General features: G+C 41.7%; 1 protein-coding gene and 1 long non-coding RNA gene across 2 annotated transcripts; both read right to left on the reverse strand.

Annotated features, from left to right (window-relative positions):
* Positions 1 to 2,580: 2,580 nt before the first annotated feature.
* LOC311292951 lies at positions 2,581 to 5,627 on the reverse strand. The gene is made up of 4 exons (XR_014627854.1): positions 5,575 to 5,627; positions 5,182 to 5,264; positions 4,997 to 5,060; positions 2,581 to 3,989 (listed from the first exon to the last, which is right to left on the reverse strand). It is a non-coding gene; the product is annotated as an uncharacterized lncRNA (long non-coding RNA).
* A 44,240-nt stretch (positions 5,628 to 49,867) lies between these two features.
* Positions 49,868 to 51,806, reverse strand: hcar2 (hydroxycarboxylic acid receptor 2; the record flags this gene model as incomplete). The annotated part of the gene is made up of 2 exons (XM_084412770.1): positions 49,868 to 50,819; positions 51,745 to 51,806. The coding sequence occupies 2 exons, from the start codon at positions 51,804 to 51,806 to the stop codon at positions 49,868 to 49,870; spliced, it is 1,014 nt and encodes a 337-aa protein (XP_084268896.1).
* Positions 51,807 to 72,089: the final 20,283 nt, after the last annotated feature.

Here is a 72,089-nt window from a genome sequence, read left to right on the forward strand (position 1 = left end):
CTCTACCCCTGGGACTCTACCCCTGGGACTCTACCCCTGGGACTCTACCCCTGGGACTCTACCCCTGGGACTCTACCCCTGGGACTCTACCCCTGGGACTCTACCCCTGGGACTCTACCCCTGGGACTCTACCCCTGGGACTCTACCCCTGGGACTCTACCCCTGGGACTCTACCCCTGGGACTCTACCCCTGGGACTCTACCCCTGGGACTCTACCCCTGGGACTCTACCCCTGGGACTCTACCCCTGGGACTCTACCCCTGGGACTCTACCCCTGGGACTCTACCCCTGGGACTCTACCCCTGGGACTCTACCCCTGGGACTCTACCCCTGGGACTCTACCCCTGGGACTCTACCCCTGGGACTCTACCCCTGGGACTCTACCCCTGGGACTCTACCCCTGGGACTCTACCCCTGGGACTCTACCCCTGGGACTCTACCCCTGGGACTCTACCCCTGGGACTCTACCCCTGGGACTCTACCCCTGGGACTCTACCCCTGGGACTCTACCCCTGGGACTCTACCCCTGGGACTCTACCCCTGGGACTCTACCCCTGGGACTCTACCCCTGGGACTCTACCCCTGGGACTCTACCCCTGGGACTCTACCCCTGGGACTCTACCCCTGGGACTCTACCCCTGGGACTCTACCCCTGGGACTCTACCCCTGGGACTCTACCCCTGGGACTCTACCCCTGGGACTCTACCCCTGGGACTCTACCCCTGGGACTCTACCCCTGGGACTCTACCCCTGGGACTCTACCCCTGGGACTCTACCCCTGGGACTCTACCCCTGGGACTCTACCCCTGGGACTCTACCCCTGGGACTCTACCCCTGGGACTCTACCCCTGGGACTCTACCCCTGGGACTCTACCCCTGGGACTCTACCCCTGGGACTCTACCCCTGGGACTCTACCCCTGGGACTCTACCCCTGGGACTCTACCCCTGGGACTCTACCCCTGGGACTCTACCCCTGGGACTCTACCCCTGGGACTCTACCCCTGGGACTCTACCCCTGGGACTCTACCCCTGGGACTCTACCCCTGGGACTCTACCCCTGGGACAAAAAAATACATACAATTAAAAGATACAAAATTAACACATTCAATAATTTTTCTCAAAACTAATTGTTACACATTAACATCCATACAAAAGGGTCAGCAATAGGAGCATGAAGTAACACTTAACTTAAGCAGGAATACAAAACTGTACAAACTGAAACCACTAAAAAGTTGAAAGTAGTATGAATAAAGAGGCAAAACAGGATGAGTGGTAGCTTGACGATGTGGAGCTGGAGAGAGTTGTGACCAAGGCAGATTGTGACAGAGGGAACCACCACGGAGGAGATAACGGAGGGAACAGTTGGGGAGAATATGGCAGGAGGCCCCAACATGCTCACCAGGATGTACGGCCACAGCACAGTTGATAAAAGGATAGGTGGACCTTTGGTAAATGGGCCAGGCAGAGCCCGGGGGACAGCCAACTCAAATGGAGCCATTAGAGGTGGGGACCTAGGCAGAGCCGAGGCAAGACCACTGCACTGGAGGGCAAAGGCAGAACCATAGGGATGGAGGGACAAGGCATAGCCGTAGGATCGGAAGTCTGTGGTGCAACCAGGGTGATAACTGACCAAGGTGAAGCCAGAGGCAAAACATTATCATCTATACAAAAGTGACCCAAAAAAAAAAAAGAAGCATGAACTAACCACCACAAAGTTGAAAGTGGTATGAATAAAGAGGCAAAAGAGGATGGAGTGGCAGTTTGAAAATGTGGACCCTAATTGGAAAGAAGCAAGAGGATCAACATCTAGGCGGAGCTGCTGACCTGGAAGCCAAAGGCGGACCCAAGGTGCAAAAGGTGGCCAACTATGGATGAGCCAAAGGGCTGAAAGGAGCCAGCAGACACAGGGCCAATTAACTAGATGACATGGGTAGAGGAGGTGGGAGAAGGAGCATCAATGACAGGCTTCATGCTGAGTTGGAAGGACATCAGACTGGACAGTCTAAACAGCTGGAGGGGACCAGCAGGGAAGGAGGTTCCTCAAGAGCAGAAACAAGGACAGGAACTGGCTCTGTGTCACTCAAGATAATCAGACACTTCCACAAAAACTCCTTTTGGGATGAAAATAGGGACTGGCTCACACACCTGGTCAGAAATGGCAGCAGACTCCAGGGCAGACAATGCCTCTAGTAGGTGTGGTTCTGGGACTGTAGTGGGCAATGGCTCTGACTCTGGTTAGATGAGATCTCCTCAAAAAGGGAGTGGGCTGGGAGGCCTGCGAGGGCTGCAGCTGTGTGGTGATGTTGTCCTCCACCTCACCAGATGGTAAAAAGGACAAAACAAAAGCATAAAAATATTAAAGGCATAATACCATCAGTGCAAAGGGACAAAATACAAATGAGTATTAAGGGGAGAGGAGAGGGGGGGAGAGACAAAGAAACAAGACTTAAAGAGTATAAGTGGCCAAGCTGTAATACAAAAACTGGCTGGGAAGGACATAAGACAAGACTATCTAAACAGCTGGAGGGGACCGGACAACACAGCCAAATGGGAATTCAAAATAAACCAAAACAGAACATAAACCTAACAAGTACTTTTATTTAAATTTTCAAAATGACTTTAAAGGGTTTCAGTTTACAAATGGGGTATTCTTTATTCTAACCCTAACCCAAAAAAAAGATTAACAAAGGCTTTAAAAAAAAAACATGGACTATAACCCAAGTACAAAAAGGCTTTAAAATGAAAGCACAAACAAAACAAAGTGTAACAAAATACAAGACAAGTAAGTTTACAACTGCCATACAAAGCTTTAAAATAAAAGTGGCAAACAATGGCAGAAAAAGCAGACAGTCAATCCAAGAAACAAGTCAAAGGTATTTAAAAAAAAAAAAAAAAATTTAAAAAAATTAAACGCATAAATAAAATAAAGACTTAAATATAGCATAAATGCAAAGACACAGACAAAAAGGATAATAAAACAGAAATAAAGGAGAAATAAAAAAAAGGCACAAAGACAAACTTGATCTTTAATGGAACAAGAGGTGAAGCCAAAAAGCTAATTAATAAAATATACATAAATAAAAACACTTAAGAAAAAAGTGGCCTAACCCTTTGTGAGTGTGAGGCATCCCTATATATTTGAAAGTCAACCCTGGACAAGTCCCAACCACCCAAGTCAAACACAAGTCCCACCTGCCCACCCACCCAAGCCCAACAGTTGAACTCTTAAAAGGAAAGTTCTCCACATTTCCAGAAGTTCATGAAAATTAATGAAGTACCCAGTAAACCCGAATAGCTATTCCATCAAGTGGGAGAAAAAAAAAAAAAAAAAATCAAGTAGGCTAAATGAAATAGCAGCATCAGGCACAAATATAAATGGGCACAAGGGCATAGAGAGAACTTTTTTTTTAATAATAATCACAAAGCAGAAAAAGGGCATAGTAAGACAGCCACTAATGCTAACTTACAGAAGGCAGTCAGGAAATGAAAACAAGTGCATAAATATAAAAAATACACAAACAATAAGACTTTTTTTTTATAAAGTACGTTTTAATACAAAATACAACTGTTTTAGAAAGTTAACAAGCGGTCATTGGTGAACATATCCCTTCAGCTCTTTAGGGTGCACATTGATAAATTGATCTCACCTGAGTTTCACCTGTCACTACATTTGAGGCACCCCTATCAATCTGATTACTTAAGTCAGATGGCTTTCATATCACTAAACAACTCCTGAAAACACAAATTATAAGACAGGCCAAACACATACAATACCCAATTCCAATCAAGGTTGTGTCAGGATCTCATTGGAACAAAATTATAAAATTAAGTAAATTCATTAAAGCACTTTAAACATATGGCATATTTAGAACACATGCGTTTAAATTTCACAGGTCACATTGTAAATGGATTGTTGGATGTAAAAGGACCACATGAGCAATTCGATCTCAGTGATAGAGATCATATCAGAGCCATTTAGATCTCAGACCTACAGAGAAAACAAAACAGTTAACATGATACACCAAATAAAATAAAAAAACAATAACAACAACAACAATAATAATAATAACAAAATCTATGTGAAAGCGGAAAAAGCAAAAGATACAAAAACTCTTAAAAGACAAACACTGGCATAGTCAAGCTATGGTAAAAAATTGGCATAGGCCAGCTGCTAAAACTGTAGAATACACATTACACATTAAATCTCAATCTGCATAACCTATTTGGAATGTTTATAAGAGCAGTACACAAAAGGATTTGAACAAATGGGATAAAAAGAATCACAATACAAGCACCACATTACTATGATCAGAGGATCAAAGGTGCCATAATAACGAACAGATTTCTCTCTAGTTTTAAAGACTTTTTCCTTTGATAAGGTTCCAAGTGTCACGGTGTGGTGCAGAAGAAGAATCAAAAGTTCCAATGCAAACTTTTACTAACAATATAATTCATATAGGTATAGACAGGCAGAGGGTTGACACACACTTAAGACGGAGATCAGAAGGTTCACACACACTTAAGACGGAGATCAGACAATCAACAAGGTAACACACAGAGCATAAATACATGGTGAAACAGATCAGGGAAATGAGACTCAGCTGACAAGACTAACGAGGTAACAGGTGTGACAGATGAACTAATGAGGGTTACCGTGGGAACAAAGGTTTGTGCAAACTGAAATCAGTGAAAACTATTTTTAGGGACAACATTAGCCAGGATTCCTAACATCGAGGGCAAAATGGCTCTTTAGTCTAACCCGTACACACAGCAATGCCCTTAAAACACTGCATTCAGTCTATATTACAATTTAACCCATTCTGATTCAACACTGTACAAAACTATGTATTTAAATGAAAACATTTTTAAAAAATTACAGAAATTAAATTTATGACAGTCAATAAATTATGTGCTCGTAAATGCCTACTGGGCAAACTATTAAATGATTCAATATTAAGAATAAATAAGTTCTTAATTCAATATTCAATTACTTACATAAATTGCACAAATCCAAAGGATTCAAATGTTAAGGATTAAAATCAAACAAGTCCCTTTAGACCTGTTAGGTACACAAAGACAGTCCTTATTAGAAATGGTTCAGATTCAAATCACTAAATCTGAAGAGCTGTGGGATAAACACCATACAAGCTTTGTGTGAGATGTAGCTGAATGTTACTCACCCTCTTCCAGTGACAATGAAAAAGTAATTAACTAATTCATCATATTCACACATCGTTGGTGTATAAAACAAGCCACAATTAGACTAATGGGAAAAAGAAAATAATAAACCAGTGAAGACTATAGAAACGCAAGAACAGAAAATGCACAAACACAATATATGCCAAACCTGGACAGTTCCTATCAGTTCCTATTCCTGACAGTTTGTCTTCAATCTCTTGACACAGCTCCTCACTTCCATGTCACAATCAAACTCTTGATTGGGTCATTACATTTTAGCTCAATATGAACTTTCTAAACTTTTTATGAAAATACAAATATACAGAAAGGGTAGAGACCTACAAGATGAATTAAATACAAGTGAAAAATAAACAACATTAAAATACATTTCTTACCCTCACTTCAGTTGGTTCCTCACTCTCCAACCTACATCACACACTGACAATCCTGTGTAGGATCAGCCTGTGGGCATTTATACTTATGGGCACAACTATTGACAGGAATACAAACAACCAGGAATAAAATTCAACAAATAACAAAATCTTAATATAATAAACATTCTGTACATGCCCTAATCCACAAATTATTATTTAACAGCCATGGATACATACTGTATTCCCTCAATGAAAAACAATTACATAAAAAATAAAAATAAAAATCCCCTTCATCTTCTACACTTGGTTTCTCCCAACTTCCAACATGCACCACAACATAGATATAAAAGTTAATTCCAAAAGCTGTTCTGGTTTTTCAACTGGTTCTAGCAAGCTGTCGTATTGGGCGGTTTTCTGTTCATTTGGACTGTTTTAATTAAATTCTGCTAAGTAAAACAAGCAGTATAAGCTCATCTGACTGTACAAAGATATACTGTTGTGTTCAAGTTGAAATTTAGAACGATCCATAACCTGATTAATGAAAAAAGGTTGGGATATTTTTATCTACTATTTTTATCTTTTTCATTCAGTCAGGGTGATGTGATGATGCAGAAGTTTACCTGAGTCTCAAGTTTACCTCGAGATTTGCTCGTCTGCAATGTGCTTTCTCTGCCAGGATTCATATGAAAGGTAGGTTGGAACGTTCTTTTAATTACATTTTTTAATAAATGGATGTTTGATGATGTCAAGTCAAGTCAAGTCATCTTCATTTATATAGCGCTTTTTTCATTCATTCATTCATTCATTCATTCATTCATTCATTTTCTTTATTTGAAAGGGGACAGTGTATATTAATCAACATTAAAACAATGTAAATGTACCCGAGTTAGCTCAAAAGTGCTAATTTTCATCGGTAGTCCCGCAGCAAGATGTAAAAAAGGCAGCCTTTAAAGATAATCACAGGTATAAAATCACAAGATAAAATTACATACAACACATTGTGGTTAATAAATACAATTCATGTAAAATAATTATATAATGTTTAAATGCATACAGAAAGCATTAGTGCCCACAAGTTTGGCTCTCTACAAGCCATTTGTTTGCATTCTTTTTGAATGAAAAGAACGACAAAAACTCTCTGATGGTTACCGGCACTGTGGTCCATTGCTGAACTGCTCTTACGGAGAAGACAGCCTGACCAAAAGCTGTTTTTCTCCAGGGGATAATGCAGTCTTCCCTCACTGCCCCTCTGGTTACCCTAACCCAGGGGTGGGCAAACTACGGTCCATTAGGCTGTTTAATCCGGCCCGTCGAGTATTTAAAAAATTGTCTTAAGATCGCATTCATTTAGCCTTTTTCTTGCAATACTTTGCGTTATATATATATATATATATATATATATATATATATATATTGTGTTGCATATATTTGACAATCGGAATATCAGATATTTCATGCCATAGCTAACAAATGTAAAAAAGGAAAATTGACATAAAAGCAGATCATAATTCATTCAGCGCTGTTGTGGCTGCGGTGTGTCTCATAACAAGCAATGACGCGTCACCATGGAAACCAAACAGACAGCGACTTAAGCGCATAGACTTGTTGCACGTTAATGTTTCTTCCTTTTTTGGAAACTCACAGAGAAAAAAATGTTTGGTAACCGCTTGCACACCTGTTTAGTTTTTCCTTTGATTTGTCTGCTATTTAGTTTCTTTGCTCCTCTGGATTTGTGGATGTATCCTGACTGATTCCGTTTATCGACCTTTATCGCCCGGCTTTCGACCGCGCTCCCCTGTCTGCCATGTACAGAACCCGGTTTTGTTCATTAAAAGTTCTGATCTGCCTTTGCTTTTTATGTTTTATTTTATTATTCTTAAAATAAATTTGTATATTCGTTTATTTCGTTTTTTTTCCACAAATGTATGACTTTTCGGAAGTGCAAATTGATTGCCATATGCAGTTTTAAGTTGAATTAACGTAACCTTCTGTCATTTTTACTCTTCTAAGTGTACACTTGTAGGTGTTTTGTTTCTAATTTACTGTTAGGCCCATTAAATAATAAGGATAAACAATATTTAAAAAGTATAGGCTATAATTATCTAACATCTGACTAATTAAAAATTAACCTCAAAACATAACATGCTGAATGGGGATATCTAGCATAAAAAAATGTATTGTCAGAATGTCGTCTCTCAGTTGTTGAATTCCACGCAGACGTTGCCACAACGTAAATGTGTTTGCTCAGCCCGATCTCATGAAAGTGCGAATACCATGAATTGTATTTGTAGTGCTTATGATACGCAGTTTTCGTGCTTATGATACGCACTTTATGGCGTGTAATAAGCACGCATTCCGCACCCCTAATCCTAACCAAGGGGTTTACAGTGCGTAGCATATGCATGCAAAAAACATTTTTGGCGTATAAATGGCACAAGAAATAAAATTTGTGGTATAGATACGCACTTTCATGAGATCGTGTTTCATAATCTGCTACTGGGCCGGCCCTCTGTCAAATTTTAAAACCCAGTGTGGCCCTTGAGCCAAAAAGTTTGCCCACCCCTGCCCTAACCTCACTGGATCTAAAATGTATAGTCACATAGTGGAGGAGGTGCTAAACCATGTCTGATTTTATAAATTAAACAGATGTTTTTGAATTTAATGAGATGATTCCAGGTAAATAACTGATATTTCCTCAGAATACTACAATGGTGGTAGTGGTATGGTTTTTTATCCAGTATTTTTAATGCTTGTTTGTATAATGTTTCTAATGGTTTTATTGTTGTAGAGTGAGTATTGGACCAGCTTATTAAACAATATGTTATGTGGGATAAAATCATGGAAAAAATATATAATTTAGCAGCTTCTGTTGAAAGGAAGTCTCTAATGAATCTGAAGATTGCTAGACTGAACTTAATCCTATTACTAACTTTTTTGATGTGAGTTTTAAAGTTGAGGTTTGAGTCTACATGTAATCCTAAATATTTATATTCTGTGACGACCTGTAATCTTTCTCCAGATATTAAAATTTCAGGTTTTATATTTATATTGTTTTTTGAAAAGAACATGGTAACTGTTTTAGATATGTTCAATTGCAGACAGGATTGCCAGATTGAGATCAATGACATGGCCTCTGTTAGTTTTGAGGCAACTTCCTCTGTGGATTTTCCATAGGCCAAGATAACTGTGTCATCTGCATACATCAAAGTGTCACAGTTCTTACACAAAGATGGTAAATCGTTAATGTCCATCCATCCATCCATCCATCTTCTTCCGCTTATCCGGGGCCGTGTCGTGGGGGTAGCAGTCTAAGCAGGGATGCCCAGGCTTCCTTCTCCCTAGACACTTCCTCCAGCTCTTCCGGGGGGACACAGAGGCGTTTCCAGGCCAGCCGGGAGACATAGTCCCTCCAGCGTGTCCTAGATCTTCCCCGGGGTCTCCTCCCGGTGGGACATGCCCGGAACACCTTCCCGGGAAGGCGTCCAGGAGGCATCCGGAAAAGATGCCCGAGCCACCTCAGCTGGCCCCTCTCGATGTGGAGGAGCAGCGGCTCTACTCTGAGCTCCTCCCGAGTGACCGAGCTTCTCACCCTATCTCTAAGGGATCGCCCAGCCACCCTGCGGAGAAAGCTCATTTCGGCCGTCTGTATCCGGGATCTTGTCCTTTCGGTCATGACCCACAGCTCATGACCATAGGTGAGAGTAGGAACGTAGATTGACCGGTAAATTCACCATGACAGACCGGTACAGCGACCGCATTACTGCAGAAGCTGCACCGATCCGTCTGTCAAATCGTTAATGTATAAACTGAAAAGAATTGGACCTATAATTGAACCCTGTGGAACACCAGTTGATAATAGTAAGGGGGTAGAATTATATTGGTCATTTCTTACACTTTGTGTACAAGATAAAAGGTATGAATTAATAAGGCTAATACATTTTGAGGAAAAATTAAATGCATGAAGTTTGTGCAGTAAAACTGAATGGTTAACTGTATTGAATGCTTTGCGAAGATCTAAAAAAATTGCTCCCACTATCCCTCCTTTGTCCATATTTGATTTAACCTTTTCCAGAAAATAACATGTTGCTGTCTCTGTAGAATGATTAGCCCTAAATCCAAACTGCATTGAATGCAAAGGAAAAGAGCTGCAATTAAGATGATTGGTGATTTGTTTAGCAACCAGTTTTTCAAAAACTTTAGATACTGTTGGCAAAATGCTAATAGGTCGGTAATTAGATGTAAGAAGGGAGTTACCACCTTTAAATATAGGAAATTTCATAAAGCCCTAAATGGTTTAGCTCCAGTGTATTTAACGGATCTTCTATCGCCCTACAATCCATCGCGCTCTTTAACCCTCTGAGGTCGGCAAACGCACCGGCGCGTTTTGCTGGATTTTCTTCACATTGTAGCACTATAAACTTAAATTACTCCGTCATTTATGGTCATACAGAAAAAAGAAATATAAAAAAAGAATCTGTGATATTTTTACTTTTGTATGTGTCCACTTACAATCAAATCAAAACATTGTGCTTTTGTAAAATAAAGAAAATAAACAGGGTGTACGTTCTGCCTCTCCGTCACGGTGAACTTTTTTTTCTTGAGCACGTCTATAAACTGAAACAAAACTCAGCGAATACTTGTCACACATTTATGAGCCATATACCTTTATAAACATTTAAGTGTGTACTTTTAAATGATCGGATTCAAACTGAAAACAAATATTCTCTAAGTAATTTGTATAAAACCAACAAGATGTCCAGCTTCTCAAACGCTTCCTAATTATTTTTTAATTTGAACACGCCCACTCGCGCAAAAGACATTCACATGCAAATCTCCACATGGAACGCGAACGCGCTCATTACCTCAAAAACAAAGCACCAACAAACTTCACATGTCTCTGCTTTTCGTCGAGTTTGAAAGACGCGCCGTGAGCTTACATTGGATTTAGGCTACCTCAGAAGAAGAAGAACGCGATTTGAAGACAAGAAAGATGTAAGGCACATGTGTCAAACTCAAGGCCCGCGGGCCTATTCCGGCCCGCCACATTATTTTATATGGCCCGCGAGAGCATATGAGTGTCTTAAAATTAGGGATGCAACGAAATTTAGGCTACCGAAAATTTTCGGCCGAAAATAACATTTTCGTTTTTTGGCCGAAAGATACTAAAAAGCCGCCGCGCCCCTCCGTGTTCGGCAATGGTTTGACTCTGGCTCAGCGTGTTTTATGACTTTGCGTGCGTCCGCTTCCGAAGATGCATAACTTCTAAGCGCGTTCCGCTGTGTGTGTGCGCTGTGCTCTCCGCTCCGTGTTCACAGCGCGTTCTGCTCAATGTTCCGCAAGCAACCTCCGTGTGTGTGTGTGTGTGTGTGTGTGTGTGTGTGTTGCGAGCTCTGCTCACGCTCACCGGAAAGGCAAAGTCCGCTAAAAAAACGTGCCAACATGAAATTTCTCTGGACTTGTTTGTTTCTTTTTGCAATAGCACTACTGTGCTGTAACATGCTGGTATAGCCGTGCTGGGCAACACTGGTAAAATTACACGAATCACGATCCTCTCGTTCTCCCTGCTCTGCTCATGCTCTGATAAAAATAGCTTTGTAGGACTATACTTTATTTTGACAATTGGTCAAAAAATAAATCTGTTAAATCTGATTCTGCTGCATAGAACTGATTGAAGAATAATATATTGATATTTTATATTATTTTAATATAATAATATATTTATTTAAATATATTAAATATATTACATAATATTTAATATAATATGTACCAGTATTAGCCTTTTCACCATTTGTGTCACTCCGCTTGTCTGTGTTTGCGCCACTTGCATCATTAAGCCAGTAGGTGGCGACAAGTGACTGTCTTTATGAGTGAACAATTGAACTTTAAACTGATTAGTGCCAAAAACATTGATTAACTCAGGAAAGAAACAAGTTGCTGAAACCAATCTTTAATGCTAATATAAATTGCTCATTTGCCTCTGGACACAAAAAGATTGCACTGGTTTTTGATTGAAATGTAACATCTATGCAAAATAATCCTTGAAAGATTTCTCATTTAAGGCCATTCCTGTTTGGAATATGTGATTGTGTATTGTCAACAATAAGCAGAAACATTCTGCATTTCCATTTTGTAGTGTGGATCATTCACTGCAACATTTATCCTCATTCTCATGTTTAAGAATCTGTTATCATGACAAATAATGTATGCTACTGCCCACTGACATGCTTTTAAAGCTATTGTTATCCAAATTTTTTGGCCTTTAAACACCTTAAAATGCACATATGTAGGTCCGAGAAATCCAAATTTTAATCGGGGGAGCATGTCCCCGAACCCCCCTAACTACCTCACATTTGAATACGCATGACTGTGTGGTAATGTGTGCTGGTGTGGCTACAGTGCCAGGGCTGAATTTTTGAGCCAGTTTGCCCCTGCATATATACGATATACATTATTCTCTGTATCAAATCATTATTACCCAGCCCCTGATGTTTCGGGCTCATCCCCTGATGTTTTTAAAACCTAGAAACACCCCTGCAAATGCCTATACAATATTTGTAACTTAAATAAATAATAATCAAATAAAGAGACAATATATTAACATTTTAAAAGTCTTACAGTTACAACCGGCCCTTTGAGGGCAGCCATAATGCTGAAGTGGCCCTAAGTGAAAATGAGTTTGACACCCCTGATCTAGAGTCTTCTGCAGCCCTTAAATTGTATACAGATGCTGCGCCTTCTGTCGGTTTTGGGGTTTTTTTTAATGGTCATTGGTTTGCTAGTAAATGGCCAAAGGAGCTGTTATCAGTGCCTGATAATAACATGTCCACCGCTCTGTTGGAATTATATCCCATAGTGATAGCTTGCATTCTGTGGGGCAAACAATGGTCTAGGAAACAAATTCAGTTTTTTTGCGACAATGAAGCAACTGTTAATATTATTAAAGGAGAACTCCGGTCAATTTTAACATTGAGCTCATTTTTTTGTACATTTGGAGTGCTGTCAATACAGAGAACAACGACAAAAATCGGTGTTGCCTACACCGAGTTATTCTATTTTTTAAATTTGCACCCTATTGACTTCAATGGGGCAAGTAGTAAGCCTGCTTTTTAGCCTCTTAACATCCTTTAAGTGTCATTACAAGTGCACAGAAAATGTGAGTGATTCCTTCCTAGTGAACACGGGTGGATCTGACTGCAGTAGATGTTAGAGATATTAATAAAAATGAAGTTAATTCAGCCAGCGTTCATACCTTTGTTTACATCCTGTTTTCGGTGGAAGGCCATAGTAATCGATTGTCGAGTTCACGCGCGTTGATCATAGGTACTAAACCTATGCGTGTGAACTCGACAATCGATTACTATGGCCTTCCACCGAAAACAGGATGTAAACAAAGGTATGAACGCTGGCTGAATTAACTTCATTTTTATTAATATCTCTAACATCTACTGCAGTCAGATCCACCCGTGTTCACTCGGAAGGAATCACTCACATTTTCTGTGCACTTGTAATGACACTTAAAGGATGTTAAGAGGCTAAAAAGCAGGCTTACTACTTGCCCCATTGAAGTCAATAGGGTGCAAATTTTAAAAATAGAATAACTCGGTGCAGGCAACACCGATTTTTGTCGTTGTTCTCTGTATTGACAGCACCCCAAATGTACAAAAAAATGAGCTCAATGTTAAAATTGACCGGAGTTCTCCTTTAACAAAGGTCGCTCATCAGTTCCATTTATTAACAGATTCGTAAGGCGCCTTACTTGGTTATCGGTCATGAATAACTTCATTTTTCGTGCTGCTCATATTCCAGGCTTAAAACAATCAAATTGCTGATTCTCTTTCTCGATTTGAATTTCAGAAATTCCACCTCTTGTGTCCAGGTTCAGCATCAGCCAGCTTGGTGTGCCCTCCTTTCAGCCAAACTGTGATAGATTAGACATGACCTTTCAATCTTATTTACATTCAGCAGCAAAGTACATGCGCAGTGGTCTAGCAACATCAACATTAAAAATGTACGACACTGCTTGGTCTCATTTTAGTTCTTTCTGTGCCACCTTTTCAGTAGATGTACTTCCTGTCAATGTTTCATATGTTAGTGCTTTTATAGTACACTGTTTTGAGTCCCAAAAAATGCAGCCTTCATCCATCAAAAGCAAAATCGCCGGCATTCAATTCCACCTGCGCTGCTTGGATCCATCCACCATCAGCTTGCTCGAAAATTCATCAATTCGTCTCCTGCTTTACGGACTTAAAAAAGAGAAACCAAAAGGCAATGATCATCGTCTCCCTCTCACACTTCCACTTCTTAAAAAATTAATAACACGTCTGAGAGAGGGATGCTTTGGGATTTATTCTGATATGTTGTTAGAATCTGTTTTGCTTACGGCTTTCTATGGCTTTCTCAGAGGTGGCGAGTTTTCAACACGCACAGATTCCTTTAATCCGGCACATGACCTCACTATATCTGATGTTTAAATTTTTTCTCACCATTTCACCCTATTTCTAAAACACTCAAAAACCGATAGAAATAGAGAAGGATCTTTTGTTTATGTTTCTGAAACTAACTCTGCTTTTTGTCCTCTGTCATCCATGTTGGCTTATCTGAGGAGTCTTTCACAAGCTCGTCCGGAGGATCCATTATTTACAACGGAGGAGGGAAAGTCTATGTCTAGAGCTTGGTTTGCATCCCGTTTCCGCCTGCTTTGTGAATACTGCGGGCTTCCCCCAGAGCATTATTCGGCTCATTCATTGCGCATAGGGGCGGCTACAACTGCAGCTTCCTCAACTCCCGTTTCTACCCTAAAAGCTATAGGGAGATGGTCTTCGGCAGCTTGTGAACGGTACCTCCGGCCAGATACTCGAGTCATCCTTGAGGCTCAGAAAGCTATGAGTGATGCTTGTGATCTGTAGTTGAAATAAACAGTGCTTCAATTACTAATGGGCTTTTTTATTTTTATTTTACAGCCTTATTAGCTCTAGCTTCATTCCTCTTGCTAGCTTCACGTAGATCTATTGGGTCATTCTTTTCAACTAAATAAGATTGGCTTTTTAAAACGCTCATTTAATCCTCTACTGGCTCTTCAATGAGCAGAAGAGCCAGGGATGATTGCCTGGTATGGTCTGTTTGGGGGGATTTGTTTTGCTGCTTTCCCAGTTTAATGGGAGATGTCCCCAGAAGCTGCTGCTGTTCCCTGACTAGCTTTCATGGAGCTCATGAAAATGATGGGTAACTCAGAACAGAGCCATACCGCCAAATGTAACTTTAAAATAATGCAAATAAAAAATTTTATATTTGACAAATGTCTGTTATTTTTGACTCAAGTGGTCCTGACTGAAATAAGGTGAGTAATCAAGCATGCGACTTTTGTGTGAATGTTTTTTTTTTTTTTTACTGTCTGTCGCTAATTTTTACTGATTTCCTTAATGTCTAACGTTACCAAATAATTGAGATAATTAGAGCTTGAAGAATATGGTTTGGCCTGTTTGTTTTTTTTGCGCATAAAACTGTACCATAACAGTTCCTGGAATGCCTAAAAAGCGATTTATTTGTCCCAAATGTAAGAATTATGGTTTTCTATTTTACCATTTTCACTGATGCATTCTCCTCTGTTGGCATTGGTTTATAAATTATTAAGGTTCCAAATCTGGTGAAATGGTGCACATCTACAGTTAAAGTTAAAGGTCACCTGCAGCTTATGCAGAGATGAAGTATGTGATGCTTTTTGACAGTATTTGTGATTTCACAACAGCATTAAACTATTATTTTTTAAATTGAGTAAATTCAGATTGTAATGCAAGCACTGTAAAAGTGATTTTTTTTTTTTATTACTCGAACTCAACTGCTTTATCACTGCATCAAAGATGGACCAGACCTTCTCAATGCAAAGACGTGAAATTGTGGATGCAGATGGAGCAGTGGCCAGCTCTTTTTACAGAGAGACAAGACGAGTAAATTACTAACTTACTTACTGAGTAAATTGTCATGTTTTCCTTGGTAACGTTGCAGGACATACGAGGTAAAAAATTGTGACTATATGGAAAAGGGAATGATCAGGTTATATGGTACAATTCCGCTAATACCATGGAAATAAACAAGGCTTCATTTTACAGTACAGTTGCACTTTACTTACTGAGTAAATTGTAAAAACATCTGCAAGAACATACCCAGTATTTAAGATGTGCCATGACATTAGGGAAAACTGTTCCTGCGGGGTAGTTACCAGGTAAGTGTAAGGTAAATTATTTGATAAACCCTCTATAAATGGGTGTAGCAATGAACAACAACTATGTAAGACAAGGTAATTTATTGGAAACTACCTTCTTAATTTCAAGATAGTAATAAATAAACATGGACTGTTACCAACATAACCCTAGGATAACTACAAACCTAACTTGAATTGATGGGTAATACTGGAGGTGTTTCTAAAAATTGGCTGCCTACATTCTGAGGAAGTACACAATTAAATCTGAGTTATTACCAACCTAAACAGGTAACAAGTACACAGTACTTTGTTGAGTTGATATTTAACAGTGGTATTTTTTTCCCCTGGTAGTTTCTCTGTAATTGCAAACTAATTACCTTAAGTAATTACACACTAAAATACTATAATTTACCATATGCTTACCAGGTAAATACTTAGTAATTAGTTTGTAGTTTCTCTGCATTTACATACTTGTTACCGGTGGTAATTACCAATAACCAACTATAACTTACCATATATTTACCCGGTAAATACCTAGTAATTAGTTTGTAGTTTCTCTGCATTTACATACTTGTTACCTGTGGTAATTACCAATAACCAACTATAACTTACCATATATTTACCAGGTAAATACCTAGTAATTAGTTTGTAGTTTCTCTGCATTTACATACTTGTTACCTGTGGTAATTACCAATAACCAACTATAACTTACCATATATTTACCAGGTAAATACCTAGTAATTAGGGGACTGTAAAAGGAAGGGTTACCGAAAAGTATATAATTGTTTTTTTGTGTGTGAAAATGACCAATTGTTTCGCTGGATAAGAGCCTTATTTCTCGATTGGGATCGTGTAGAGACTTTGAAGCTGCATTCAGACTGACATTTGAACCTTCTTTGAACATTTGAAAAGTTGGTTGCCATTGAAGTCCATTATATGGAAAAAAAAATCCTGGAATGTTTTCCTCAAAAACCTTAATTTCTTTTCGACTGAGGAAAGAAAGACATGGACATCTTGAATGACATGGGGGTGAATAAATTATCAGGAAATATTTATTTGAATATTTATTTATTTATAAAATATTTTTTAAAGTGAACTAATCCTTTAATAGTCACTTCTCCACTTAAAGGCATAATGGTAAGGACACTTTTTTGATCTTCAGATCTTTTTTGATCTTCAGAACAAAAAATGAAGATACTTTTAATGATATCCGAGTCCTTTCTGTTCCTCAATAGGCAGCAATGAAATAAATTATTAAAGTAGCTCATCTGACTCCAGTGATTTAACCTCATTTCATGAAGCAACATGAGTGCTTTTTGTAAAAAAAACAAAAACAAAAATGTTTTACTAAATCTTATCGAATTGTTCAAAGAACAACAACTGGCTGCTCATGCATGAGCAAAACACACATACTTTGTGATGTCCTCTTGAACATGCATTGCAGGTCAGTTATTTTGTAAACAAAGTGGAATATTGTTTTTTTGCACAAACCATTCAATTTGCATGGATTACTTTGTCTTTCTTACCTTTCTGGGGCTTTAAAGTGCTAGATGCCTAGGCTGCCTATGGAGGGGCCGAAAGCTCTCAGAGTTCATAATAAATATCTTCATCTGTGTTCTGAGGATGAACAAAAGTCTCAAAGGTATGGAATGACTTGTGGGTGAGTAATTAATGACAGAATTTATATCTTTGGGTGAAGTAACCCTTTAACAAAATTATTTTTACTGTAGTTTTAATTCAATACCTTGCATACTGTAGGAAACTCAGAATCGAAGACCAGGAGACGTTGGGATCGCGTTCAAACAGAAGTTATTCTTTATTGAGAACTTCGCGTTGCGTTGCTGCAGTTCTTCCAACAGTCTAAATCTAATACAGTATGCATTGTAGTTATATACATTCCAAGGGGGAGGGATTACATAGAGGCGGAGACTCTGAACAAAGCATACCAATGAAGTAGGAACACACCCTACTCTGAGAGCGCTACCAGTCCAATTGAATCAGCGTAACTATTCAAATGCTGATACTGGCCAGGAACTCCGGTTCCCCAGAGCCATTAAAGACAAAAGGTGAAAGTCTCCCCTACAGCTAATCCCATCAACCTAACGATTTAACATCTGGGCCAGGGGCTCCAAAAGCCATTTGGGCTCCGAAAGCCATTTGCAGAACAAAAGGTGAGAGTCTCAGTGATCTGACTCATTTAACTTATAATGGAGAAAACAGGAATTGCAACTTTGCTGAGCCGAATCATTCGTGTGATATCATCATCTTAACCTTAAAAGCTAAATACAATATTATTTACCGTGATGTTATGTACGGAAGCATATTTGAAATAGATTCTTAAATTTGTTATTCCACAGTCCCCCGTTTGAGAGTTCTTAAAAACTCTCACAAAATACAAATTTAGACACTTAAAAGTTCATTCTTGTAACTTGAAAAAGTTACAGGCACACATAACTTATTCTGTGTTGTGTCCTTGATTTACATGAGTGTCATAGTTCTTCTCAAAACCATAACTGTTGACACATACGACGCAGGGTGTAAAATGTCGTATAAACTACATGATTACACAGAAACCCTTGTAGCATAAGAGTGGAAGTCTTGAAAGTCCATGGCGCCTGAATAGCTGTGAAGTCTGTTTCCACGTGAGTCCTGAGTCCATTTCCCACGTAGAGTCGCTCTGATGACTCGTCCCTCATGAGGCTTGTTCATGGAAATCTGAGGTGATGCTTTACACCAGGTTGCGCTTGCGAAGACATCATGGCATACACCCATACAGTGGGTACGCAAAGTATTCAGACCCCTTATATTTTTCACTCTTTGTTATATTGAAGCCATTTGCTAAAATCATTTAAGTTCATTTTTTTTCCTCATTATTGTACACACAGCACCCCATATTGACAGAAAAACACAGAATTGTTGACATTTTTGCACATTTATTAAAAAAGAAAAACTGAAATATCACATGGTCCTAAGTATTCAGACCCTTTGCTAAGTATTTAGTAGAAGCACCCTTTTGATCTAACAGCCATGAGTCTTTTTGGGAAAGATGCAACAAGTTTTTCACACCAAGATTTGGGTATCCTCTGCCATTCCTCCTTGCAGATCCTCTCCAGTTCTGTCAGGTTGGATGGTAAACGTTGGTGGACAGCCATTTTCAGGTCTCTCCAGAGATGCTCAATTGGGTTTAAGTCAGGGCTCTGGCTGGGCCATTCAAGAACAGAGTTGTTGTGAAGCCACTCCTTCGTTATTTTAGCTGTGTGCTTAGGGTCATTGTCTTGTTGGAAGGTGAACCTTCGGCCCAGTCTGAGGTCCAGAGCACTCTGGAGAAGGTTTTCGTCCAGGATATCCCTGTACTTGGCCGCATTCATCTTTCCCTCGATTGCAACCAGTCGTCCTGTCCCTGCAGCTGAAAAACACCCCCACAGCATGATGCTGCCACCACCATGCTTCACTGTTGAGACTGTATTGGACAGGTGATGAGCAGTGCCTGGTTTTCTCCACACATACCGCTTAGAATTAAGGCCAAAAAGTTCTATCTTGGTCTCACCAGACCAGAGAATCTTATTTATCACCATCTTGGAGTCCCTCAGGTGTGCTTTCATGTGTCTTGCACTGAGGAGAGGCTTAGGGTTAGGGTTAGGGTTAGGGCCACAGTGATCTTTGGGTTCTTCTTTACCTCTCTCACCAAGGCTCTTCTCCCCCGATAGCTCAGTTTGGCCGGACGGCCAGCTCTAGGAAGGGTTCTGGTCATCCCAAACGTCTTCCATTTAAGGATTTATGGAGGCCACTGTGCTCTTAGGAACCTAAGGTGCAGCAGACATTTTTTTGTAACCTTGGCCAGATCTGTGCCTTGCCACAATTCTGTCTCTGAGCTCTTCAGGCAGTTCCTTTGACCTCATGATTCTCATTTGCTCTGACATGCACTGTGAGCTGTAAGGTCTTATATAGACAGGTGTGTGGCTTTCCAGTCTGTATAATCAAGCACAGCTGGACTCAAATGAAGGTGTAGAACCATCTCAAGAAGAAATGGACAGCACCTGAGTTAAATATATGAGTGTCACAGCTAGGGCTGCAACTAACGATTATTTTGATAATCGATTAATCGGACTATTTTTTTTTTTTTTTGATTAATCGATTAATAATCTTTTTGTTTTTTTGTTTATTATAACTAAATAAAACCCTAAATCAGGGTATTTATGTGTAAAAGTGTACTTTAAAAAGTGCAAAAGCCACACATTGAGTTTTACTAATATAATCTTTAATTTTTACATTTTAAACCTTAAAACACAAAAGTCTGTCCAGTTTTTAAACAGTAAAACGTCTTTAAATATCAAAAATATAAATAGACAAAACAAAATATTGAGTTGTGCTGCTCATATAAACTTCACATTATGAAATTAGGACACAAACATGTTTGTAATAAGATATTTAGCAGCAGATTTTGTTGAAATATCAAAAGCAAACAAACAAATGTTACTGTTTGATACAGAGGTAGAATGCAGAAGAAGAGGAAAACTGTCACTGTTCAGTGTTGTTCATATGAACATGTTTCTTATTCATGTCATATAATACAAAATAAGTGGAGCAGTGTGATTGATTGGTTAACCTTATTTTATTTTGGAAATTGTTATTGATTGATATAGCAATTTCTGCCTTAACTTTCATATTTTGTTTGCTGTGGATTAATTTATTATATTGTTTGTGGTGGATTCACTTTTATATTGTTTGCTGTGGTTTTTCCTTGTTTGCTGTGATTTTGCTGGACCATTGATGGTACTGTTTTTCCTCCTTCACAAACTGCAACAACAACAAACACTAATTGACACACCTGTAGAACCCCAATCACATCAGCGATCTAATTTGCCAGCTGATCAGATCACTCCCAATAAAAAGGACGCTAGATCTCTTACCGGCAGAGAAAACGCTCTGGACAGATGAACGAGCCGTGTGCTGAAACGGACTTTTGCTGATCTTCTTTTCCCTCTGTGTTGTTGCTGGCTGGATTTCCTGTGCCTGGTGGAGCCGAATCCCAGACTCTGCAGTGTCAACGCTCACAAAACTCAGACTAAAGGGAAGTGGTTCTTTTTTTTCCACGCTGATGCGCGTGTGTGTTTTTAACATCTGAGTTAAAGGAGGCGTTCTTAGATGTCCATTTCTGCTAAGGTGACAGATCCAGGAGCCGACGGCAGAGCAGCAGACACGATAGCATTGTTGATGAGCCCACTTGAAGTAGGAAAGGAAAGTTGTCATTTTAGTCATCTAAGATTTTTTTAAGTTACCGGGCTACGAGCAAGCGGCCCATTGATTTCACCATCTCTCCACTGACAGACGCAGAGCGGCGCCGCGGAAATCCTGGTCTGGGATTTTTTGGGATTGGAGTCGGCTGTTTGAGGTCTCGCTGAAACAGACATTCTTTGCCGGCGGCAGGGGAAACACGGAGCCAAATCCGGATTTGACTGGATTTGACTGGATTTGGGTATTGTTTCACCCTGGGACAGAATATTGGACAATTCATGGTTTTTATTGTCTCCCCTGGTTTTTGAGGATGAAATTGTGATTTTGCTGCCCTTTTAAATTTAACTTTTAAAAAAAAAAAAAATACTGTTTTGGTATTTCTTGTGTTCAATCAACAATCTGTGTTGGTGTGGCTGGGAATCTAGATTTATTTAAAATTAACAGACTTCCAATCTGTTACATTCACTCTTCCAAAACTTTGAATTGGAATGCAAAAATGTCAGCATGTCCACATGCTCCGGGCTGAGGCTGGCTCTCTTTTTGCAAGCTATGTTACCTGCAGCAGAAAATAGACGCTCAGATGGTGTTGAGGAGCTTGGGATACACAAGTAGGATTTAGCTCATTTTGCCAAGGTGGGATATTTATCTTTATTATCTCTCCACCAATCCAAAGGATTTTCTTTCTTGGCTAGGGGCCTCTCACCAAAGTAAGCCAGGACTTCATTTCTTGTGAGTGTTGAGGTCCTCCTCAGCTTTCTCCTCTCTGCTCTCTTCGTCACTGCTGCCTCCAGACTCAAGGAGTGAGTCAAGCAAAGATGTTGAAGGTTCAGCTGCAGTTCTTATGGTTGAGGTGGTAATTTGCTGCTGCACCATCTCCCTTCTTGCTGCAAGTGCTTTAGTTTGCACTTTAGCTTGAACAGTTATAATTTGCTCAGGTGACAGAAATTTCAGTCTTCTGAACCTTGGGTCCAGAGCAGAGGAGAGAATCATAGGATTATCTACCTGATCAAAGAGTGTTTCCTTCCATCTGTTTTGAAGCTGCTCAACTGCTGTGACTTGGAAGGACTTCACTGAAGCTGAATTGTAGGCAGCACCTTCAGTGGACTTCAAGATCCCTTTCACAAGTGGAGGCAATGAAGAGACCGTTATATATTCCTGCCCACTCATAAAAACAGTTGCACATTCAAATGGCTTAAGAGCAGTGCAAAGCTCTTCAAGCAGACTCCACTGGTCTGGTTTCAAGTCAAGATAGCGTTTGTCTCTGTGAGTGAGGGATGGGTCAGATAGAGTTGCAGTTACAGGCCACCTCTGTTCAATCAGTCTGTTAATCATGTAGAATGTACTATTCCATCTAGTACTTACATCCTGAACAAGCTTATGCTCAGGTGTGCCCATTTGTTTCTGTTTGTCTTTCAACTTGCTGCAGGCTTGCTCACTTTTTTTTAAATGCTCCACAAGACATCTTGCAGCTCCAACTGCTCTTTGAATGCCTGTGTTCTTTACTGCAGCATTAATCACCAACTGCAAGGTGTGGCCAGTGCAGCGTATACTGGTCCACCCATGTTTCTCCTCCAGTAATTTTGCAGCAGCCACAATGTTCGCACCATTGTCATGTACAATGGCACAAATTTTCTCAGAAGGGATTTCAAACTTGACTGCTACTTCTTCCAACCACTCAGTTCAGTTCGAGTTTATTTATCCCTTAGGAAATTGGTTTTGCGCAGGTGCTGCACATCACAAAAAACACTCACATAGCAAACACTCACATAATAAACACTCATGATTACAGATTATTTAACATTAGAATAGCAGTTGGTATGAATGAGTTCTTAAACCTCCTTGTTCTCCCTCCCATTACTCTATATCTACGTCCTGATGGAAGAATAACAAACTCTTTGTGTAATGGGTGTGTTGGGCAATTGATTATCGCAAAGGCTTTTTTGACAACACGTCCTTTAAAAATGTCCTGTGGCAGTATCTGCTGAACTCCAATCACTTTCGAAGCAGTCTTTATCAGTTTGGTTATTCTGTTTCTGTATGACAGGCTAATACAATCAAACCATACAATGTCACAATAAGAAATTACGGATTCAATAAAACTCCGATAAAACAGTGTCATTAACACTGAGCATACTTTAAAAGAGTTCATTTTTCTTAAGAAAAACATACGCTGCTGAACCTTTTTACAAATGGCATCTGTGTTAGCATTGAAATTTAATTTATTATCAATAACTGTACCCAGATAACGATATTCATCCACAAACTCAATATCTCTTCCATTTATGACAGTAGGAGAGACTGAAATGGCAGATTTTCCAAAATCTATGATCATGTCTTTGGTCTTTGATATATTTAGATTTAGGTTACATTTTGCACACCAGGAGACAAAGTCCTCCACCACTGGGCCATGAGATGTCTCCTCATTTACAAGAAGACTCACAATCACAGTATCATCCGCGAACTTTAACATATACCTATTGTCAAATGTGCTCCTACAATCATTAGTATACAAAATAAAAAGAAGAGGGAAAAGAACACAGCCTTGAGGCGAGCCAATAGAAGAACATAATTTGGAAGAAAGCAGACTGTTGACTCTCACACACTGGGTTCTATTTGATAAAAAATTCACGATCCATCCTACTAGATTAAGATCAAGGTTAAATAATCGAACTAATTTTTCGGCTAATACATGTGGCTTAATTGTGTTGAATGCAGATGAGAAATCAATAAAAGCTAGCCGTGCCCTTGTTTTTGGGGTCTCCAGATGTTGGGCTACTAAGTGTATAAGAGTGGTTATAGCATCCTCAACCCCCCTCCCTGCTCTGTACGCAAACTGGAGAGGATCTAAATTATCTTCTACATACTTCAATATCTCTATTCTCACAATTTTTTCAAATGTTTTCATCACTAATGATGTGAGGGCTACCGGTCTAAAATCATTTAAAACCTTCGGACTCCTACATTTCGCCACAGGAACAACTATGGCATGTTTCCAGATTTGTGGTACAATTTGAGTTCTAACTGACATGTTAAAAATCTCTGTGAATATGCCACTTAGCTGTGAACTACATGCTCTCAACACCTTACCACTAATATTATCTGGTCCAGGGCTTTTATTTACTTTTTATTTTATTATTTACTTTTGTCCTTTTAAAAAACCTAGCCACCATAGGAACATCGATACTAAATACAGTAGGCCTATTACTCTGCAATGTTGGTTGATGTATGTCTGTCTTCGAGTGGCATGGTGGTAAGGCAGACAGATGTCATCTTCCAGTCATTCCCAATGTAATGGCATGTAATGCCAAGGTAAGCTTCAGTGGCAACACTTGTCCATATATCAGTAGTTAAAGCCATTCTGCTGTTGGTGGTGTTTATAGCACTCTTTTTGGAATGCCTCCTGGTACTTCCTCTCCATTAATTTTGTGAAGTGGGTCCTTGAGGGAAGAATGTATCCTGGGTTGAGGGTGCTGACCACTTTTTTGAATCCTTCATCTTCCACCATTGACATTGGCCGCATGTCAGTTACCAACATATTAAGTATGGCATCTGTTACAATGGCTGCTTGTTGAGGAGTGCATGGGGGATTTCTCCTCTGAACAAATTCACTCATGGTGAGCTGTTTCTTTCTGAAATAAAAAAACAGCATTTGAGTATGCAAGGAGAAACAATTTATGTGTAAATCAATATTTGCATTGTTTTTAATAATTGCTGATGGCAAGTTGACAACCATGATTAATGTAAAAAACAAAAAAAACAATTACATACAACATATTTTGTTTTAACATAATTTTTGTTAAAACAAATTTACACAGACATGTTCAGATGTGAAGATATAAACCAAAAACATCTAAAATATATAATTAATTTAATTTTTATTTAAAATTAAATGAATTATAAGGATATATTGATAAATTAAATATAGAAAGACTGAAAACAAGCGTGTGAACGTAGTAGAGCCTCAGTAGATCGCGTTTGAAAAACAATTAAAACGTATTATTACATGGCTTGGTTGAATTCCAATGTAGAATGCGGTCTGTTATTTCTTGATAATAGACCGCTGCGAAGTATAGGCCTTTTCAGAATGTTTGTAAACAATAGGCACCGAGTAACTTCCGGGTGGCAGAACGCGAGCGGCTTCCACTGACTAACTGAAGAGATCCAGCCGGCGACTGCAACAGTTACATAGTTAAAAACATTGTTGTTGATCAAAGTTGAAACGATGATGAAAACGTGTTGTGTTTGGGGTTGCGCTGCCAGATATACAGCAATGATGAAGAGACTCATTGCCAGTCACTGCCTGAAGTAAAAGAGGGCTGCCCACTCTCACGCATTCACCGTGAGACTCACGCAATTGTCACTTTTCACACGCTCTCACGCCACACATCCATTTTCTCACGCAATTTACCGAAATGTATATTCCTCATACATAATATTGACCAGTCAGTGTTTTTCAACCGCGCAAAGGTCGATATAACAGCTGGAGAACAATTGTCACATAACATTTACCTCAGGAAAGCTATTTAATGACCATGATAGGCTATATAGCACGTTATTTTGGCTAGAAAAAAAGAGCTATAGAGAGTATTTTGCTAATTATGTGTAGGCCTACTATATTACATATTTATTATATTTTTTACTTATATCATTAAACACAGTTGTTATGATAAAAAAATGCATTATATTTAATTACATTTTTTATTTTTATTACATTTTTACTGTCCATGGAGGGCCTCCCTTCCAAGCAATTTACTAGCGTTGCCATAGGAACACTTCGGCTTTTGCCACCCGGAAGAACGTCTATTACTGTTGTGACGTCATGGTGAATTGTCGTATAATCATAGAGTATAACACACCGTTGCCATGAAAAACAGAGGGGCTATGGACGCAGGATTCTAACCGTAGAGACGGAACGGACTATTTTCTTTAGCAGAAGCAAGCTAACAGGGTTGATTAAAAGGACAGGAAAAATGATGCATTAGTGCACAAGCATTCGCTGAAAACCACTGACTACAAGTGACTAAAAAACAATCTTTTACTGCTGCATATTAACTGCCTTTATATTTAGTGCTTCACTTTGTAAACACCATTTAATTTAACCTATTTCTGCGGTAGCGCTATTTTAATCCACCACTTATGTTGCGAGCGAACTGATTGCGCAACCTGATGCTCGAGACAAAATATATCTAGTGTGACTGTCCCGAAGTTAGTAAACAAAGCTATTTACACAGTAGCATTGAATTAAACTAGACTATACCATTTTCACATCTTCATATAATGAGGATATTCAGTTTTTGCTTACCGTGCTGATGTTTCACCGTCATCCGTGACACCAACGTGTTTCCTCTTCAGGTGTTCGTGCATCACTGTGGTACTTCCATGCCACACAAGCTCAGCTTTGCATAACTTGCAGATTACAGTCTTATTTGCTGCATTTAATGTAAAATGCTCTCATGCCTTAGATGACTTGGGGCGCACACTTTTTTCTGCCGCCGATTGATCTGTCATTTCTCTTCGATTACTCTCTGCCATTTCGCGTGTGACTGTGTTGTCATGAAAGTGACGTCATCAGTAACGCTCCCCGTGACGTGAGCAGACCAACTAATCGACAATGACATTCGTTGACAACGATTTTCATAATCGATTATTATCGATTAGTTGTTGCAGCCCTAGTCACAGCAAAGGGTCTGAATACTTAGGACCATGTGATATTTCAGTTTTTCTTTTTTAATAAATGTGCAAAAATGTCAACAATTCTGTGTTTTTCTGTCAATGTGGGGTGCTGTGTGTACAATAATGAGGGGAAAAAATTAACTTAAATGATTTTAGCAAATGGCTGCAATATAACAAAGAGTGAAAAATTTAAGGGGGTCTGAATACTTTCCGTACCCACTGTACCTGTAACAAAGAAATGGCAGACCAGCAATATTCATGCATAGACTTCATTCTTCAATAAGTCGGTTGATCGTATAGTGGTTTTACGTCTAACTCTTATCAAAGTAAAACTTCAGGTGACCATATAGTATTTACATATAACTATATTACAGTAAACATTGTGATCGTATAGTGTTTTTTTCTTTTTCTTAACCTAGTCTTAATTGATTCGACACCTATGGACCAGTGAGGTGGGGATAAACTATGGGAGGGGGAAATCTATTAGGAAATCTTCACCACATGGCTGACCCCCGAGGCCTGTTGCACTTCGGTTCTTTCATGGGCTCCGCACTGGTCTGTGTGTCCTATTCTGTCCCTGTTGTGTACACACTGTACAGTGTGTGAGAAAATTTGCACATTTCCATTCTCCAGTGAAACATCAGTCATAATAGACATCATAATACAGGATTGGTGCCTGACTGGAATATTCTGTGGTATAACATTTAAGGCTGTGAGTCTACTTAAGGGTCCCCCAAAGGAAGGCTGAGACAGTCACTTTCCTTTTGCTCTATTAAACAAAAATCAGTCTTTCATCTTTGTTGTTGTTTCTGGGGAAATTAAGCACTCACAGCCCAAATGGTTAACACATTATCAAGTTGCCCCACCTTTTTAACGAGGAGGGGAGGGGCTGCTTCAGAGTAGCAAGCAGGCTAAGCAGAAGCTGAGTAACTTTAAAGGTCCCATTCCATGGATTATTTTTATTATTTTATAATGTTTCCAGGGGTGCCCTTATAATGTTAGTATGTTTTTTAGATAAAAAATTGTTATAATTTAGAAATAAAAGGCATATTTCCTAGCCTGATTTCATTCCCTGGTTTGAACACTCTGTTTGAAGGGGCGTGTCTGCTGTGAGACTTCAGTGTAAACGCCCTCTGCTGTGATTGGCTGACATGCTTGCATATGAAATATCTGGCATTACATGTGGAACTATCTGGAAAACTTTTACTATTACAGCTATTATACGTTTTTACTATTACAGCTATCTGGATTAACGAATCATGAGAAGTTTTTTAAGTATTTAGATCTATTACCATCACATAAAAGGTTGCAGTGATGAGCACTGAGCAGATGACAGTCTGTTGATCGCGTGAAAGATCTTATCATTGCAACGCAGTTTCTGCACTATCACTAATGATTTCACCAATGCAAACATGAGGCATATAAATACAGTAAGAGCTTCGTTGTGCAGTGTAACAGCGTCATTGATTTCATAACGAGTTTTGGCAAGTGTCCAGATAAACTCGCGCTGTGTGATTGATAGCTTGGGCGATTGGAAAGGGATTGTTCTTTGATCGCTTTCTGTATATTAATCACAGTTTAAGTAAGATTATTTTCATCCTACTAAGAGAAACGAACGATGTGAAGAGTGATCGCTACTTCCATATTAAATCACTACTTACCGCTTGCTGGAATATAGTTGAAATAGTCCCCTTCATCAGTATGAAACGCTGAGAGAAGTCTGCTTGATATTATTCCAGGTTAGAAAAACAGTCCGTGGTGAAATGGACAGAGTGTTGTTTTTCCTACACTCTTTCATCCAATGCCCAGGTTTACCACAGTAATTACAGCTGCCCTCTCTCTTAGGACGTTTGCGTTTCTGTTGATTCTCTGTGTTGACCTTAAAGGATGCTGCTGCAATTTTTACTCTTGCCTTGACATCAGAGTCTCTTTCCCAAGTAGCTAACCTGTCCAAGTTGTTTTGCAGGGTTCTACTGGACCATGTTAATTCTAAGTAAGGCAATGCATTTTTATGTTCTGACAAAAGACCATCAAACCATGCGCGAACTAGGGGACCATTATCATCTAACACCTTCTCTGAAGTGTCAGCAATCCCGCTGTAAACTGCAGCGGTCTGGCAAAATCTTTCTGTGTACTCACAAACAGTTTCACCCTTCTTCTGTACAAAACTAGTGATCTTCGACCAGTCAACTTTTGGTCCAACAATGTTCTTTAACACTCTCAGAACTCCCTCTCTCAATTAATCTTTTCTGGCATTTTGAAACTCAGAATTGTTTACAGCATTTTCAAAAGATCTGTGATATTAGCTGGGTGACTTCAGCTAGAGACATATCATAAAGCCGCATCTTTTTGGACAATTCTCTCCTAAACTCAGAAAAATGTATTTGCACTGATGGCAAACTTTCAACAAGTCTCTCTATATCTTTAGGACCTAAAGATGTTTTGACTGCCTGTATGGGGGTTGCAGATGGAACTGGATCAACCCCTTTTCCCCTATTCTGAGCCTTTTGTCTTGCTCCACACACTTCAACAGCATTTACATTGACATTGTCCTCTATTCTATAGAAAAACTGTAAGTCAGGATAAGTTTCATCTGACTGTTGGTTTTCTGAGTCACATTTGGTTGAGGCCTTGAGGCCCACCTTTTTCTTGAGACAGGACACTTGAGTGTGCAATTGTTTGTTCTGTTCTTTTAACTTAGCAATACACTGAGCTTGTTCTTGTGCAATGGATAAGCTAAATTCTCTGTGACAACAGATAATGGCTTTCACATTGTTCTTGCGAATACTTGCTCCTAGTATCTTTTTACAATCTTCAATTGACCATACTTTGTCTGCATCTGGTCCTGCCCAGCCCAGAGCCTTCACCGCTGGTCCCGTCCAGCCCAGAGCCTTCACCGCTGGTCCTATCCAGCACAGAGCCTTGACCGCTGGTCCCGTCCAGCACAGAGCCCTCACCGCTGATCCTGTCCAGCCCAGTATTCTCCAAGAGGCTGTTCCCACCCAGCCTCCCTCTCCCACCCAGCCTCCCTCTCCCACCCAGCCTCCCTCTCCCACCTCCTCTGTTTGAGTCATCCTGTTCTCCTGCCCTGCCTCTGCTGAGCCCTGTCAACTCTTCGGCTCATCCACAGCAATATGCACGTGTCTCTGTTCATCCGCCTCAGGGTGTCCAGGCCTCAACATCGCCCTGGCCCCTGGATCCCCTGTCTTCGCCTCTGTCCCCTGAACCTCGGACTCCACCTTGCTCCTCCGACCCTTCAGCTTCTCCTCAGCCCATAGTGCCCTCCTCTCCACCGCGTCCTGTCAGCCCTCTAGCTACGCCAGGCTCTCTCGTCCTTCCATCTCTGCATTGGTCAGCCGTCACCCTGGTTCGACCACGGGACTCCGAGCTGCCAGCTGCGCCTCTGCCCTTCATCCCTTTAGCTCCACTGGGCTCCGTCTTCCCTCCTGCTCCACCGTCGTCCTCATTCGCACTGGCTCCACCGCGACCTTCCAGAGCCCCTTCTCCGCCTCGGTCCCATGTGCCTTCAGATCCACCTTGGCCCTCCGGACCTGTGGTGTCGCCTCGGCTCTGGGTCCGTCCGGCTCTGTTGGGGATCCGTGAACCCCCTGCTCATTTTGCACCGCCATGGCCGCCCGAAGGATCTTCTCCGCCATGGCCGCTGAAGGGTCTTCTCCACCATGGCCGCCCGAAGGGTCCTCACCGCCATGGCTGCCCGACAGGTCTGCTCAACCTGCTCCGCCCTGGAGGCTTCCTGCCACCCCTTAATCAGCCTTCAGGGTTCAATTATTTAATCCAATTTTGATACCACAACAAAAACTACCAGCCTAATTAATGTGAAGCAGCAGTCAAGTAAGCAGTCAGTAACAGAATAAGAACAAACAATCGAATTACAAATAGGACAAATAAATACAATAGAACAAAGAAAGGCTACAAATGAAATAAACAGTGTTTTTAGAGTTTTTCAGATAAAGTAATCAAATGTGAAAAAAAGCATATTCATTATTGTATAAATTATATATAGATGGATATTTTTGTAAAGTTGAAAAGGGTAGCCTATTTAGTCAAGATCAGTGAGTATTTCTTTGTCCTTTGTTTGATTAACATTTCACGAGTTCACACTTACATATAATTTGAAGGGGTAAAGTTTAATGCGTATTTGGCGTGCTGTCCGGAGGGAGGGCTCCGAGCTCGGAGTTCGGCCCGAACCCAGAGTACTCCCCCCGTATGTAAGTGTTTAGGACTAGAAGCGTGGAGAAGGGGTGGTGGAGGGATGCTGCAAAAACTGTCAATGAAATGAGGTGAGACTGCTGAGTATATATACACCTCTTACCATTGATTGCTGAGTGCTCTCCACCTGTGTTAATTATCTGAACGTGCTCCTCCCGAACCTTGTTAATAAAACATCATTTCACGAGTTCACACTTACATATAATTTGAAGGGGTAAAGTTTAATGCGTATTTGGCGTGCTGTCCGGAGGGAGGGCTCCGAGCTCGGAGTTCGGCCCGAACCCAGAGTACTCCCCCCAAAGGCTAAAGAGCAGAGGACAGCCGCCGGACTAAAGACCCCCCAAATGAGTGCCGAGTTTGGCGGGCTGGCATCTCAAGAAGGGGCCTGGAAGCTTGAACGGGAAGGCCCGTAATTTTGGCTCACTGCCTGGACTGACTGACTCACTGTTGGTCTGAGAACGGGGAGCGGTTGTAGCTTACAGTGACAGATCGGGAGGATTTGCGCTTCCCGCTAAGCCCAAATGCTCGCTAGACAGAGAGGAAACAGAAAGGAGGAAAAATTAGAGCTTGCCCAAGAGATTCTCACACTGCATCGCTGGATGAAAGAGAAAACGTAAGTGCTCTACCGGGAAGGTTCTCACTCCGTCCGCTGTGAGACCAATACTCGCTTGACAGAAAGAGGAAACAGGAAAATGAGTGCTTGTCCAGGAGATTTTCTCACACTGCATCCGCTACGAGACCAAATCCTCGCTGGATGAAAGAGAAGACGTAAGTGCTCTACTGGGAAAGTTCTCACTCCGTCCACTGGGAGACCAATGCTCGTTGGACGGAAAGGAAACAGGAAAATGAGTGCTTGCCCAGGAGATTTTCTCACACTGCATCGCTGGATGAAAGAGAAAACGTAAGTGCTCTACTGGGAAAGTTCTCAGTCCGTCCGCTGAGAGACCAATGCTCGCTGGACGGAAAGGAAACAGGAAAATGAGTGCTTGCCCAGGAGATTTTCTCACACTGCATCGCTGGATGAAAGAGAAAACGTAAGTGCTCTACTGGGAAGGTTCTCACTCCGTCCGCTGGACGGAAAGGAAACAGGAAAATGAGTGCTTGCCCAGGAGATTTTCTCACACTGCATCGCTGGATGAAAGAGAAAACGTAAGTGCTCTACTGGGAAAGTTCTCACTCCGTCTGCTGTGAGACCAATGCTCGCTGGACGGAAAGGAAACAGGAAAATGAGTGCTTGCCCAGGAGATTTTCTCACACTGCATCGCTGGATGAAAGAGAAAACATAAGTGCTCTACTGGGAAAGAGCTCACTCCGTCCGCTGGACGGAAAGTAAACAGGAAAATGAGTGCTTGCCCAGGAGATTTTCCTCACACTGCATCGCTGGATGAAAGAGAAAAACGTAAGTGCTCTACTGGGAAAGTTCTCACTCCGTCCACTGTGAGACCAATGCTCGCTGGACAGAAAGAGGAGACAGGAAAGAGGAGAGAGAGGGGATTAAGTGCTCTACCTTATTTTATTTTTATTTCTTTTTCTTTTTCTTTTTCTTTTACCGGTTCGTCCTGATATAGCTTTGGAAAGCATCGGAGGACCATCTCCCAAGGGCTTGAATCTGCTGTTGGGAGAGGCCTTTTTGGGCTGCCGAAGTTGCTGCCCCGATGCGGAATGAGTGACTTGAAAAATTATTTGCTGGAAAGCCTGACTGTTGGAGAACAAATTTGAGGTGTTTCTCGAACCAAAATCGTGTCGCAGGTTTTTGGATTCATCTAAAAACAAGGGTTCCAGAGGAGATTTTGCCTGAGAACTTCTCCATTGCAGATATGCCAGAACTTCTCCATTGCAGATATGCCAGAATCGACTGGTATGGTTGTATTGCGAAGCGAGGTTAAAAATGTAGATGAAATTACCTTTTTTGGTTTGATCAGTCTTACTTTGATCAAATATGAAATGGTTTCGCCATCTGGTACTGATAAGTCTGAGATGGTGGGATGGATTTTTGGGTCAAATTTGGAAGTGATGGCGAGTTCCGAGCATCTAAGAAAACCAAAAAAGGCTAGGATAATGCAGAGGAGACATCACTGCTGTGACAGTGGAGACATTAGTCAGAGTAAAAGAGCTCCAGTGGGAGCAGAGGAAACATCACTGCTGTGGCAGTGGAGAAGATTAGCCAGAGTAAAAGAGCTCCTGCTGGAGCAGAGGAGACATCACTGCTGTGATAGTGGAGAAGATTAGCCGGAGTAAAAGAGCTCCCGAGGGAGCAGAGACATCACTGCTGTGACAGTGGAAAAATTAGCCATAGGAAACAGAGCTCCTGCTAGAGCAGAGGAGACATCACTGCTGTGGCAGTAGAGAAGATTAGCCAGAGTAAAAGAGCTCCTGAGGGAGCAGAGATGACATCACTGCTGTGGCAGTGGAGAAGATTAGCCAGAGTAAAAGAGCTCCTGTGGGAGCAGAGACGACATCACTGCTGTGGCAGTGGAAAAGATTAGCCAGAGTAAAAGAGCTCCAGTGGGAGCAGAGACGACATCACTGCTGTGGCAGTGGAGAAGATTAGCCAGAGTAAAAGAGCTCCAGTGGGAGCAGAGACGACATCACTGCTGTGGCAGTGGAGAAGATTAGCCAGAGTAAAAGAGCTCCAGTGGGAGCAGAGGAGACATCACTGCTGTGGCAGTGGAGAAGATTAGCCAGAGTAAAAGAGCTCCTGCTGGAGCAGAGGAGACAGTGCTGTGGCAGTGGAGACATTAGCCAAAGCAAAAGAGCTCCAGTGGGAGCAGAGGAGACATCACTGCTGTGGCAGTGGAGAAGATTAGCCAGAGTAAAAGAGCTCCAGTGGGAGCAGAGGAGACATCACTGCTGTGGCAGTGGAGAAGATTAGCCAGAGTAAAAGAGCTCCTGTGGGAGCAGAGACGACATCACTGCTGTGGCAGTGGAGAAGATTAGCCAGAGTAAAAGAGCTCCAGTGGGAGCAGAGACGACATCACTGCTGTGGCAGTAGAGAAGATTAGCCGGAGTAAAAGAGCTCCTGCTGGAGCAGAGGAAACATCACTGCTGTGGCAGTGGAGATATTAGCCAGAGTAAAAGAGCTCCAGTAGGAGCAGAGGAGACATCACTGCTGTGGCAGTGGAGAAGATTAGCCAGAGTAAAAGAGCTCCAGTAGGAGCAGAGGAGACATCACTGCTGTGGCAGTGGAGAAGATTAGCCAGAGTAAAAGAGCTCCAGTGGGAGCAGAGGAGACATCACTGCTGTGGCAGTGGAGATATTAGCCAGAGTAAAAGAGCTCCAGTGGGAGCAGAGGAGACATCACTGCTGTGGCAGTGGAGAAGATTAGCCAGAGTAAAAGAGCTCCTGCTGGAGCAGAGGAGACAGTGCTGTGGCAGTGGAGACATTAGCCAAAGTAAAAGAGCTCCAGTGGGAGCAGAGGAGACATCACTGCTGTGGCAGTGGAGAAGATTAGCCAGAGTAAAAGAGCTCCAGTGGGAGCAGAGGAGACATCACTGCTGTGGCAGTGGAGAAATTAGCCAGAGTAAAAGAGTTCCTGTGGGTGCAGAGGAGACATCACTGCTGTGACAGTGGAGACATTAGTCAGAGTAAAAGAGCTCCAGTGGGAGCAGAGGAAACATCACTGCTGTGGCAGTGGAGAAGATTAGCCAGAGTAAAAGAGCTCCTGCTGGAGCAGAGGAGACATCACTGCTGTGGCAGTGGAGAAGATTAGCCAGAGTAAAAGAGCTCCAGTGGGAGCAGAGGAAACATCACTGCTGTGGCAGTGGAGAAGATTAGCCAGAGTAAAAGAGCTCCAGTGGGAGCAGAGGAGACATCACTGCTGTGGCAGTGGAGAAATTAGCCAGAGAAACGGAGCTCTAGTAGGAGCGGAGGAGACATTACTGTTGCAATATTAGAGAAATTAGCCAGAGAAATTGAGCTCCTCCATGACCAGAGGAGACATCACTGCTGTGGCAGTGCATAAACTTACCTGGAGAACTGAGCTCCTGCGGTGTGTGGCTGAACAAAGGGAGGAGAGTGGCTTAGCTGGCAAAAGGAAGTGAGATGAAATCCTTGCAGGATTATGCACATTGAAGTTTAAGTGACCGAGCAAAGATAACCGTTCACGTTTAGAACAGTTTTGACTGTCTTAAGTTCATTTAGTGAAGTACAAAAGAGACGGCTTATGGTAAAAGACGAAGCTTTGCATAAATGTAGGCATCTTGCATTTATTTAATTGTGTTTCACTTAAGGTTTACTAAACTCTTGGCGTGAAACACACTGCTTGTATATGTAGTTTTTTTTTTTTTTTTTTTTTTTTTTTAGATTCTACGCGATTTTGAAGATAAATTGCAGGACAGTGTTTAACGATAGGTTCTTAATGATTCTGTGAGCAACCTGCATATATCGTGCGACCTACTGTTTATGTATGACGGTAAATCATTGAAGGCTATAGAAACAGTTTAGAAACGTGTAACTGGCATGACTGGCTCGTGACTCAAACAACAATGCCAAGCTCAACCAAGGACAGACACGAGAAGGGCCGAGCTGAGCACTCACTGAGTTGACCCAGCAGACATTGAGTAGGCTATAGACTGGCCGGGACTGAATCTGCGGCGCGGCTTACTTTGTCTGGCGGCCTGACGAAGAAAGAAGACCCTTCCCCTCGCGTGAAGAGGGCAGCATTGCCTTACTGACCATTTCTCTATGGCGGGAATTATTGTATGGACCGGTGTAGATAATACGCGGAAGGAGATCGCGGATGTTTCGCCTGTGGTTATGATCCCGTTTGTTAAGCCTGACGCCCATGAAATTACACCAGAGGATTGCAGCAGAGGTTCCTCAAAGACGAGAGATTACTCATCGGACGGGAATTGCTCGATTCGGACCTGTTAGGACGGTACTGCCGGGCTAAATGCTGCAAAAACTGTCAATGAAATGAGGTGAGACTGCTGAGTATATATACACACCTCTTACCATTGATTGCTGAGTGCTCTCCACCTGTGTTAATTATCTGAACGTGCTCCTCCCGAACCTTGTTAATAAAACATCATTTCACGAGTTCACACTTACATATAATTTGAAGGGGTAAAGTTTAATGCGTATTTGGCGTGCTGTCCGGAGGGAGGGCTCCGAGCTCGGAGTTCGGCCCGAACCCAGAGTACTCCCCCCAAAGGCTAAAGAGCAGAGGACAGCCGCCGGACTAAAGACCCCCCAAATGAGTGCCGAGTTTGGCGGGCTGGCATCTCAAGAAGGGGCCTGGAAGCTTGAACGGGAAGGCCCGTAATTTTGGCTCACTGCCTGGACTGACTGACTCACTGTTGGTCTGAGAACGGGGAGCGGTTGTAGTTTTACAGTGACAGATCGGGAGGATTTGCGCTTCCCGCTAAGCCCAAATGCTCGCTAGACAGAGAGGAAACAGAAAGGAGGAAAAATTAGAGCTTGCCCAAGAGATTCTCACACTGCATCGCTGGATGAAAGAGAAAACGTAAGTGCTCTACCGGGAAGGTTCTCACTCCGTCCGCTGTGAGACCAATACTCGCTTGACAGAAAGAGGAAACAGGAAAATGAGTGCTTGTCCAGGAGATTTTCTCACACTGCATCCGCTACGAGACCAAATCCTCGCTGGATGAAAGAGAAGACGTAAGTGCTCTACTGGGAAAGTTCTCACTCCGTCCACTGGGAGACCAATGCTCGTTGGACGGAAAGGAAACAGGAAAATGAGTGCTTGCCCAGGAGATTTTCTCACACTGCATCGCTGGATGACAGAGAAAACGTAAGTGCTCTACTGGGAAAGTTCTCACTCCGTCCGCTGAGAGACCAATGCTCGCTGGACGGAAAGGAAACAGGAAAATGAGTGCTTGCCCAGGAGATTTTCTCACACTGCATCGCTGGATGAAAGAGAAAACGCAAGTGCTCTACTGGGAAGGTTCTCACTCCGTCCGCTGGACGGAAAGGAAACAGGAAAATGAGTGCTTGCCCAGGAGATTTTCTCACACTGCATCGCTGGATGAAAGAGAAAACGTAAGTGCTCTACTGGGAAGGTTCTCACTCCGTCCGCTGGACGGAAAGGAAACAGGAAAATGAGTGCTTGCCCAGGAGATTTTCTCACACTGCATCGCTGGATGAAAGAGAAAACGTAAGTGCTCTACTTGGAAAGTTCTCACTCCGTCTGCTGTGAGACCAATGCTCGCTGGACGGAAAGGAAACAGGAAAATGAGTGCTTGCCCAGGAGATTTTCTCACACTGCATCGCTGGATGAAAGAGAAAACATAAGTGCTCTACTGGGAAAGAGCTCACTCCGTCCGCTGGACGGAAAGGAAACAGGAAAATGAGTGCTTGCCCAGGAGATTTTCCTCACACTGCATCGCTGGATGAAAGAGAAAAACGTAAGTGCTCTACTGGGAAAGTTCTCACTCCGTCCACTGTGAGACCAATGCTCGCTGGACAGAAAGAGGAGACAGGAAAGAGGAGAGAGAGGGGATTAAGTGCTCTACCTTATTTTATTTCTTTTTCTTTTTCTTTTTATTTTACCGGTTCGTCCTGATATAGCTTTGGAAAGCATCGGAGGACCATCTCCCAAGGGCTTGAATCTGCTGTTGGGAGAGGCCTTTTTGGGCTGCTGAAGTTGCTGCCCCGATGCGGAATGAGTGACTTGAAAAATTATTTGCTGGAAAGCCTGACTGTTGGAGAACAAATTTGAGGTGTTTCTCGAACCAAAATCGTGTCGCAGGTTTTTGGATTCATCTAAAAACAAGGGTTCCAGAGGAGATTTTGCCTGAGAACTTCTCCATTGCAGATATGCCAGAACTTCTCCATTGCAGATATGCCAGAATCGACTGGTATGGTTGTATTGCGAAGCGAGGTTAAAAATGTAGATGAAATTACCTTTTTTGGTTTGATCAGTCTTACTTTGATCAAATATGAAATAGTTTCGCCATCTGGTACTGATAAGTCTGAGATGGTGGGATGGATTTTTGGGTCAAATTTGGAAGTGATGGCGAGTTCCGAGCATCTAAGAAAACCAAAAAAGGCTAGGATAATGCAGAGGAGACATCACTGCTGTGACAGTGGAGACATTAGTAAGAGTAAAAGAGCTCCAGTGGGAGCAGAGGAAACATCACTGCTGTGGCAGTGGAGAAGATTAGCCAGAGTAAAAGAGCTCCTGCTGGAGCAGAGGAGACATCACTGCTGTGGCAGTGGAGAAGATTAGCCAGAGTAAAAGAGCTCCTGCTGGAGCAGAGGAGACATCACTGCTGTGATAGTGGAGAAGATTAGCCGGAGTAAAAGAGCTCCCGAGGGAGCAGAGACATCACTGCTGTGACAGTGGAAAAATTAGCCATAGAAAACAGAGCTCCTGCTAGAGCAGAGGAGACATCACTGCTGTGGCAGTGGAGAAGATTAGCCAGAGTAAAAGAGCTCCTGAGGGAGCAGAGATGACATCACTGCTGTGGCAGTGGAGAAGATTAGCCAGAGTAAAAGAGCTCCTGTGGGAGCAGAGACGACATCACTGCTGTGGCAGTGGAAAAGATTAGCCAGAGTAAAAGAGCTCCAGTGGGAGCAGAGACGACATCACTGCTGTGGCAGTGGAGAAGATTAGCCAGAGTAAAAGAGCTCCAGTGGGAGCAGAGGAGACATCACTGCTGTGGCAGTGGAGAAGATTAGCCAGAGTAAAAGAGCTCCAGTGGGAGCAGAGACGACATCACTGCTGTGACAGTGGAGACATTAGCCAAAGTAAAAGAGCTCCAGTGGGAGCAGAGGAGACATCACTGCTGTGGCAGTGGAGAAGATTAGCCAGAGTAAAAGAGCTCCTGCTGGAGCAGAGGAGACATCACTGCTGTGGCAGTGGAGAAATTAGCCAGAGTAAAAGAGTTCCTGTGGGTGCAGAGGAGACATCACTGCTGTGGCAGTGGAGAAGATTAGCCAGAGTAAAAGAGCTCCAGTGGGAGCAGAGACGACATCACTGCTGTGACAGTGGAGACATTAGCCAAAGTAAAAGAGCTCCAGTGGGAGCAGAGGAGACATCACTGCTGTGGCAGTGGAGAAGATTAGCCAGAGTAAAAGAGCTCCAGTGGGAGCAGAGGAGACATCACTGCTGTGGCAGTGGAGAAATTAGCCAGAGTAAAAGAGTTCCTGTGGGTGCAGAGGAGACATCACTGCTGTGACAGTGGAGACATTAGTCAGAGTAAAAGAGCTCCAGTGGGAGCAGAGGAAACATCACTGCTGTGGCAGTGGAGAAGATTAGCCAGAGTAAAAGAGCTCCTGCTGGAGCAGAGGAGACATCACTGCTGTGGCAGTGGAGAAGATTAGCCAGAGTAAAAGAGCTCCAGTGGGAGCAGAGGAGACATCACTGCTGTGGCAGTGGAGAAATTAGCCAGAGAAACGGAGCTCTAGTAGGAGCGGAGGAGACATTACTGTTGCAATATTAGAGAAATTAGCCAGAGAAATTGAGCTCCTCCATGACCAGAGGAGACATCACTGCTGTGGCAGTGGATAAACTTACCTGGAGAACTGAGCTCCTGCGGTGTGTGGCTGAACAAAGGGAGGAGAGTGGCTTAGCTGGCAAAAGGAAGTGAGATGAAATCCTTGCAGGATTATGCACATTGAAGTTTAAGTGACCGAGCAAAGATAACCGTTCACGTTTAGAACAGTTTTGACTGTCTTAAGTTCATTTAGTGAAGTACAAAAGAGACGGCTTATGGTAAAAGACGAAGCTTTGCATAAATGTAGGCATCTTGCATTTATTTAATTGTGTTTCACTTAAGGATTACTAAACTCTTGGCGTGAAACACACTGCTTGTATATGTAGTTTTTTTTTTTTGTTTTTTTTTTTAGATTCTACGCGATTTTGAAGATAAATTGCAGGACAGTGTTTAACGATAGGTTCTTAATGATTCTGTGAGCAACCTGCATATATCGTGCGACCTACTGTTTATGTATGACGGTAAATCATTGAAGGCTATAGAAACAGTTTAGAAACGTGTAACTGGCATGACTGGCTCGTGACTCAAACAACAATGCCAAGCTCAACCAAGGACAGACACGAGAAGGGCCGAGCTGAGCACTCACTGAGTTGACCCAGCAGACATTGAGTAGGCTATAGACTGGCCGGGACTGAATCTGCGGCGCGGCTTACTTTGTCTGGCGGCCTGACGAAGAAAGAAGACCCTTCCCCTCGCGTGAAGAGGGCAGCATTGCCTTACTGACCATTTCTCTATGGCGGGAATTATTGTATGGACCGGTGTAGATAATACGCGGAAGGAGATCGCGGATGTTTCGCCTGTGGTTATGATCCCGTTTGTTAAGCCTGACGCCCATGAAATTACACCAGAGGATTGCAGCAGAGGTTCCTCAAAGACGAGAGATTACTCATCGGACGGGAATCGCTCGATTCGGACCTGTTAGGACGGTACTGCCGGGCTAAATGCTGCAAAAACTGTCAATGAAATGAGGTGAGACTGCTGAGTATATATACACACCTCTTACCATTGATTGCTGAGTGCTCTCCACCTGTGTTAATTATCTGAACGTGCTCCTCCCGAACCTTGTTAATAAAACATCATTTCACGAGTTCACACTTACATATAATTTGAAGGGGTAAAGTTTAATGCGTATTTGGCGTGCTGTCCGGAGGGAGGGCTCCGAGCTCGGAGTTCGGCCCGAACCCAGAGTACTCCCCCCAAAGGCTAAAGAGCAGAGGACAGCCGCCGGACTAAAGACCCCCCAAATGAGTGCCGAGTTTGGCGGGCTGGCATCTCAAGAAGGGGCCTGGAAGCTTGAACGGGAAGGCCCGTAATTTTGGCTCACTGCCTGGACTGACTGACTCACTGTTGGTCTGAGAACGGGGAGCGGTTGTAGTTTTACAGTGACAGATCGGGAGGATTTGCGCTTCCCGCTAAGCCCAAATGCTCGCTAGACAGAGAGGAAACAGAAAGGAGGAAAAATTAGAGCTTGCCCAAGAGATTCTCACACTGCATCGCTGGATGAAAGAGAAAACGTAAGTGCTCTACCGGGAAGGTTCTCACTCCGTCCGCTGTGAGACCAATACTCGCTTGACAGAAAGAGGAAACAGGAAAATGAGTGCTTGTCCAGGAGATTTTCTCACACTGCATCCGCTACGAGACCAAATCCTCGCTGGATGAAAGAGAAGACGTAAGTGCTCTACTGGGAAAGTTCTCACTCCGTCCACTGGGAGACCAATGCTTGTTGGACGGAAAGGAAACAGGAAAATGAGTGCTTGCCCAGGAGATTTTCTCACACTGCATCGCTGGATGAAAGAGAAAACGTAAGTGCTCTACTGGGAAAGTTCTCACTCCGTCTGCTGTGAGACCAATGCTCGCTGGACGGAAAGGAAACAGGAAAATGAGTGCTTGCCCAGGAGATTTTCTCACACTGCATCGCTGGATGAAAGAGAAAACATAAGTGCTCTACTGGGAAAGAGCTCACTCCGTCCGCTGGACGGAAAGTAAACAGGAAAATGAGTGCTTGCCCAGGAGATTTTCCTCACACTGCATCGCTGGATGAAAGAGAAAAACGTAAGTGCTCTACTGGGAAAGTTCTCACTCCGTCCACTGTGAGACCAATGCTCGCTGGACAGAAAGAGGAGACAGGAAAGAGGAGAGAGAGGGGATTAAGTGCTCTACCTTATTTTATTTTTATTTCTTTTTCTTTTTCTTTTTATTTTACCGGTTCGTCCTGATATAGCTTTGGAAAGCATCGGAGGACCATCTCCCAAGGGCTTGAATCTGCTGTTGGGAGAGGCCTTTTTGGGCTGCTGAAGTTGCTGCCCCGATGCGGAATGAGTGACTTGAAAAATTATTTGCTGGAAAGCCTGACTGTTGGAGAACAAATTTGAGGTGTTTCTCGAACCAAAATCGTGTCGCAGGTTTTTGGATTCATCTAAAAACAAGGGTTCCAGAGGAGATTTTGCCTGAGAACTTCTCCATTGCAGATATGCCAGAACTTCTCCATTGCAGATATGCCAGAATCGACTGGTATGGTTGTATTGCGAAGCGAGGTTAAAAATGTAGATGAAATTACCTTTTTTGGTTTGATCAGTCTTACTTTGATCAAATATGAAATGGTTTCGCCATCTGGTACTGATAAGTCTGAGATGGTGGGATGGATTTTTGGGTCAAATTTGGAAGTGATGGCGAGTTCCGAGCATCTAAGAAAACCAAAAAAGGCTAGGATAATGCAGAGGAGACATCACTGCTGTGACAGTGGAGACATTAGTAAGAGTAAAAGAGCTCCAGTGGGAGCAGAGGAAACATCACTGCTGTGGCAGTGGAGAAGATTAGCCAGAGTAAAAGAGCTCCTGCTGGAGCAGAGGAGACATCACTGCTGTGGCAGTGGAGAAGATTAGCCAGAGTAAAAGAGCTCCTGCTGGAGCAGAGGAGACATCACTGCTGTGATAGTGGAGAAGATTAGCCGGAGTAAAAGAGCTCCCGAGGGAGCAGAGACATCACTGCTGTGACAGTGGAAAAATTAGCCATAGAAAACAGAGCTCCTGCTAGAGCAGAGGAGACATCACTGCTGTGGCAGTGGAGAAGATTAGCCAGAGTAAAAGAGCTCCTGAGGGAGCAGAGATGACATCACTGCTGTGGCAGTGGAGAAGATTAGCCAGAGTAAAAGAGCTCCTGTGGGAGCAGAGACGACATCACTGCTGTGGCAGTGGAAAAGATTAGCCAGAGTAAAAGAGCTCCAGTGGGAGCAGAGACGACATCACTGCTGTGGCAGTGGAGAAGATTAGCCAGAGTAAAAGAGCTCCAGTGGGAGCAGAGGAGACATCACTGCTGTGGCAGTGGAGAAGATTAGCCAGAGTAAAAGAGCTCCTGCTGGAGCAGAGGAGACAGTGCTGTGGCAGTGGAGACATTAGCCAAAGTAAAAGAGCTCCAGTGGGAGCAGAGGAGACATCACTGCTGTGGCAGTGGAGAAGATTAGCCAGAGTAAAAGAGCTCCAGTGGGAGCAGAGACGACATCACTGCTGTGGCAGTAGAGAAGATTAGCCGGAGTAAAAGAGCTCCAGTGGGAGCAGAGACGACATCACTGCTGTGGCAGTGGAGAAGATTAGCCAGAGTAAAAGAGCTCCAGTGGGAGCAGAGACGACATCACTGCTGTGGCAGTGGAGAAGATTAGCCAGAGTAAAAGAGCTCCTGCTGGAGCAGAGGAGACAGTGCTGTGGCAGTGGAGACATTAGCCAAAGTAAAAGAGCTCCAGTGGGAGCAGAGGAGACATCACTGCTGTGGCAGTGGAGAAGATTAGCCAGAGTAAAAGAGCTCCTGCTGGAGCAGAGGAGACAGTGCTGTGGCAGTGGAGACATTAGCCAAAGTAAAAGAGCTCCAGTGGGAGCAGAGGAGACATCACTGCTGTGGCAGTGGAGAAGATTAGCCAGAGTAAAAGAGCTCCAGTGGGAGCAGAGGAGACATCACTGCTGTGGCAGTGGAGAAATTAGCCAGAGTAAAAGAGTTCCTGTGGGTGCAGAGGAGACATCACTGCTGTGACAGTGGAGACATTAGTCAGAGTAAAAGAGCTCCAGTGGGAGCAGAGGAAACACCACTGCTGTGGCAGTGGAGAAGATTAGCCAGAGTAAAAGAGCTCCTGCTGGAGCAGAGGAGACATCACTGCTGTGGCAGTGGAGAAGATTAGCCAGAGTAAAAGAGCTCCAGTGGGAGCAGAGGAGACATCACTGCTGTGGCAGTGGAGAAGATTAGCCAGAGTAAAAGAGCTCCAGTGGGAGCAGAGGAGACATCACTGCTGTGGCAGTGGAGAAATTAGCCAGAGAAACGGAGCTCTAGTAGGAGCGGAGGAGACATTACTGTTGCAATATTAGAGAAATTAGCCAGAGAAATTGAGCTCCTCCATGACCAGAGGAGACATCACTGCTGTGGCAGTGCATAAACTTACCTGGAGAACTGAGCTCCTGCGGTGTGTGGCTGAACAAAGGGAGGAGAGTGGCTTAGCTGGCAAAAGGAAGTGAGATGAAATCCTTGCAGGATTATGCACATTGAAGTTTAAGTGACCGAGCAAAGATAACCGTTCACGTTTAGAACAGTTTTGACTGTCTTAAGTTCATTTAGTGAAGTACAAAAGAGACGGCTTATGGTAAAAGACGAAGCTTTGCATAAATGTAGGCATCTTGCATTTATTTAATTGTGTTTCACTTAAGGATTACTAAACTCTTGGCGTGAAACACACTGCTTGTATATGTATTTTTTTTTTTTTTTTTTTTTTTTTTTAGATTCTACGCGATTTTGAAGATAAATTGCAGGACAGTGTTTAACGATAGGTTCTTAATGATTCTGTGAGCAACCTGCATATATCGTGCGACCTACTGTTTATGTATGACGGTAAATCATTGAAGGCTATAGAAACAGTTTAGAAACGTGTAACTGGCATGACTGGCTCGTGACTCAAACAACAATGCCAAGCTCAACCAAGGACAGACACGAGAAGGGCCGAGCTGAGCACTCACTGAGTTGACCCAGCAGACATTGAGTAGGCTATAGACTCGCCGGGACTGAATCTGCGGCGCGGCTTACTTTGTCTGGCGGCCTGACGAAGAAAGAAGACCCTTCCCCTCGCGTGAAGAGGGCAGCATTGTCTTACTGACCATTTCTCTATGGCGGGAATTATTGTATGGACCGGTGTAGATAATACGCGGAAGGAGATCGCGGATGTTTCGCCTGTGGTTATGATCCCGTTTGTTAAGCCTGACGCCCATGAAATTACACCAGAGGATTGCAGCAGAGGTTCCTCAAAGACGAGAGATTACTCATCGGACGGGAATCGCTCGATTCGGACCTGTTAGGACGGTACTGCCGGGCTAAATGCTGCAAAAACTGTCAATGAAATGAGGTGAGACTGCTGAGTATATATACACACCTCTTACCATTGATTGCTGAGTGCTCTCCACCTGTGTTAATTATCTGAACGTGCTCCTCCCGAACCTTGTTAATAAAACATCATTTCACGAGTTCACACTTACATATAATTTGAAGGGGTAAAGTTTAATGCGTATTTGGCGTGCTGTCCGGAGGGAGGGCTCCGAGCTCGGAGTTCGGCCCGAACCCAGAGTACTCCCCCCAAAGGCTAAAGAGCAGAGGACAGCCGCCGGACTAAAGACCCCCCAAATGAGTGCCGAGTTTGGCGGGCTGGCATCTCAAGAAGGGGCCTGGAAGCTTGAACGGGAAGGCCCGTAATTTTGGCTCACTGCCTGGACTGACTGACTCACTGTTGGTCTGAGAACGGGGAGCGGTTGTAGTTTACAGTGACAGATCGGGAGGATTTGCGCTTCCCGCTAAGCCCAAATGCTCGCTAGACAGAGAGGAAACAGAAAGGAGGAAAAATTAGAGCTTGCCCAAGAGATTCTCACACTGCATCGCTGGATTAATTATCTGAACGTGCTCCTCCCGAACCTTGTTAATAAAACATCATTAAAACACAGAAGCAGGTTTATCAAACTGCTGCCCCTTTAAGACCGAGCGCACGGACCGCTTTTGAACATGGTTACTGTTCATTTGAGATATAACCGACTTTGTTTACTATAGGATACTCGCCAAGACGGGCGTTTTTACATAATTTTGTGTGAATTCGTCCGTACAATCGCAAGACGTGAAAGACAATTTAATTCAGTATTCGCGCGCTGAGACACTGGTTTGCAGGGCGCGCGCTTTGGATGTTTGCGTTCATGGAACTTCTTGACCTGCACACGTCCTGTAATAATGTAGGGAACCACTTGTTATACTTAAATCAGGTAACAGTTCATGTTTTAATTTACTTACATATACGATTTAGTTTTCATCCAAATAACGTGCTGAGTGAACGTTCAGCAATCAAGAGCATTCAACAGAAGTGCGCTCGCTCGCGCTCTCTCTCTCTTGTCAGTTAACGTTAATAAGCTACATGCCTCGTTTTATTTTCTTTGCCATTGACATCCGACTGAACAAACTTTCCACTGATGTCTGTATAAAGGGATGTGCTCGCAAAATGTACGTGGTATCGGTGCGTGGTATCGGCAAATTTTTATGAGTACGAGTACGAGTATATGAGGACAGTATCGGCCCGATCCCCGATGCCAGTTTCGGTATCGGGCCATCCCTAGTTACAATAGTCCATGTGAAGTATACAGTACTTCAACCTTAATATTATGAAGCGACGAGAATACTTTTTGTGCGCAAAAAAAACCCCAAATAACGACATTATTCAACAATCTCCTCTTCCACGTCATTCTCCTACGCTGTTGACGTAGTGTAAACGCCCAGTGCTTCTGGGTTCTATGTCAGAATGTAGGCTTATTATTGGCCAGCATCACACATGACCAGCGTCAGCCAATAATAAGCCTCAATCTGACGTAGAACCCAGAAGCACTGGGCGTTTACACTACGTCAACAGCGTAGGAGAATGACGTGGAAGAGAAGAGATTGTTGAATAATGTTGTAATGGCGGGGGTTTTACACACAAAAAGTATTCTTGTTGCTTCATAACATTAAGGTTGAAGTACTGTAGTCACATGGACTATTTTAACTATGTCTTTACTACCTTTCTGGGCCTTGGATGTTGCAATGACATTGCAGTCTATGGAGGGACAGAAACCTCTCAGATTTCATCAAAAATATCTTCATTTGTGTTCCTAAGATGAATGAAAGTCTTACGGGGTTGGAACAACATGAGGATGAGTAATTACTGACAGAATTAATATTTTTGGGTGAACTAACCCTTTAAGAATCTGTCAGCGTATTCATTTCTAATGTACATGTGTGTCAGAGACATTGCTTTTTCATCGTTTAGGCTTAAATGATGAAATACTATTCCATCGTTAATGAATGTAGCCACTTTTTTTGCACTTCTATATACCAAGTTTGGTCTCCGAAGTGTTATTGATTAAAGTGAGTCATTGTTATGCATTGAATTATTAAAGCTGTTTGTTGAGAATTTGTTAGAGTCAGGGTATAGTCTCAAATATATTTATTTTTATGCAGATTTTATAAACATTTACTAATACGTTATTAAAATCAAAGGTTGTATTTGTTAACATTAGTTAATGCACTGTAAACTAACATGAACAATGAATAGCTGTATTTTTATTAACTAACATTAACAAAGATGAATAAATACTGTAACAAATGTATTTCTCATGGTTAGTTCATGTTAGTAATACACTACCTAACGTTAACTAATAAACCTTATTATAAAGTGTTTCCATTTTTTTGTTTTAAAAAAAATGTAAAAACCTAAAGTGACTATTTACATAAATTGTATACCCCAATGCAAACTTGTGTGGACCACCCGTGTCAGTTGTTTAGAAAACAAATACAATAAATGTACCTTTGAACTGTATCATTGCCTTAAATTTATTTGTCCAGTTGTAAATGTTACCTTTGTAAAATTGTGAAAGTTTTCTCAATGATATATAATAGATGATTGATAGCACTTAAGTTATTGGAGTAAAGCTTACTTGCTCTTTTAAGTGCAATCGGTTTGCATGGTTTTAACAAGTAAACTGGATTGCTTTTGAAGTAAAGTAAACTCAGTAATTCCAAGTTGTATGCAGAAAACATCAGAGTTAACACAACTAGCATAAATGAGTACATGGTAAATGGACTGCATTTATATAGCGCTTTCAAAGACCCAATGGTCACCAAAGCGCTTTACAATATTGCCTCACATTCACTCACTCATTCATACACCGACGGCGGTGTCAGCCATGCAAGGCGATCCAGCTCGTCGGGAGCAACTGGGGTTAGGTGTCTTGCTCAAGGACACCTCGACACTTGGTCAGGTGGAACCGGGGATTGAACCACCAACCTTCCGGTTTGTAGACAATCTACATGAACCACTGAGCCACTGCCGCCCCGAGTACATCCAAAGTAAATGATCAAGTATACTATACAAATTAGTTTTAAGTTACTGGAACTCTCTTGTAAGTGTACACTACTAGACATGCACTTGTTAGAACTACATACTATTCCTATTTCACGTTACTTAGTTTTTTATGTGCAATCGGTTTGCATGCTTTTTTTGAGTAAGCTGAACTAATCGGATTTTACAGTGCATGCAAAATAAATAATACCCATTAAAGCATGCAGATGGATGAGTGCATGAGTCTTTCACAAGTTTTTCTGAAGTTCTTCGGACACAGATGTAAGTTACAGTTCACAGCACACTCACCAACAGTGTTACATTCATGAACACAGACTTATATCAGGTTGCTGCAGCTGATAGGCGCTCTTGCTCCGGCACTGGACGGCAGTTTTTCCGACGTGGAACAAGAACAACAACTGACGTTACCAATGTAACTTCATGCTCTATACTTAGGAGTGCATATCTGAACAACCAATGAGCTACAAGAACCCAGTAGGCAGTTAAGGGACTTAAACCATGGACACCACCATCCACACCATCCGAGTGAAACACTTCTGGAACAAGAACAAATGTAGGGCGGGGCTTGATTTTGTCTGTGGGGAATTGATTGGATGGTTGTGGTTTGCTATTGGCTGATCTCATGTGAGTGACAGGTTGCCCCGCCCTTGTCATCAGAGAAGAGAAGAGATGCTGCAAGAGGAAGTTATTCTCATTCAAGATTACCAGGAACAGGATTTTAACAAAATAATGATGTGCACTGAGAAATCATTCAGAATAAACTGCATTATTCCATAAAAATTAAGAATGGTCCATTTCGATTTAATGGTGACTTTAATCTATAGTATTAAACATGGAAACATTAAACTGCTCTTGTATTTATTCACAAACAAATGTTTAAGAACTTTATGTGGCCTGCAGGACGGGGCTGAGAGCCATGAGTACAGCGTTAGAACAGCGTGAGGCCTGATTATGATGACTGATGATGAGCATCACCTTCGAGTTTCTCACGGAGGAGCTTCGGAAGCATGAGAGGAGAAGCGACGACAGTGAAGGACGAGAGAGGACCAGGCCTGGCTTTATGTTAGTACAATATACTAACAGTATAACAGTAATAATACTTACAGTAGTGCATATGAAAAGCACTATATAAATGCCTCATTCATTCATTCATTCATTATGTTTTGTTTATGTGTGTGTGGCAGTCGTCTGTGAGGGGCTGCCACTTTTACTTTCATTTTGTGTTCGTTTATTTTATGATTATTAAAGTGTAAAACGATCGCCAGTTCCCGCCTCCTTCCCTGAATTACTAACCTTGTTACACTGGAATAACGACGACTGCTGTGTTTGAGTATATTTTGACGAAACGGCTGCCTCTCCCTTGTATTCAGTGCCACCCGTCCATTAACTTCGCCAGGTTCCCGACTGGAGTGTGTGTGATTGGAGAGGAGGCGCTGCAAAGGAGAATTGGCGGCATGTGATGAGGCACACCTGAAGAATATGAAGCCTCATCACCGCCGCTGTTAAAAGCTGAGCACGCGTCTCCTCGAGAGACCGGTCTCTTCCCCGTGCACGCCGGGGTCCTCGTGGGTCCAGGAGGGGAGCGAAGAGGGATTCCCGCCACTGCCGACGAGGACTCCAGATCCCCCTTTTGTTTTAACACTTTATTTCCCCCTTTTTGGACATTTTATGTTTCTTTATGTTCATAAAATGGCTCTCTGAGGCCTGACACCACTCCCACTGTGTCTGTTGTTTGCTCCTCCCACCACAAAATATATATATATATATATATACTGTGTGTGTATGGTGCAAAGTTGTGAAAAAAAACAACTATTTAAAACAGGCATCTTGTCTCACACGATGTATATTAATCCAGAATTACAGACATAAATAAATGAAGAGCTCATGAGGCTGATGTGACACACCATTACTGTACTTTAAAACAAACTGAAATCCACTGCGAATAAATATGTTCATAGCAACATGTTTCTATGCAAACTTAAGCATAAAACAGCTACAGAAAGAGTCTAATGGCTGTAATATAATAACAGTACACATTGTTTATGTAGACAGAATGCACAGACCTGCATTATTACAGTAGTTCAGTGTATCTGATCAATGAAACACTCCAATAACAGCAACTCAATGGCTGATGGTAAACACAGGATCATCCGTAGATTCTGTGTTTTTCGAGCAGCACGACGGGACTTTGTGAAGCTTGTCCCGCGACAGATACAGAACCGGCTGGATGCTGCTGCTGATGTCCATGAAGCCGAAGGCGATGTAGTGGATGTAACAGTGGAAGACCTCCGGAGAGAAATACTCTTGAAATGGGAAGAGAGCCACCGGCGGGAAGTAGTTAAACACAATGATGGCCAAGATGATGATGACCATTTTGAAGGCCTTTTTCTTGAAGGGATGCCTCTCGTCTCGGCCTGGAGTAGATTGTCTGAGGGCCCAGAGAATAGAGATGTTACAGAACAGCATGAACGCAAACGCTGCCAGAATCATGACGGTGAAGACTTTCTCAAAGTTAGGGATGTTTCCTGCACACTTCGCTGTGGCGTAGACTAAAGTGACGAGCCACACGGCGCCGGCGCACACCGAGCGATGCCGCTGGTCTTTGAGTTCGGTGAAGGTGATGGGATGGCAGACGGCCATGTATCGGTCCAGACAGATGCAGGACAGAAAGAGCGGCGACGAGTCTTTGACGCCATAGAAGAAGCGCAGGACGTACCAGGTGCTGCTGGAGGTCAGATACACGATGTTGGCCAGTTCCAGCGGAGGAGTGAGGCAGAAGAAAGTGTCCAGCAGGGCCAGTTGGACGATGAAGATGTCTGAGGTGGACGAGTCTCCCTTATTCTTATGGATGAGCCACAGAACCATGATGTTGGCCGGAATGCCCAGGAACATGTTGATGAACTGCAGCACCAGGTAGAAGATGATGACGGTGGGCATGTGTGCACAACTAGCGTAGACGGTCTGCTCGACCGGAGAGGCGTTCAGCGGCCGGTGACTGATGAGCAGAGACGAGTTGATGTATCTGAACAGCTCTGTGATTTCCATCGTCCTCTCTGTGTGCTCGGACCAACTCCTGAAACACACAAACAGTGATCAATCAAACTCTTGCTTTGTGCTTTTCTGCTCCTCATTCAAACGGCACTGAAACAGCTTTGACTTTATGTCTCGATAATAACATTCATGAGTGAATTTCACTGTTTGGACTCATGAAACTCATCCCACATGTGCACAAATACATGTTGAATTAAAGTATTTCCCTACAGATGCCTAGACATCACATGTGACGAGCTCTCATAATGCAACAAAAGGCTTTCTGTTAAAGAATAATCACTTTCGATAATCATTTAAAAAATGTATATTCTTTAGTCAAACCTTAAAGTCTTGACTAGGAAAAACATGATTGTTACAGTTCATTTAACAAGCTACATCTACAACGGGGCATGTTGTCACATTATATTGTGTTGTCACAGTAGGAATCTGCTTTGTTTGAAATATGAGTACAAAAATCTACTTTTTTGAAATAATAGAACAGTACAATAATTATGGTGCACAAAATAAAGATAAAGATAAAAGAATAAAGAAGATAAACAAGCAGCCTCATGACAACTATGTGACAGAATATGTATAGAGTTTGTGATATAAACTAGATTAAACTAGATTTGTCAAGTCATGTTCATAGCACTTTATACAATACAGCTTCACAGTAATAAAGAGTAGTTCAGTTCAAATATCATTATGATTTTAATTTCAACTGTAAAGCAGCTCTACAAAAGATAGTTTCATTTTCAATTTCATTGAGTTGATACAGTGATACAAATTCATAGTTAATTCAAAACATTAAGTGAAATTATTCAGTGACCTTAGTTGGTTGTTTCAAGACAGCCTAACCAATAAGTGTCACTGAATATGAATCATCTTAAACCACCAGTTGTTACATTTATGAAGTTTCCGTCAGTAGAGAAACCTTTCAGTGTTTCATGATAAGCATAATCTCTTACCTGTCTGAAGTTCCTGTGGTCTTCAGCGCAGTGTGAAGTTCGTCATGAGACTGACAGCTCATTTTAAGCTGAAGACACTGACGACACCTTCACCCATGATTCAACACCACAGGGAGCTTCAGGAGCCAATCGAAGCCAAGCGTTCCAGAGAATAAACCAATATGGAAATGTGCCCCCTCTTACAGAAGAATTATTTGCATATTGCTGAGTTTATGGACCAGATAACATTTTAACATATTAACATATTTACAGGGTTCATGTTTACAGATGGTGGGACTGGTTCAGAAGACGTGTAGAAGCAAGTCCTCATCATTAACACTGATTGGCAATGATGCAACTCGCCATTGGCTCCTGACGGAAATTTGGTGGTAAACAACTGATGCAACCGTACATTAGTATTCTTCTGAAATTCACTGTAACAAAGTGTCATTTGTTACATGAATATGACATGGAGGTTCATCTGGATGGAAGAATAAGACAAAGAGGCGGCTATGTGATTGTCAGATAGTGGCTTATTTTTTACCTTTGTGCGACAGAATCATTTTCAGTGTCAAAACAGAAGCACTTTTGTCATCTTAAGCTTCTTCAACAGCATGAAGCCTCGTCTGAATAAACACAAGAACCATTAAAGCACTTTCATCATCCTAGTTTGCACAAAGTGTCGTATTAAAGACACGATCGACACAGTCTTGCACATCGTCACAATATTCATCCATATATGACAGAAATCTCTGCTCTGCTTATATGATTTTTGATTGTAACATAATTCAGATAAAATGACAGAGATGAGATCAAATGTAAGAGGTTAAGGATGAAAGATTAAGGTAAAAACACTAATAACAACAAATATTTAAAAAGCATCAAAATAGACATATGCGATATGAATAATAGAGATATTGAGAAACTGTCCGCTACAGTAAGTGCTTGTTGTTAAGCTATTTAGTAACACTTTATTTTGATAGTCCATCTGTTGAGACTCTATTAGTTATTAGTAGCTATTCAGTAGATTGTCAACAGTGCATCAATTGACATTCAACAACACTCTTTCAACAGACAAGTGCATTTCAAGTGTTAATCTACAGATTTTACAAAAAGTGCCTGTTGACTGTCAAAATGTTTTTTTGCAACAGGGTATTAACCAATTGTCAACTAACTTTCTGTAGATTGAGTCAACATCTTCTAAGCTGTCTACTAACAAATCAAAATCAATCTGTCAGTTGAAAGCGAACACTCAAGTCAGCATATGTTCTGTGTATGATACAGTATATCCTACTCAAGGGATTTCAAATGCATCAAATTAATGACTATTTAAACTGTTTAAAAAATTAAAAAATCTTTAATTTACCATCTGTTGATAATCAACTAAAGATCAGTTGCTTGTCAACAAATATATAGTTTGCGATCAGTAGACTGTTAGCAGACATTCTCAATATATCTTTTAGGACTATCTTATTAGATTTTAGAAAGAACCCCCCGACCACCCTCTCTTCTACCCTTATTAATGATCAAGCTATAGAAGTGGTGAAGCAATATAAATACCTTGGTATTATAATCGATGACAAACTCACCTTCGAGCCACAAGTTGACGCTGTCTGTAAGAAGTCACATCAACGCATGTTTTTTTATCATAAACTTCGCAATTTTAATGTCGATAAGACTTTTATGAGGATGTTTTATTGCTGTTTTATTGAATCCATTCTTTCTTTTGCCCTTGTGAGTTGGTTTGGGTCCCTTACGATTAAAAACAAGAATAAGCTGCAATATATAGTTAATGTGTGTGGCAAAATTTCACACAATTCTCTGATTGACTTAAATTCTCTATATGAGACAAGGACCCTCAAGAAGGCACAATCAGTCCTAGCTGACCCAAGTCACCCCCTGAACAGCTGCTTCATTTTGTTGCCGTCGGGTCGCAGATTCAGTCTGCCTAAATGTAGGACAAACAGACATACAAATTCCGTTGTCCCTGCTGCTTTAGGTTGTTTAAGTAAATGTGAGTTGTGGACTTCTGAGTAGTATGTATTTATTTTGTTTTGTACTGATTGTATGGTTGTTGTTTTGAATAATCTGTGTGTTACTTATGTCACATGCTGCTGCACAACGAATTACCCCTCGGGGATAATAAAGACTCCTTGAACCTTGAACCTTGAACCTTAGAGTGAAAAATTGTTGATATCAGTAGAAAGTCTATAACCTATCAACAAATTACATACAGTTTTCCATTAATTATATGCAACATACACTCACCTAAAGGATTATTAGGAACACCATACTAATACTGTGTTTGACCCCCTTTCGCCTTCAGAACTGCCTTAATTCTACGTGGCATTGATTCAACAAGGTGCTGAAAGCATTCTTTAGAAATGTTGGCCCATATTGATAGGATAGCATCTTGCAGTTGATGGAGATTTGTGGGATGCACATCCAGGGCACGAAGCTCCCGTTCCACCACATCCCAAAGATGTTCTATTGGGTTGAGATCTGGTGACTGTGGGGGCCATTTTAGTACAGTGAACTCATTGTCATGTTCAAGAAACCAATTTGAAATGATTCGAGCTTTGTGACATGGTGCATTATCCTGCTGGAAGTAGCCATCAGAGGATGGGTACATGTTGGTCATAAAGGGATGGACATGGTCAGAAACAATGCTCAGGTAGGCCGTGGCATTTAAATGATGCCCAATTGGCACTAAGGGGCCTAAAGTGTGCCAAGAAAACATCCCCCACACCATTACACCACCACCACCAGCCTGCACAGTGGTAACAAGGCATGATGGATCCATGTTCTCATTCTGTTTACGCCAAATTCTGACTCTACCATCTGAATGTCTCAACAGAAATCGAGACTCATCAGACCAGGCAACATTTTTCCAGTCTTCAACTGTCCAATTTTGACTGTTCACACTGTTTCCAGTGTGAAGTATTTCCACACAGCGGACGTTGTTGGCTAGCCGCAAACTGCGGAATGGATTTCCTGAGCGGGGGCGTGTCTCATAACTCTGTGTCTCATTGAGCCGCGCCTCTGTTCAGTAAATCCATTCCGCAGTTTGCAGCCAGCTAGCAGAGTAGCCGGCGGGAATCACTTTTGGAGTCATTTCAGCAGACAACGTTAAAGCGCAGACATGACTCATGGATATCGGATATCTCTGCAGGTTGTATCGGGAAAATCCGATACGTGAATTACGCAGGTATCGGTCCCGATACCGATACTGGATCGGATCGGCCCCATCCCTAATTTTGGTGAGCTCGTGCAAATTGTAGCCTCTTTTTCCTATTTGTAGTGGAGATGAGTGGTACCCGGTGGGGTCTTCTGCTGTTGTAGCCCATCCGCCTCAAGGTTGTGCGTGTTGTGGCTTCACAAATGCTTTGCTGCATACCTCGGTTGTAACGAGTGGTTATTTCAGTCAAAGTTGCTCTTCTATCAGCTTGAATCAGTCGGCCCATTCTCCTCTGACCTCTAGCATCAACAAGGCATTTTCGCCCACAGGACTGCCGCATACTGGATGTTTTTCCCTTTTCACAACATTCTTTGTAAACCCTAGACATGGTTGTGCGTGAAAATCCCAGAAACTGAGCAGATTGTGAAATACTCAGACCGGCCCGTCTGGCACCAACAACCATGCCACGCTCAAAATTGCTTAAATCACCTTTCTTTCCCATTCTGACATTCAGTTTGGAGTTCAGGAGATTGTCTTGACCAGGACCACACCCCTAAATGCATTGAACAGGTGTTCCTAATAATCCTTTAGGTGAGTGTATTTACCATTTAAAATGAGAAGTTTTGCATACCTGACTGAGAACAAACACTATAGGCAGCACACAAAGAAACAAACAAACTCGTATAGTTAACAACAACCTACTTTAACAACATTTCAAATGCTAGGCCAAGATTCAAAGTTATAAACAACACCAAGGCAAAAATAAATTAATAATAATAATTAATACGTTGCCTTTCGTGACAATGAGGGGTGGGCGGGGGTACAAGTTAATGCATAACCAGCAACTTTTACAGATACTTCCTAAACTGATCTGTGGTTACTATTCCTTATGACCTTGAGAAGTTTTCCAAGTACTCCATGTTTATATCTTCTTGCTAACCAGTAGGTCCACTCTATGAAGCTGAGCTGTTTATTTAAAGCCTTCTCAGAACGATTGCTGCTTATGCCAAACTTCCCTCTTGTAAGTCTGCCACGTTCTCTCAATGTTTTGAGTATGTAGTCCTGTTTGTGTATCTACATAATTCTGGCTGAGTTAGGCTAGTTCTGGCTGAGTTCAAATGAGTGTTTGAACATGAGGTGCTGATACAGGCAAATTATCAATACTCGACCTCAGTGCTGCATTTGACACTGTCGATTATAACATACTTCTAGACAGGCTGGAAAACTGGGTCAGGCTTTCTGGGATAGTCCTAAAATGGTTCAGGTCATACTTAGATGGGAGAGGTTATTATGTGAGTATAGGAGACCATAAGTCTGAGTGGACATCCATGACATGCGGAGTCCCTCAAGGCTCGATTCTTGCGCCACTCCTGTTCAACCTGTATATACTCCCAAGGAGCCAAATAATGAGAAAGAATCAAATTGCTTACCACAGCTCTGCAGACAACACACAGATCTACCACAGCTCTGCAGATGACACACAGATCTACCACAGCTCTGCAGACGACACACAGCTCTACCACAGCTATGCAGACGACACACAGATCTACCACAGCTCTGCAGACGACACACAGCTCTACCACAGCTATGCAGACGACACACAGATCTGCCACAGCTCTGCAGATGACACACAGCTCTACCACAGCTATGCAGACGACACACAGATCTACCACAGCTCTGCAGATGACACACAGCTCTACCACAGCTATGCAGACGACACACAGATCTACCACAGCTCTGCAGATGACACACAGCTCTACCACAGCTATGCAGATGACACACAGCTCTACTTAGCCCTATCGCCTAACGATTACAGCCCCATTGACTCCCTGTGCCAATGCATTGATGAAGTCAACAGTTGGATGTGCCAGTACTTTCTTCAGTTAAACAAAGACAAAAATGAAGTCATTGCGTTTGGAAACAAAGATGAAGTTCTCAAGATGAACACATACCTTCACTCTAGGGGTCAAACAACTAAACATCAAGTCAGGAATCTCAGTGTGATTCTGGAGTCAGACTTTAGTTTCAGTAGTCATGTCAAAGCAATAAGTAAATCAGCATACTATCATCTGAAAAATATTGCAAGAATTAGATGCTTTATTTCCAGACAAGACTTAGAGAAACGTGTGCATGCGTTCATCACCAGCAGGGTGGATTATTGTAATGGACTCCTCACTGGCCTTCCCGAAAAGACCATAAGACAGTTGCAGCTCATACAGAACGCTGAGCAGAACCATAACATATGAACACATCACACCAGTCCTCAGGTCTTTACACTGGCTCCCAGTTACATTTAGGATTGATTTTAAAGTATTATTACTGGTATATAAATCACTCAATGGCCTAGGACCTCAATACTGTCACGGACACACCCTCGTCAGCACCAGTTCCAAGTAAAGTCAAGTCATCTTCATTTATATAGCGCTTTTAACAATGTAGATTGTTTCAAAGCAGCTTTACAGAGATAAACGTATAATTTAAGGTAACAGAGATTGTTTTGGCTTTATAGCGGATCTTTAATAAAGTTATTTTCCAGCTAAAGTTAGTTTTGATTGATTCGCTTCCGTCGCAACGATCATTTGTTATTAAATTTGGGGCCGCCAAGACGACACCATTCTCTCTACACAGACTTTAAACGCGAACCTGTGAGAAACGCAGACGGCGGTCACATGTGCATTAAGAATTGGTTCTATAGTTATGTGCGTTTGAATATATGTGCGCAGGTTTGGAAATTCCCTACAAACCAAGCCTAAACAAAGTACTGGCATTTCCTTATAATTTTTGATACAGAATTTTATTTTATTTTATCAATTCGGGGTAGGTACGCGAATTGAGTTTCCCGACAACGCTTTATCTGTAGAGTGGTAAAGGGATCCTCCATAGGGAGAGACTAGTTGGCACTTCAGCACTGCGTTGGATCGGGTTCAGGCGAAGGTCCTTCATCAGATCTGGATACGGCCTGGATCCGGCTGGCTGCGGGAAAACCTCGGGATAAACAAAGACACTAAAATTAGTGTAGATGCCATTCTTCTTATGATGTAACGAGTACATCAGGATTTATGGGAAGTGTTCCCGGTTCCAGCTGACCTAATCTATGCAGCCTAACATTGAATTATAGAAGTCTATAATGTATTATGTGAAAGCTAGGTCAAAGAGATGTGTCTTTAATCTAGCTTCGAACTGACAGAGTGTGTCTGCTTCCCGGACAATGGTAGGAAGACTGTTCCAAAGTTTTGGTGCTAAATAGGAGAAAGATCTACCGCCAGCAGTCGATTTTGATATTCTAGGTATTATCAACTGGCCGGAATTTTGAGATCGCAATAGACGTGAAGGACTAGGTGGTTCCAGACACCTTCACTCCACCCACTCGCTCACTATTCCCGGATTTCTAATTGTCATCACCTGTCCTCACTCATCACCATCATCTCCAGCACTCTTAAGACCCACGTTCACTTCAGTTCATTGTCCGGTCTCGTCAATACCTCACCGAGATACCCGACTCCTCATGATCTACTTACCTGCTCAGCTATCTACGATCCTTGTTCCTGTTCCCGTCTGGTCCTGGTCTCATCCTGTATCTCGTCTCATCAATCTGGTTCCCCATCTCGTCTGTCCGGTTCCTGGCTCACCAGTTCATCATCCACCACGCCATACAGATAACAACATCAGTGAACTTGATGATTCCTACACTACTACTTCCAGTTTATCATCTGCCTAATCCACTACGTGCTCTTAATAAAGTCTATTGTGCATTACCTGTCTGTGTCCTGCGCTTCCCTGACAAATACATACTAGAGTTCTCAACGGGCCTGAAAATAACAACCCGACCCGACCCGGCCCGTGGCTTTTAAAGCCCGGACCCGATGTAACCCGACACATCAACATGAATTATCTGCCCGAACCCGCGTCGGATTTTTTTTTTCTCATACACGTATTATCATAACCAGCAGACGGAAATTCAAATCAACCTTTAATGTTCACGCCTTTTAACAATACAAACAACTGAAACAATAAACTTTAAATATATACATAGGCTGTAGTAGCGACGGTGAATTCACCTGAGGCAAGTTTACTTTTCACCAACTCCATCTTCTTCTCCAGGCTAAAGGCGTGCACGCAGCGGCGCCAGGTCTGCCCCCGCCCCTCTCCGTGATGCGCTTGCACGCAGCAGCCAGACTTTCTTTACGGTGAACAGCAGCGATGATTAATAAATGTTTTTTTTTTTTTCACTGACTGGAAAAGATTAAGCCCGAGGTCCGACCCGACCCGAGTCATTTGATTATATTTTCGACCCGAACCCGTTGAGAACTCTAATACATACCAACAGATCACTCAGATCATTAGGATTACATCAGCTACCAAGGGATTATCTGGGTTCTCCCAAGGTTCTCCCTTGAATGCATCAACAAATACTTGACAAATGCATTGCAACTATGTTATTGAACTTTAATACATAAAGTAATACATTCTTTCCATTCAACTTTTGGCCCACAACAATAGAATAATGACAAACAAATAAAAAAATTGTTTCGCTTATAACACCTGTCACTAATAGCGCCTCTGTGGCCCTTTCCAACCGAACACAGCGGGAACCATCACCCGAATATTAGTTCCGCCCGGACTCTTTTCTCACACGGACCCAGTACTTTTCCGTCCCAGCTGTGGCTCATCATCCCATTAGTTATCGCCTTTATAGGCGCGGACTTTCTCTTGTTCATTGCGAAGTCTTATCGTTCCCTATGGTCGTAATTCTGAGCGTTTATCTCCGTGTTGGATTTTCTGTGTATGACTCTGGACTGTGTACCCCGTTGACGATTCTTGCTACCTGCCATTGCGACCATTGCCTGTCTATTGAACTGTGTCCCGGATTTCCTACGTTGTTCCTGTTTTCTGGTGATTATTCCTGCCTGTTGACGATTCTTAATAAAGCCTTGCAGATGGATTCGAATGTCTCTGACTCCGTGTTACAACACCTTTTACATGACACTGTTTCTATTCATGACCATTGGTTAAAAAATCAAATAAAATCAGTTGCCATAAAAAAAAAACTATTTCAGTAAAAAATAATTTCAGTCCTCCAGATGTTCACTTCAATACTTTCCTTATGTGGGCTTCGAGGTCGCTAGCAACTTCATGACTGTAACGTCAACGGGTTGAAGAAGAAGACGAAGGTCAAGCGAAGATACAAAATACTCAATATTTATTCCATAGGCAAAATCCAAACAAACACGAAACAGTGTGCAAATGCACAAACAATAACCGACAAAAGACGAGTGAAGACCAGGAACTTAAATACACACACAGATGAACACAAGACAGGTGATGCAGGTGATGATGACGATGAACAGGTGGGTAATAGAGGGAGTGAGTTGTGGAGACAAGGAGGATTCTGGGAACTGTAGTGAAGACAGGACGATGACAGACGGTGAATGTGACAATGACACGTACGTGCCAGCTTTGCAGGTCATGCATTCTGTTTCACACGGATCCCGACCGAGACGAAAACACAGGAATTTTCTCTGTAAATTATCCGTGAATTTACATTTGGGCTCTTTTTTTTAAACGCTCTTCAGGAGCCATGTGCCACTGTTGACAAGCAAGCGCTGCTCTGTGTCTCTTGGCTGTTGCCGTGCTGCTGAGGGTAATAGATTGAGAAGCAGTTTGACCAATGTTGCATTCAGGCCAGCTGACAGTCTTGCCTGGGACGAGATAATCTTAGAATCAGGCCCTGTCATTCTGAGCAACCTTGCACAAAGAATGAGGAGATTTAAAAAAAGAATGGCTTTTTCATTGTTTGGATTTATTTACAACACAACATAATCCAAAGATACACAACAAATTACAAAAAAGCACATTATTGAAAACAATGATCCAAAGACAGAGACCTTTGTGCCATTCCTTGTACATACCTGTCATTTCCAAGGTGTTTGATTTTTCACTTTACCATGTTCATGTACAGAGACTCATGTGAATGTTGAAGTCAGCAGGACTCATCCGTGGGGCATCTGGTCCCTGTAAAAAACAAACAAAAAAACCTGACCATGCTGATATTAAGAGAAACTATAGGGCTGCACAATTTTGGGAATACATTTTAGATTTTTCTGGTTAAAATTGCTTTTTAAAATTCACAGAATACACACACACACACAAATGTTTCCAACAATATATAATGAACACCAGGTTTGTTGTGCCTTGTAGGCATAGGCTGCAGTGCTGCATAAAATAATAATAACAATAGCCTATAGCAGGCAGCAAAATCGTTAAAAAGGAACACTTCAGTAACAACTGCGCTAGAGAAAAATATAATGATTATCATATGTTACTTCAAATGTTTCCATTCGTTATGATGTTATGAAATGAGATTGGAGTAAAAACATGAAGCCTAATGTTTGGTGCGTTTTGCTTTTTAAACGCAGAGCGCTTTTTGAATATGAAACATTCAAACGCACAGCACGCTCCAAAATATGAAACATTATGGTTACCATATTATACATATCTACGTTTGAGCAGATATCCACAAACACAGTATTTAACAGTAAACACGTGTCTAAATATTATAATATTCACCATATATCTAGTAACAGTTCAACTGCAATGTGAAGTTTATGCAACAATAACATTAACAAATATAATACAGAATACATTTCTAACCTTACATATTTCTTGTTTTCAAACCGCGTTCTTCTTCTTCTGAGGTAAATCCAATGTAAGCTCACAGTGTGTCTTCCAAACTCGACGAAAAGCAGAGACTGATGAAGTTTGGTGCTTTGTGTTTGAGGTAACGAGCGCGTTCGCCTTCCATGTGGAGATTTGCATGTCAATCTCTTTTGCGCGTGTGGGCGTGGTCAAATTAAAACTAATGAGCAAGGGTTTGAGAAACTGGACATCTTGTTGGTTTTATACAAATTACTTAAACAGAGAATATTTGTTTTCAGTTTGAATCCGATCATTTAAAAGTACACACTTAAATGTTTATAAAGGTATATGGCTCATAAATGTGTGACAAGTATTCGCTGAGTTTTGTTTCAGTTTATAGACGTGCTCAAGAAAGAAAAGTTCACCGCCACGGAGAGGCAGAAAGCACACCCTGTTTATTTTCTTTATTTTACAAAAGCACAATGTTTTATATTTGATTCTAAGTGGACACATACAGAAGTAGACATCTCACAGATTCTTTTTTCATATTTCTTTTTTCTGTATGACCATAAATGACGGTGTAATTTAAGTCTATTGTGTTACTATGTGAAGAAAATCCAGCAAAACGCGCCGGCACGTTAGCCGACCCCAGAAGGTTAACTAATGTAGTTAACTAGAGTTTAATAAATGGAACATTATTGTAAAGTGTTACCGATTTTTTATATATATTCAGTGGAGAAAAATTAGGACAATTAGGAAGAAAACAAATAAAAAGCTTTTATGTAACTCAAATATTACATATTTTCCCCACAAATACAGGGTTGCCAACTCTCACGCGTCTGGCGTGACACTCGCACGCTTTCAGCATCAATCTCACGCTCTCACGCACACGCAAGAAATGTCACGCCAAAATCCATTTTTCTCCCCTCTCAATCCGTTCATTTTCTGTTGATGACTAGACCACTGCGTATTAATGACAGGAGAGGAGTTTAAGACCCACAGCTGTAACATCTGCCTACAACGTTCTCACTGCAGTATTCTCTGATCGTTGATTCACTGAAAACGATAAGTCAGTTGCGTGTGAGAAGTTCAGAGAGAGTTCAGAGCATAGGTTCGGAGTCGGAGCTACTGATGCGCGTTTGAAAGTTTGGATGACAAGGTAAGCAGATAACAAAATGGTGTGCCTTTCACTCACGGGCTTAATTTCCTATGCGGACGGGGGGACATGTCCCCCCCTCTTTTCAAAATCCCGTTCGTCCCCCCCCCCCACTTTCAAATTAGTTTGTTATGATTTTTTAACCGCACGCCGTCATCGCCAAAGAGGAGCAGGACCGAGCAGGACACGGACCCAGCAAACACAGAACGTTGGCACAACGTAGCCAACCTTCTAACAACGTTTTATCAACATGGCCAAAAGGTTGCTATAAATACGTTGTGTGGTGAAGGTTGTTACAGCATTGTCACAATGTTGACATTAAACCACCGTTCAGGGCCATTGTTGTGCCAACGGTGTCTTGACAACCACTGGACTACATATGTAAAAACGCTGCATTCAGATGTGATGATAAAGCACTATACAGACTCCTCAAATACCAACTCAAAAAGGCTATTAAAACAGCTAAAGCCACTTACAGAGTGAAACTTGAAAATAAGCTCCAAGTCCATGATATTAAGGGTGTCTGGCAGGGTCTGCAGACAATTATCAACTATAAGATCAAGTATCACGTCTCAGACTGCGACCCCTCCCTCCCTGAGAAGCTAAATGATTTTTACTGCAGATTTGAGCCCAGAGTAACCCAGATTAATTCTCTGAGCCTTCCTCTAACGGGTATGGTCGATCACCCCTCCCCCCCCTTTACAATCTCAGAGCATGATGTTAGGAGGCTGCTGCACCATCAAAATATCAGGAAAGCTGCGGGGCCTGATGGTATAACACCAGTTACGCTGAGGAACTGCGCAGACCAGCTTACTCCAATATTCACTTACATCTTTAACTGGTCTCTCTCCTCCTCAACTGTACCTATCTGTTTTAAATCAGCTATGGTTATTCCAGTGCCTAAGAAGAATAACATCACCTGCCTAAATGACTACAGGCCAATTGCGCTCACATCGACTGTAATGAAGGTATTTGAGCGCTTGGTCTGCAGAAAACTAGCGCATATCACACTGGACTATCATCAGTTTGCCTATAGGGCAAATAGGGGTGTAGATGACGCAGTGTCATTGAGCGTTCATTTTATTCTCCAACATCTTGAGTCAAAAAATACATATGCTCGCATCCTGTTCCTTGATTTTTGTTCAGCCTTCAACACCATTATCCCTATCAGGCTGTATAATTCTCTTTTAGCGATGGGTGTTGATGTTGTTCTCTGTCAATGGATTTTGAACTTTTTATCCTGTAGGAAACAATTTGTTAAAATTAATAATCATGTGTCATCAACGAGGACTCTTAATATCGGCGCCCCACAAGGGTGTGTCCTGTCCCCGTTTTTATTTTCACTTTACACTAATAATTGCACATCCAATCAAACATCAGTCAAACTGTTAAAATTTGCAGACGATACCACCATATTAGGCCTTATCTCTGATGGTGATGAGACTGACTATCGGGCAGAGGTTGAGCGGCTGGTGAAGTGGTGCGAGGCCAATAACTTAATCCTCAATACAACTAAAACAAAAGAAATGATTGTAGATTTTAGAAGGAAGACTGTTCAACACCTTTCCCTCTCCATCAATGATCAGGTTGTTGAGAGGGTCCCGTCCTTCCGTTTCTTGGGCACCACCATTCACCAGTCGCTCTCATGGGACTTGAACATCAGTAAACAAAGCCCATCAGAGACTTTATTTCCTCCGTCAGTTACGGAAATTCGGGGTCAGCCAGAAATGCATGACTCACTTCTACCGAGCCGCCATAGAAGGCGTGCTAACATTCTCTATCCTGTCCTGGTATGGTAATGCAACCAGTCAAGGCAAGCAACAGCTTGAGAAAGTAGTGAGCAGAGCATCTAAGATCATAAGCTGTAGTATGCCCTCCATAGCTTCACATTTCAACACTAGAATCATTAAGAAGGCAAGAAACATCACCATTGACTCCTCCCACCCAGCAAATTATTTATTTAATATTTTGCCATCAGGCAAGAGGTATAGAAGCATTACCAGTAGAACATCACGCTTCAGAGACAGTACCTATCCCCAGGCCATACGTCACCTAAATATGGTCTGAGGCTAGGATACCGAATGCTTTCATATCAGTTTACTCCCAGAATGTTTTATATGAGGTTCTGTTTTCAAGCACCCTTCATTTGGTCATTCTGCTAACTCATCTCATGTGCAATATGAGGCTTTTATGTCCGTGTATTTGTTGTTGTTGTGAAGTATGTGTGGAACATGTTGTAATGTCAGTGTATTATGTCAATTAAGCTGTATGTGAGCATACCAAGACAAATTCCTATCAACTTAGTTGAAATGGCTAATAAATTTGAATTGAATTGATTGTAATCGTCACTGCCCTGAAGCGCGAAAATCAGCCTTTTAAATTTCAACCGCCCGTTGGGCTCATTGTGTTGTTGGCTCATTCTTCATCGAGCAAGGATACATGAGTATTGCGTTTTATTTACCTCAGCTAAATAAGATACGTAATTATGGGGGTGGTGTGGCGCAATGGATAAGACACATGCCTTTGGTGTGAGAGACCCGGGTTCGAATCCACTGTGAGACACCAATGTGTCCCTGAGCAAGACACTTAACCCCTAGTTGCTCCAGAGGCGTGCGACCTCTGACATATATAGCAATTGTAAGTCGCTTTGGATAAAAGCGTCAGCTAAATGAATAAATGTAAATGTAAATTCAAACACAACCTACAACTTCATTTTCTAATGTGACTAATGTAGCCTCGCTTGCACTGTTTAGTTTTCCATTTCATTTGTCTGCTATTTAGTCTCATTCGTTTCTTTGCTCCTCTGGATTTGTGGATGTTTCCTGGACTGATTCCGTTTAACTTTATCGTCCCAGCAAACACATTTACGTTGCGGCAACGTCTGTGGCACGTTGCATTTCTGCTATGGCAACGTCGCTGTCTACGTGCTCGCAACATTGTAACAACGTAGAATTGTAAGACGCAACAGGGCTCTAGCAACGCTGCTACGGGACATTCAGCAACTGAGAGACGACGTTCTGACAATTATTATTTTTTTATGCTAGATAGGTCTATAGATATTCCCCATTTAGCATGTTATGTTTTGTGGTTAATTTTGAATTAGTCATATGTTATAAAATTATATACTTTTTAAATATTGTTTATCCTTATTATTATTTATGGGCCTAACAGTAAATTCATTATAATCAACACCTGCAAGTGTACACTTTGAAGTGTACAAATGTAAAAATTACATAGAAGGTTAGCTAATTCAACTTTATTAAAACTGCATATGGTAATCAAATTGCACTTCCAAAAGTCATACATTTGTGAGAAGAAAAACAAACAAACATATTATACAAAGAGTGGACTAACCTTAACTAGCATGAGCAAACATGCGAAAAGCTGGCAAAGAAACGAATGAGATGACAAATCAAAGGAAAAAATAATCAGGTGTGCGAGCAGCTACAAACATAAAAAAAAAAAAAAAAGTAAAAAACATTAACGTGCAACAAGTAGGCTTTGCTGGCTGCTCAATGAGTGCTGAAATCAATTAACGTTACTCATCATTAAAGTCCTTTTGGCATAAAGTTAAATATTTGTCATATCTGACCAGAAGATGTTCAAAAAAATGTCACATCAGATAAGGAAGTTGTAGGTTGTGTTTGAATAATTACGTATCTTATTTAGCTGAAGTGAATTAAACACAATTCTCACGTATGGATTGCTTGATGAAGAATGAGACGGCCCAACGATCAGTTGAAATTTAAAAGGCTGATTTTCACGCTTCAGGGCAGTGAGGAGTACATATGTTTTAATTATTTAACATATGACTAATTCAAAATTAACCTCAACATATAAAATGATAAATGGGTGATATCTATAGGCCTATCTAGAATAAAAACAAAAAATTGTCAGAACGTCGTCTCTCAGTTGCTGAATGTCGCGTAGCAACGTTGCTACAGCCCTGTTGTGTCTTACAATTCTACGTTGTTACAATGTTGCGAGCACGTAGACAGCGACGTTGCCATAGAAGAAATGCAACGTGCCACAGACGTTGCCACAACGTAAATGTGTTTGATGGGGAGCGCCTGCCTGCGTCAATGCGCACAGCCGCGTCCAGGAATGTCGCTTGCACACACTAAAAATACCTCACTGAAAGTTATAATGAGCAGGTATCGCGCTGTCTGTGAATGTCCTGACGCACACACTCACACACACAACGCACAGAAAGACTCGCGCCAGTCTCGAGCGCGTCAGAATCAGTTTTGCTGGGCAGTTCTCTATCGCACTTGAACGAACAATAACACATGCCAAAATGTCAGTTTTGTCGAGTATCCTCATAACAATAAGCAGTCTTAAATTAGTTACATAAAGTCTTAAATGAACAAGAGTAAATGACAAAATGAGATGCGTGAGAGCCTGTCAGCAGCGGCAGATTTTAAAGTGACAGCAGCCACTAATTCTGTAGTCAGTAAAGTTAACCAAAGAACAAAGGGAACAGAGAAAATCACTCACTGCTCTTGACTAAAGAATGCTTGCAGCTTTAATAAGGATTAATCTAATTTAATTAATAATTTATGCAGTGCATGCGGACTGTTTGATAACCTAATTCAATTTCTGTATATTTCATACCTGTTAGACAGGAAGGGCAAATGTAAATATTACATTTATTTTTGGGTTTATGTGAGGAAAGTTTTAAGTTCACTTATATTAAAAGTTGTTATAATTTTCAAAAGTAAAAAATCATTTTCATGGAGACATTAAAGTCCAACTGAAATCAAAATTGACCCTATTTACTTTGTTAGCGCATATTACTTGTCTTGTTGTGAAAAATTAATCCGTGTTAATTAATTCCCCCATTTTGTGTGATGATCAAAAAAAGGATCAAAAGTTGCCCAGATTGTGTTGAGCCTGCCACAGTCAAATGCGGATGCTTAGCGAACCTTTTCAGTTATTGGCCTAAACAAGACTGACACCAGGAACAGACTGGCACTTGATGGCACCCTGTGAGTGATGGGAAGTTCGGATAATTTTACTCACTCGTTTGTTCGATCTCGTTCATTTAAATGAACAAATCTTTTTTTGAGTCATTTCATTCATTTAAGGGGCTTTAAATGTTATACTTTTAACAGCCAAATTCCCCGGACACATCCACCTACGCAGTCTTCATCATATTCTGAATTGAGAAATCATTATAATGCAGTCAAAAATAATTTACAGGGAACATAAATAATTACTTTCCGAGTCTTTCGTTCATTTGTCACGTGACAGACGCAATGAACGGATTGAACCCTGCTTCAGATACGAGCCTCCTGCAGAGGTAGTGAAGCAGGCCAACACTGCCACTGTGGCATAGGCTACAACAGGCCTAATGTGTGAAACTTGTGTTGTGGTTTTCTGGGGAGGTGGAGTAACTATTATGTGTCCGTTTTGTTTTGAGATTTTTTATTGTTTGATGTTGTTGTTTTGCATGTTTGTTATTTAATCACCTCTATCTTTTTTTTATTTTTTATAGTGCAATCAATAAATTAATTGTACATTTTGAAAAAAACTTCTTTTTTTTTTCATAAATCAGGGTTTATACTAAGTAAACAAGGACTGATGTTTTTAAAATTAGGGTTAGAGTTACGCGTGCGCACTGATGTTTTACAGAGTCTCACTCCAGCCAAAGTCCCAAAGTTGGCAACGCTGCAAATAGGCCTATTTAAAAAAAAAAGTTTTTATTATTCCATAATTTAATGAGGGCCCAGTTTTGTAGAAAGCAAAAGCCGAATCCCATACATTTTGGGCGATCTCGAAATCCCAGCTGGACACATTTTTTTGGGTCCAAAAAGAGGACATGTTCGGGAAAAAGAGGACATACGGTCACTCTATCCCAAGGTCACATCAGCAAGAAATACTGCCCTGATGGAGTTTTGGTTCCTTGCCACTGTTGCCTTGGCTTTTGGCTTGCTTAGTTGGGGACATTTAATATTCAACAATATTATTGATCTGCCTTACTTACGCAATTTTTTTCTAGAAACAAAATTTGTTGTATTATTTTCATGTTATCACTGTGAAGCTGCTTTGATACAATCTGTATTGTAAAAAGCGCTATATAAATAAAGGTGACTTCACTTGACTTTACTCAAAGCATGGTGAGTCTGCTTTTAGCTATTATGCTGGAACAACCTTCCAGAAGAGATCAGATGAGCTCCTACAGTAGTCACATTAAAGTCCAGACTCAAAACACATCTGTTTAGCTGTGCATTTACTGAATAAGCACTGTACCACTGTTCGTCCGACTGTATGCACTGTATTTTATTTCCTTTTTATAACTGTTCTTATTTCTTTTGATTATTTTAATTACTTCTATGTAAAGCATTGAATTACCATTGTGTATGAAATGTGCTATATAAATCAACTTGCCTTCCCTTGCCTAAAGTGGAACTATTGCAAGTATACTTCAGGTACATTTTAAATATCTTGCAATTAAAGATCATACTATCCTTACTAATAGTGATATTAAAACACATTTTAAGCTTAATATTAAGAAGCATCCTTCATTAACATAATCAGTTGTTGACATTGTTGAGAGAATTTAGACTAAGGGTTAGGGTTATTCCCTGTAGACTGTAAACAGGACATCAAGCGAATGGGAGTGGGGGAGAATGTGGACAGTGTCAGGAAATAACAATGAAAGTAAACTAAACTTTATTAGACTACTGATTGACAGCTTTTGGATAAGGATGTCGACCCCCATTACTTATATCTCTCCTAAACTATGATTCACATACAGTATTGATGTCAAGTGCATTGCACATTTAGAATACACTACCTTGCATTTGTGGCAAAACTTTCTCTCAACAATGTAGACATTAACTCCACCAACTCTGTCTCTTTTTTTTTAGTGCTTCTTCAGGCTTATTACACAAATTCTTCTGAGTTGCTTTGATATCATGGAAAGTGTTGCTGTGCTCTTTGCAATGCCATCTTGTAGCATGTCTGTGCAAATCTACAAATATTAACAAAAATGATTATCATAAAATAAGAACATTGCATTTTCACATAAAGAGAATGTGTGTGTCACGATCCCTATACTGTCTTTTATGTTGAAGTATATTCTTAGTTCCCCATTGTTTCTGTGTTCACTTCCTGTGTTTGAGTCCTGTTTTGCCTAGTACCTTGTTTGTCACCACAGTTACCCTTATTAGTTCCCATGACATCAATCACCAACACCTGTCCCTCGTCAGCCCCTTGTTGGCTCCTCGATTGTTCCTTGTTGTTTATACTGCTAAATATAACTTACTCAACATCACACATTAACCTAACATCGCTAGCTTCAATCTAAATCGTTATTGCTAGCACAACACGCTAGTAATTAGCTAACCTGTTAGCGTGCCATCCGCGCGCTCTTTATTTTATTTTTTTTTCTCGCGCACGCTCACGCCTTTTACGAGTCCATCAAACAACTTAGGTGAGTAGGACACGGTAAGTCATGTCATCTTCTCCTCTTATTGTCACCTGCACCTCATGCAACATGTTTAGCATATCCTTCTCTGTCATCACTGAGGGCTTTACATGTGATAAATGCAGGGAGATAGTAAAGCTGACGGGGAAGATTTCAGAACTAGAGACACGCATCCAAACTTTAATCAAGGATAGTAAGAGTGCAAGGGCTTTAGATACTGCTTTGGATGCGACTAGCTTAGTGAACTCTGTACATTGTTCTGTTCCGGCTGAAGTAGAGCCCGTGCAGCAGGGCAACTGGGTGACGGTGAGACGCTGTAGTCGCGGGACAAAACGCCGCTCTTCCGTTCCGATAACAACATTAAACAGGTTCTCCCCACTCAGTGAAACACCCACTGAGAATCCTGTTGATTGTACCCTAGTTATTGGCGATTCGATCACACGGAACGAGAAAATAGAGACACCAGCCACCATAGTCACATGTTTGCCGGGAGCCAGAGCGCCTGACATCAAAGCAAATTTAAAAATGCTGGCAAATGATAATCGTAAATTCTCTAAGATTATTATTCACGTCGGCACAAATGATGTTCGACTCCGCCAGTCGGAGATCACCAAAATTAATATTAAAGAGGTGTGTGAACTTGCAAGTACGATGTCAGGCACTGTAATTTGCTCTGGCCCCCTTCCTGTTCGCAGGAGTGATGAGATAGTCAGTAGATTGTCCTCACTCAATGGCTGGTTGTCTAAGTGGTGTCCGCAAAATAACATAGAATTCATAGACAATTGGAAAAGTTTTTGCGGCAGACCTGACCTGTTGGAAAGAGATGGTATTCATCCCTCCTGGTATGGTGCTGCTCTTCTCTCTAGTAATATGGCACATAGTCTTAGAGCTCAAACATGACAATCTGGGCCTCAGGTCAGGAAGCAGACAGACTGGCTAAACCGACCGTCTGCTAGCGGCCTCACGTCACCAAGGTCAGATAAATCCCATCACATAGAGCCTCTTTCACCTAGATATCATCATATAGAGACTGTGTCTGTTCCCCGAATTAGGAAATACAAAAAACTTCCAAACCATCTAAGGTTAAAAATGTAATTGATGTTCAACAAATAAAAAACAGATTTAATACAAATGAGCAAATGATAAAGCTTGGGTTGCTGAATATTCGATCCCACTTATTAATATCATTTCACTTATTGTTAATGATATGATTACAGACTATAATCTAGATGTGCTGTGTTTGACAGAAACCTGGCTAAAACCAGACGATTACATTACTTTAAATGAGTCCACCCCGCAAGATTACTGTTATAAACATGAGCCTCGTCTGACACGCAAAGGGGGAGGTGTTGCTGTAATTTATAGTAATATCTTCAGAATTACTGAGAAGTCTTGTTTTAAATATAATTCTTTTGAAGTGTTGTTTGCTAAATGTAACAATATATAGTGTAAATGATAAATCACGTTTGAGATTTGTGCTGGCTACTGTATACAGGCCACCAGGGCACCATACAGACTTTATCAAAGAATTTGCTGACTTTCTATCAGAGTTAGTACTGGCTGCAGATAAAGTCCTAATTGTTGGTGATTTTAATATACATGTAGATAACAAAAAAGATGCATTGGGATTGGCATTTAAAGACATTCTGAACTCTATTGGAGTTAGACAACACGTGTCAGGACCTACTCATTGTTGTAATCATACTCTAGATCTAATATTATCACATGGAATAGATGTTGATGCCGTTGAAATTCTGCAGCAGAGCGATGACATCTCAGACCATTATCTAGTCTCGTGTAAAATACAAAACTAAAGAAATGCTCAACCTGCCCCCCACACCCACAAATCACAGTTGATATACAAAAACTCAACATCATACATCAGTAACATCAACATAAGACCAATTAATAACAGAAAATCCTCGAATTATCAAAAAAAAAAGAAGAAAAAAAAAGAAAAATTA

The sequence above is a fragment of the Rutilus rutilus genome (assembly GCF_951802725.1).
Source record: "Rutilus rutilus genome assembly, chromosome: 7".
Lineage (NCBI taxonomy): Eukaryota > Metazoa > Chordata > Actinopteri > Cypriniformes > Leuciscidae > Rutilus > Rutilus rutilus.